This window comes from Scyliorhinus torazame, chromosome 14, assembly GCF_047496885.1.
Source record: "Scyliorhinus torazame isolate Kashiwa2021f chromosome 14, sScyTor2.1, whole genome shotgun sequence".
In the NCBI taxonomy this organism is placed as follows: Eukaryota; Metazoa; Chordata; class Chondrichthyes; order Carcharhiniformes; family Scyliorhinidae; genus Scyliorhinus; species Scyliorhinus torazame.
This window is the reverse complement of record NC_092720.1, coordinates 97,294,038-97,362,856: the sequence shown is the minus strand read 5'-3', so window position 1 is coordinate 97,362,856 and position 68,819 is coordinate 97,294,038. Positions and strand designations below refer to the sequence as shown.

Genomic DNA, 68,819 nt, shown 5'->3' with positions numbered 1-68,819 from the left:
CCTTAGAAGACTGGGGGAGCACATCATCTTGCTTCCCATCCTTATCTCTATTCACTCCCTTAGCTTATCCCTAAGCCAAACAATGAAAATCGCTTATTGGCACAAGTAGGCTTCAAATGAAGTTACTGTGAAAAGCCCCTAGTCGCCACATTCCGGCGCCTGTTCAGGGAGGCTGGTACGGAAATTGAACCGTGCTGCTGGCCTGCCTTGGTCTGCTTTCAAAGCCAGCGATTTAGCCCTGTGCTAAACTAGCGACGAGCACAATACAAGGAACCTGATAGGTACAATTTATATAATCATAAATTGAACGATCTGGAAGATAAATACAAAAGCAAGCATCAGTTCATCATCCATTACTTCGTAGCTCGGTAATCTGATTTAGACATGAACAATCGTGTCCAACCTTTCATCTGCGCATAGCCGGTATGAATGAGAAGCCCTATGGGGTCGTCTTGTCCCCATATAATTTTAATTGTGTCCAATGTATCCACACTCCTTTTCCCCTTATGTCCAAGCAGGCACAGGTATCTCCACTAATTATAATCTCGTAAGGCCTGCTCCATTTTGGGGCGAACCCTAGTTTACTGGGCAGGGTTTTTACTATGACCTTACTACCCGCCGGGGGAACGTAAGCCGCCATCACAAGCTCTTGTGCACGGTCCTTATTTTCATGATTGTCACAAACGTTCTGTCGCATCGTTTTGAGTTGTGTACTCATTTCCAGAACGTACCGTTTTAATCTGTCTTTTAGGGGACCCACATGGGCCCCGCCTGTTATGATGCCTTCTGGTAATTGCATCGCTCTTACTGTCATTAGTTCATAAGGGGTTAAGCCTGTGGTTCGGTTTCCCGTGGCCCGCAGTTTCATTAAGATAATAGGCAATACTTCGGTCCAGGTTTTTCCTGACGTCTGCATTGCCTTTGCAAGCGTATTTTAAGAGTTCGATTCATCTGCTGCACCATTCCCGAGCTTTGGGGATGGTAGGGAATGTGGAATTTCTGCTTTATTACCATTAATCGGCACACCGTTTTTATAACACTTCCAGTAAAATGGGTACCCTGGTCTGTGTCTATTTGAATAGACACTCCCCATCGGGGAATTACTTATTCAGCTAAGACTCTGGCGACTGTCAAGGCGGTACAATTCCGTGTAGTAAAGCCTCCACCCATCGGGTGAATTGATCGATAATCACTAGGCAGTGTGTTTTACCATGTGATGGTGCCAGGGGATCTGTAAAATCTATCTGCAAGTGTTCCCATGGTCCCCGTGGTCTGGGTTGGTGTCCCATTCTGACTTTTATGGGTCTCCCCGGATTATGCCGGGCACAAGGTGACGCACCGATGACAGTATTGTGCAACATCTCGCCCCATTCCTTTCCACCACCACTCCCTTCCCAGGCTCCCTATAATGGCTTCCCTGCCTGAGTGTCCAAGCCCGTGGTAGGGCTCCAATAATGTATGTTGAATACATTTTGGGGGCCATTACCCGATTATCCTTTTGCCAAACTCCATCACTACCCTTCTTTGCGCCTTGCTTTTCCCACATACCTCTTTCTCCGTTGGGGGTGTCCTCATTGAGTTCTTTAATACTTATCTCTTTCTCCATGTGGTCCACAAGGGCGATCGGTGCTTCCTCAACCTCATTCTGTTCTAATGCCTTTTGCGCCACTAGGTCTGCGGCTTGATTCCCCTGGTGATTTATCCAGTCCAAGCTATTCCGGTCCGGTTCCCTCTGATGTGCCTTAATTTTAATCACTGCTACCTGTTGGGGTTTGTTACTAGCATCTAAGAGGGCTTCAAGTCTCAACTGATGTTTTATAGGATTACCTCCTGTTGTAATAAATCCCCTCCTACCCCAAGCAGTCATGTACAACTCCAAAAGCATACCTACTATCTGTATAAATGTTCACTGACTTGTTCTCTGATAACTCTAGTGCTTTGGTGAGCGCCACTAGTTCTGCCACTTGGGCCAACAGGCCTCCATCAATTCGTCCTGATTCCACTGTCTCCTATGCTCCATTCACTACCGCCCACCCAGTTCGGGACCGCCCATCGACATACTTGACCCATCTACATAGAATGTTTCTTCCGCTGTTGCCAGAGGAGTATCCTTAATCCTGTCTTCCTCTAAATTCATGTCTACATCCCCACAATTGTGGGGTTCCCCTGTTCCTAATATTCCCTCGGCTGGGTTCTCCCCCATGTCCCTAACTATGGTTACTGACTTACTTGGAGAGAGGAGGACCTCCTCCCACTTGGTCCGCCTCCTATTTGAGACGGATCTTAGGTTTCCGGTGTTCAACATTTCTACCAGGGTATGTTTCGTGTGTAGTATAATGTTTTCTGTCATAACTATTGGTTCACTAACTCTCACAGCCCAGGCCGCGCAATCCAGTGCAGCAATGCAACGGGAGAGTCCGGTGTCTAATTTGTTTTTTGCCCAAACATTGCTTACTTTTTCATAGAATTTACAGTGCAGAAAGAGGCCATTCAGTCCATCGAGTCTGCACCGGCTCTTGGAAAGAGCACCCTACCCAAGGTCCACACCTCCGCCCTATCCCCATAACACAGTAACCCCACCCAACACTAAGGGCAATTTTGGACACTATGGGAAATTTATCATGGCCAATCCACCTAACCTGCACATCTTTGGACTGTGGGAGGAAACCGGAGCACCCGGAGGAAACCCACGCACACACGGGGAGGATGTGCAGACTCCGCACAGACAGTGACCCAAGCCGGAATCGAACCTGGGACCCTGGAGCTGTGAAGCAATTGTGCTATCCACAGTGCTACCGTTACTGATCCGCAAACGGCCCCGTATCCGCCCAGTTCTTCGCTCCATTCCCTGGTGGTTATGGTGGCCAACCCGACAGTGCCAGTGTTATTGGCCATTTGTCCATACGTTCCCTTACTACCATCCAGCTTTGGCCAGGTCAATTTTCCTTTCTTACAATCAATTATAGTTTCATACCCCCTCATGCTATAGTTGCCAAAATCGTGCCTTCATTATTTTTACACACATAAAATTTCATAGGTATGTATACGTTGTCAATCTCTACCACCTGCGTGGTACTCAAGTAAGCGGTCATTCTGGTGCCCTCAATTCCCTGTAAAAATATTGATTTATTGGTGATAGGGAAGGGGAGGTTTGTAATGGAGACCGATGCTCCTGCGTCCACAGCATTTCACATTGTCGGCCCCCCACTAGTACAGACACATAAATTCTCCCTTCCCTATTGTTTTAAATGGGGGCCACAGGGCATCAACTCTGGCTTTTCTTCCATTCTGCCCATTCCTGATACTCTGCAGCGGATAGGGTATTTTGGCCTCTAGGCGGCTTGCCATGTTTGCTGAAACAGGCAGCTTCCAGATGGCCCCCTTTATTACATAGGTACATTGTTTCTCAACCGTCTTGCCCTTACTCGTTCCGTCCAAAAATTTACATTCTGGCTTCTGGGCTGATGTTTTCCCAGGACGGTCATAATCTGTTGTCTTTCTCCCGGGGTGAATGGTTTGTAACTGGCGGTCGGGTTTGCCAAGGTATCCTCTCGGGTAACGGGTGCCACATCGACCATCTCCTCAGTCTCCTCACTAAGAGGGGCAGTTGGGTCTATACTATCATATGGGGGCAGGGTGGTCATGTCTGGACACGGCCCCATTCTACCCCCTCATGCAATTTATACTCTAATTCCTTGATGATTTTTGTTTGACATTTTACTCTCGTCTCTAGTTCTGTCTTCTTCTGTTTTACCATATTTACTTGTTCTATTAGTCCCGCCAATTGATGTACCAAAAGTACCCCTGTTTTCTTAATCTTGTCTTTAGTTTGTTTTGTCAACCAATCTCTCTGGAGTTCCAAAGTATGTGATACGTCCCAGCCATCCTGCTGCATGTTTTAATTCATGACTGTCAGTCTGTCATATAAGAGTTTATCAGGGAGCCCTGGCCCCCCTTTTAACTTCTGTCGCCGCCATTATTAATTTACCTATCGTCCCTGTGTGATTGCAGAATGTTTATATCTAGACAGTCCCCCTTTTCTTTCCTACTGAGAATACACGGACTTCTTATAGTACTCACGTACTCACGGCGAGGTTCTCAGAGGTCCGGCAGCATCCTCCTCCATTCCCAAGAAGGTCCGGGTGTGTAACTCTTGCCTCCACGGGCAGGTTCCACAACACCCCACTTCATTTTTCTCTCCAATGCCTGTTTACCTGATCAGAGCCTCACAACATTGTTCTTTAACATACCTACATCAATCACCTCTAGCACCTGTAAACAATCTCATTCTTTAATTCTCAACGCGGCAGTATCACATTAAAGTTAAACCAGTTAGATCACTTCTCTTACACACGCAGGCTGTCTATTAGTTTGGTTCTTCCGGTGCCACGTCCCTGATCAGTCGTCTTGCCGCGTGTCTCTAATTTCTGGGTGGTCAAAGTTTGACTACTCACCCCGTTCACTGACTCGAACGACTGCTCAGTTCCATGACACCCCGCTCACTGCGCCAGATTGTAGGTGAAAATATTCACGAATAGACGTTTGAGTGAGTAAAGAAGCGACTTATTAATTTTCAGAATTCTGGGAGAAAGGCCTTTGACACCCATGGTCTGCAGCACCCTTTCTCGCCTGAGCTGAGGTTGCACTAGGTTAATATACAGAAGGAAGGCGGAATTAGTTTGCATTCACATTTACATTTACCCAATCAATTCTGTTCGCGTCACACTCCACAACATGCATCTTCAATGCCATAAATGGCTACAAGTTAGCTCCTATAGCCTCTCATTGGTAGTTTGCATTAACCAATTAATTCATTACATAGATAACGGTTACATATAGCCACATTGAATAAGTCCTTGCCCATTCCTTGCTAGTTCCTTAATTTGGGGCCCCTTTCTCCGGTCCGTTAGCTAAGTAGCTAACAATACCGACATTGGGCAAGTTTGCTAATGGCTAATTGCCTGCAGCTTGTGTGTGACTTGTTTTGCACAAAGCTTTACTTACTTCAGCAGCAGACACTGATAATAACATAGGGTCAAGAACATTGACAGAGTCCATTTTATATCAGGCGGCATCCATGTTGTACCTTCTGTAGTCCATTCGGAATTCTACCTCTTCAGACTACCTCTCCAGGAGATAGAGCTAAATTACTTTAAAAACATTTAATAAACTTTGAGAGATTGTACAACCCATTTATTCATCAGATCAAATAAGTACTTGTAAAGGAGTGATAATTAACCTAAAGGTTGATTTGAGGGCATTCCAGAGCAGGTTACATTGTTATGGAGATTGGTGGAGATCTGGTTTCAATTTATCAGGATGTTTGCTGAGATAGTTGCAGCTTGGACCTTGTGGAGTTTGCAGCTCACTAAGATATAGCCAAAGTAAATGATAGTTTGCTAGACCTGCACTATAAGCAGAGCAAAAAAAATTAACTTTGTCATTCACCATATGGAATGCAGGTGAGGCTTAATCTCAGTTTGAATTTTGTAAGGGAACTTTTGAGCTTGAAGACTGCTTAGCTTAAAACTACTGGGAGAATCTTCAATGGGTGTCACCGTGTCTTGTGACAATAGAAAGTAATCTTCAAAAAGTAAGAAGAAAGTAATGAATTAGTTGGGATGTATTGTGATTTGAATGCGGTGTTGGAGAAGTTTGGGATTGGACCACGTTGTTGGCAAGGGTGAAGTTGTGTAAGGACCCAATGGCGTGTGTGCGCATGAATGAAAGTAACTCTGGGTATTTTTCGCTGCACCAGGGAATGAGGCAGGGATGCCCCATGTCTTCCTTCTGTTTGCATTAGTGATAGAGCCCTTGTTGAGGAGCTCTGAGTTGTGGAAGGGGATAGTGAGGGGGGGTGGAGCATAGGGTGTCCTTGTACGCGATGATTTGTTGTTGTACATTTCAGAGTCGGGATAATCGCTGGGAGATATAATGAGTTCGCTAAAATGATTTGGGGTGTTTTCGGAGTATAAGCTGAACTTGGAAAAAAGTAAGTATTTTGTGGACTCCGCCCTAGGGACGTGAGTCAAGGTAGGGGGGTTGCCATTCCGTGTAACAGCTTCTCATTTTAGGTATCGGGGTGCAAATGGCTCGGGACTGGGCAGGCCTTCGGAAATTGAATTTTTCAAGCTTAGTGGGGGGGGTGAAGGCAGATCGGTTGAGGTGGGATAGGCTTCCTCTGCCGTTGGAGCGCAGGTGCTGGCGGTGAAGATTTTTTGTTTTTGTTTCAGTGCCTGCCAGTCTTTCTGGCCAAGGCATTTTCCAAGGGCTGATTTCCTCATTCGTTTGGACGGGGGAGGTGACTAGGATAAGGAAGGTGGTACTGCAGAGGGGAGGGCAGTTGGGGGGTTAGGCCCCAAATTTGATGTATTATCACTGGGTGGCAAATGCAGAGAAGATTCAGGGGTGGAAGTGGGCTCTGTGAGAAAGGATGGAGGAGAGTTCATGTAGGGGGTCTGGGTTGTGGGCGCTGGCAACAGCCCCACTTCCATTGGCTCCAGGGAAGTATTCGAGAAGTCCGGTGGTGGTGGCCACACTGAGGATTTGGAAACTATTCGGCAGCACTTTAGGCTGGGAGCGGGGTCAAGGGTGATGTCAATTATGGGAAATCATGGATTCGAGCCGGGGAAGATGAACGTGAGGTTCTGGGAATGGGAGAAGAGGGGATTTAGAGTGATGAAGGATCTGTTTCTGGGAGGGCGGTTTGCCAGCTTGGAGGAATTGAGAGTTTTTGTTACATGCCGGTGCAGGACTTCGCAAAGAAGGTTTCTCCAACCTTCCCGATAGCGCCTCTCTCTCCTCGTAGTTGAAGGAGCTGGTGTCGGGGGGGGGGTGCTGAGATGGGAATCGTTTTGGGGATTTATGGGAGGATTTTGGAGGAGGATAAGGTCTCTATGGAGAGGATTAAGGCTAAATGGGAGGAGGAGTTGGAGGTGGCATTACAGGGGGTGGGGAGAGGGGGTGGGGGTTGAGACGGGGTGCGGCAGCATTGCAGGCAGCCAAGAGGCCCTCGCTGCCTGTCTGGTTCTGGGGGAAACCAAGGGCTGCCTTGTTGGGGGATTCCCCTACCTCAACCCCAAAGTAATGGTCCGGCTGCTTCCTCTGCTTTGATTTGAATTTTGAAAAGCTCAGTAAGAGGGCACCTTACATAGAAGCATCCGTCAATTACTTACGCTTCACTACAGCTATGGGGGTTAGAATCATAGAATCCTGACAGTGCAGAAGGAGGCCATTCTGCCCATCGAATCTGCACTGATCCTCTGAAAGGGTACCCTATCAAAGGTCAGGCTCCCACGCTATCCCCTTAACTCAGTAACCCCACCCAGCCTAATCTCTAATTTTTGGACACTATTGGGCAATTGTTCATGGCAATCCACCTAATCTGAACATCTTTGGACTGTGGGAGGAAACCGGAGCACCCGGAGGAAATGGGACGAAACCGGAGCACCTGGAGGAAACCCATGCAGACACGGGGAGAAAGTGCAAACTCCACACAGACTGACACCCAAGGCAGGAATTGAACCCAGATCCCTGGCGCTGTCATGCAGCAATGCTAACCACTGTGCCATGGTGGAACCCAGTTGGTTAGCTCAGTTGGCTGGATGGTACCGACAGGGCCGGGGTGCGGGGGTGGGGGACATGCGTGGATGGGGCCTGCGGTGCCAACCGGGGCCACCGTGTAGCCCATGGCACCTGGTTGGGCACGGGTGTATGCGCCATGATAACATGTTTGCCTTTCACCCCTTGCAGACAATAATGGATTTTGGGCATCAAACTGCGATGCTGGCAGCCGTGGCGATGGCTGCTGCCCTGAATGCAGCCCTGAGGCAGCATGAGCGGAGGCCACTCAAAGAGAAGGCAGAGGCTGCAGCAATGAATGGGCTGCAGAGGGGCAGTGACAGCGGGTCTGGTGCATGGGATGGAGGATGATGACAGCCCGCTCTGTGATAAGCTCCGTGCTCAACATCGTTTGACAATGTCTGACTCATGCCCACTGTAGCACCTTCCACCTGGGTGATCCCTGCATGCGAACTGGCCAGTTCATCACACGGCCCTTTCGAATCACTGGGGATGGGATGCTGGGGACGGTTGGGGCGGGGCTGGGGGAGGTGGCTATACTGTCCTCTCACTGGGACGCACTCGTTCCCCCCCCCCCCCCCCCCCCCCACTGGCCAGTACTGACTGCCCCACCCCAACACCCATCAGACAGAGCACCAAGTCAGGTTTGAACGGTATGAACATGTGTTTATTGTGAACAAATATAGACAGCCTGTGCCCTAGCCCCTATAACTATTGCCTCCACCGCAGACGCCACCCGTGCGCTTACGGCCTGGGTGACACGCATGACCGGCACCACCCCCTGCAGGTGGATATACTCCTCCACCTGCCCCTGCAGGTGCTGGAAGCCAGCCGTCACCCCTCCTGTAGTTCCTGGGTCTCTGAATGCACCTGCACTGTGGGTGGGACTGGATGTTCCAGGAGCCCGGGACCCGTCTGGGCGGCAGCTGGTTCCTGGGGCCGGACTGCCCTCTGACCGTCCGGCCCCTCGGCTGCTCCTACCTCCTACCCAGCGCTGCACTGGACCGACTGTGTGGTGCGCACCAGATTGTGTCCCAGGAGCCTCTTCACTAATGTGCCCAACCGAGGCAATAGTCTCTGAGATGGTGGAGGGTGTTGGAGACAGTCCTCCTCTCACCCGCACCCCGGGGTCTCCTGAGTCTTGGACAGAGGGCTGGTGTTCTGGCTGCTCTCCCATCAGTGCTCTGCCGTCCGGGGAGCAGCAATTCTGGCACTGGCTGCCAGTGCCCTCTGCTCGGGCACAGTGAGGGGACGCTGGTCTGGTGGTCCCCCTCAAGTCTTCTCCCGCTCCCGTTGATTGTGCGCGGACTTATCCTGGGGTGGGGGGGCTGGGAGGCAAACACAAACAACGACAGTGATCGACAGTCCAGCACATGCAGTCCAAAGGTTGGGCCGCTGATGGCATCAGTGGCCAGGGCACACAGCAATTGCGGCTGGCATGGGTGCTGGCATGTGGGGCAGGGTGGGGGTCCAGCTGTTCTCCAGGGCTGGTCCGGGCCACATGTGTGTTATGTGGGGGATAGGGGGGTTGGTGCCATGGGCACAGTGCTGCCTACTCACCCTGGTCGTCCTGAGGAGGTTGTACATTTTATTTCTGCACCGGATGGTAGTCTGGACGACTTCGCTGCCGGCGACTGGCACCTCCGCCCAGGAACGGTGAACGGCGCTGCCTGTGGAACTTCCTCCCGGGCCGGCGTTCAACACCATCCGCCTCTCCTCCACTGAGTCCAGGAGGGTCTCCAGCTCAGCATCATGGAAGCGCGGCACTGCTCTCTTTCCAGCCATGTTGGCTGCGGCGATGGGTGTGGGGGTGGGTGTGGGGGTGGAAGAATCTCTTAAGTGCGGCTGCGGCTGTGTGGCAATCATGGAACCGGTGAATCAGCCAGCGTTCCACATGATAAGTGTAGCGTTTCCCGTGACGCCCATGGTAGCCCCTTTGGAATGGCTGAATACATTCACCTGTCGCGCCGTTTTTGTAGCCACTTAAAATGGCCAACTCCCGATTTAAAATGGTGAATGGCAAAGGCTGATGGGAAAGTCAGCCAACAGGACAAAAACGAGCAGCTGCAGGTTGACTGTGTATTTACCTCTGGAAAGGCCTGACAAGATCGATACCAGCAACCATCAGCATAACAAAACACCAGCCATCTGCATACTAATGAGCAATCCTCGGGAACAATGAGCAACATTTAGACACATAAAGCAAAACCAGACTCTTCGGCGCCAGAAGAAGCCGACACAAAAGGAGGTGAACGACCACCTCAAGACCGCCCATCGATCAGGGAACCGCTCCAGCATTGGGGAAAATCGAACCAAGTGATTGGGACCAATCACTTGGAACCAGGTACAGGGTCCGCCCCGAAAGGCGGGAATCCCCTGGGGACTATAAGAATTGAGCCCCAAGTTCAAGGCGCTCTCTTCCACCTCTCTTCAACCGCTTCCAGCTCTTCCTCAGCTCCAACTCTTCAACAGCCGCTCAAAACTGTAAGTCTTACTTCAACGCTCGCTACGAGATAGGCGCTCCTAGCTACCAATCTGTACCAACTTCGAATCCCGCAGACTCAGAACCCGAACGAAAGGCCATTCGTTTCCCTGACCTGGTGGGCCAGTTCTAAGTTAAGTATAGGCCTGTTAGCTGTAGAAGTAGCTTAGACATAGAATTTGTACATGAGTAGTGATTACTGTGTACAATAAATGTGCTTTGATTTAAATCTTACTAAGCGGTGTCTTGGATTATTGATCATTACTCGGACATGAACCACGTGGCGGTATCATAAGGATACCTGGCGACTCAAGAGCAAAGGTGATAAAACAGAGCAATTAAACTAAGGCAAAATTAGCAACATTGTAAAAGTCCACACTTTTCACGACAGCGGCAGCACTTAGTCTCAGAAACGGAGAATCCAGCCCCTGAATTTTGGAATTCAATGTGTAGGGTTTCATTTGCAGGTTTTATTGAACTAAATTACATAGCTGAATAGTTTAATTGTGAAGTATTCAATGAGGACATTAGTGTAAAAAGCGGCATCACATTTCACAGGTTACATTTTAGTACCAACTTTATCCAGCACGTTACTTGGAAACCCACTTTGTTTTTTGTATAGCATTGTTGCCAGCAACGTGTGTTGTTTGCTCGCAGTTCCTCCAAACTGATGACTTGAATAGCTTAAACATTGTTCATCCTGTTGCTTATTGATCAGCACACTGTCATCTGTGCCTTTCCAAATGTACAATTATAAAGTAATCAAAAAATTTGAAAAAGATAAATAATTGAAGATCAAAAATCCCTAAGAGGAAGTTTCCCAGCTTCAACCTTTGCTGGACACCTGCCCTCACATACAAACTCCCCCAACACACACTCCCCCTCCCCAACACACACACACACAAAACTCCCCCACAACACACACACACACTCCCCAACACACACACACTCCCCCACAACACCCACCCATAACACACACTCCCCAACAACACACACAGCCATAACACACTCCCCCACAACACACACACTCCCCCTGCCCAACACACACACACACACTCACCCACAACACACACACTCCCCAACACACACATACCCTCACAACACACTCCCCCACAACACACTCCCCACGCCACAAACCACCCCCCCAACACCCCCCCACAACACACTCACACTCCCCCACAACTCACACAGCCCACATCACTCCCCCACTCCACAACAGTCCCCCCACACAACCCCCAAAACACATTCCCCACCACACACACTCCGCACAACACACAGACTCCCCACGACACACACACTCCCCCACAACTCACACGCCCCATAACCCTCCCCCCACAACACACACACACCCAACACACACACACACACTCCCGACCCCAAGCAACCCCCCACCCCACAACACATTCCTCTCCCCAACAACACATACACCCGCCACGACACACACATTGCCCCACAACATACGCAGACTATAAGTTAACTGATTTATGTCAACAAAGATCTGAGAGAATTATATCTGTATCCCTCACAGTCTATAGTCTTAGAGGAAAAGGAGAAATGCTGGAACTGAACAAGTTGTCAACATCTGTCTGGAGAAAGTGAACATTTCAGGTATATCCCACCGCTCATCGCAGACAGTTGAAATGTTACTTTCTCAACTCGCTCTTCACATGTTAGTTAACTCATCTGCTTTACCTCTCCAAGACATCTGGGGGTGGAGTGGGGGGGGGGGGGGGGGGGCGGGGGATGTTTCAGATTTTCAGCATTTTATTCAGAAAATAGGAAGTTTGGCTCCTCCTATTGTTCCTTCCAGAATCTCCCTCCCCCCGGAGTAAAAGAACGCCACGTTTATCAAATAAAGCCAGTTGCGACCAGGAGATGATGAAACTTCAGGGAAGTAACTTCTCCCGATTCGAAGATTTTAGAGCAGTGATCGGTTTCACAGAAGGACGACATCAACCCGTCCCTTTAGAAACACACTGGGAGACGCCGGTGGGGGGGTAAGTTACAGGCTTTCTCGGTCTGAAAGGGTCTGCAATTTTTGTTTACAAGTTGAGAGAGAGGGAGGGAAAGAGAGAGACAGAACTGCATGAACTGCATAGGGAACTGGTTGGTGTGTGTGGTAACAAGTTAAAATGATAGGAAATGGGTGTTGGCTGTTAGGCTTCTTCTGGACTGAGCGGACACAAGGAAATATTTGATGCATATTGCTAACTGCCTTTCAGATCTGTGAGGGAGCCTTGCAGTCATTCCAAAGAGTTCCTCGTTGGGGCTCCTCGCAGCTGCTAACATGAAGATCGAGTTTGCACCTATTAATATCCCTCTGAGGAGGAGGGCCCAGACGTTCGCCGTTCTCCAGTGGATCATTACCTTTCTGTTCTTAGGTAATGTTTGCTCATTTTAACTGCGGAATATTCTGCAAAGAATCGGGGTGTTTAAATGGAAGAAAGGTACCGAGGTACCACGCCTCGGCGCGTACCTCGGCGCTTCTTCAGCGAATTTTGGAATGTGGTTACAGCTGCCCAGTCTGTACACTAGCAGAGCGAACAGAAAGGGCAGCAGAAGTGGACACACATCCGCTATCTTTCCGTGCCACCCCCGTGCCCAGAAATGAGTGGGCGCTGATTTAAAACGTTTACAAACTCTATGTGGAGAAAAGTGCATCGTTCCAAATTTACTATTTTCAAATTGATTTCTGGCGAAACCATCTAATAGCCTCAACGAGTTGTTGGGGGAGGTGGGTTTAGGTGGATTGGCCATGCTAAATTATTCTTAGTGTCCAAAAAAGGTTAGGAGGGGTTATTGGGTTAAGGGGATAGGGTGAAAGTGAGGGCTTAAGTGGGTCGGTGCGAATGGCCTCCTTCTGCACTGTATGTTCTATGTAATATGTTTGTTAAATGCAAATCACCAGAAGGTGGGTAGCCCATATATGTTTCTTGAAATTATCATTTTTAGGCAACAACAAAAAATTGTGTTTATATAACGCCATTAATGTAGAGGGAGCCATTTAGAACATCTAGGAGGAAGGTTGGGTGGTCAGCAGCTTAATGAGAATGGGAATTAGAATCATAGAATTGCTACATTGAGTCTGCACCGACCCTCTGAAACAGTACCCTACCTAGGCCCTATCCTCATAACCCAACCTAACCTGTACACCAAAGGACAATTTTATCATGGCCAATCCGCCTAACCTGCACATCTTTGGACTGTGGGAAGAAACCAGAGCACCCGGAGGAAACCAACGCACACACAGGGAGGAAGTGCAAACTCCACACAGACAGTTACCCAAGGGTCCCTGGCTCTGTGAGGCTGCAGTGCACTGTGCTACTGTGCCACCTTTGAGCGAGGAAAAGGTGGCCGTATGGACTGGTATTCCCCCAGAGGATCAGTGCTGAAACCACTACAGTTCACAAAATATACAAATGACATTGCGTTGATGTGGTAGTCACCACTGTTGTATTATAATGTATATATGGGTATTACGGTAAAGCCCCTGTACTACAGGTACGGGGGTAGCACCGCCAGCATTTCGTAAGCTGCTGTCAGAGGCCACACATCTCTGTGTAATAAAGCCTCGATTAAATTCTACTCTCGTCTCGTCGTAATTGGTAGTGCATCAATTTATTACACAGAGATTTTTCAGAGATGGACCTCCGCATCAAGCCGGATCGCCTGCAGCTGCATCCTCAAGCAGACAACGCCAAAAAGTACTTCCAACATTGGCTAGCTTGCTTTGAAGCATACATCGGGTCTGCGCCAGACCCAATCTCAGAAGCACAGAAGCTCCAGATTCTGTACACGCGGCTGAGCTCCAACATTTTCCCCCTCGTCCAGGATGCGCCTACCTACACAGAGGCCATGGCTCAGCAGACCAACAAGATCTACGCCAGGCACCTCCTATCCACACGGCACCAACTTCCCGGTGAGTCTGTGGAAGATTTCTGGCATGCCCTGCTCACCCTGGTGAGAGACTGTGACTGCCAGGCCATTTCGGCCACTGAACATTCAAACCTGCTAATGAGAGACCTGTTCGTTACGGGCATAGAGTCTGACTACATCTGCCAGCGCCTCTTAGAAGGGGCCAAGCTTGACCTCGCGGCGACCAAGAAACTAACACTCTTGCTCACGGTTGCCTCACGCAACGCACAGGCTTATGCCCCCGACTGCGCGGCCCCTGTGCATCGTGGACCCCGCCAGTGGCCACCCCATCATGGACCCCATTAGCGACCGCCCTCAGCCAACCCCACGCCTGCACCGCGCGGCAGACAACCAAGCCCGGGGGACCCAAGTGCTACTTCTGCGGACAGACAAAACACCCCCGGCAGCATGCCCGGTGCAGAGCGCGCTCTGCAAGGCCTGTGGAAAGGCCTCGCTGCAGTGTGCCAGGCCCGCTCAATCGCCGCTATTGTCCCGGCACCCCCACGTGCGGCCCGTGGGTGCCGCCATCTTGCTCCACTCACAACACGTGCGACCCATGAGCGCCGCCATCGTGATTGCCTCAGAACCAATGGGCACCGCCATCTTGCCTGTCCCAGGACACGTGCGGCCCGTGGGTACCGCCATCTTACCTGCCTCAGGACCCCTGCCCGTCGGGCACCTCATCGGGCCGCTCATCGCCTGCAACCGCCGCCGACCAGCTGCATCTCGCCTTGGTCACGATCGACCAGTCTCGACCGCACATCCTCGCGACCGCTTCGACAAAGGTGAAGGTCGACGGGCACGACATATCCTGCCTGCTGGACTCCGGGAGCACTGAGAGCTTCATCCACCCCGATACCGTAAGGCGCTGCTCCCTCGCGGTACACCCCGCTAACCAAATAATCTCCCTGGCCTCCAGATTCCACTCCGTGGCGATCCGGGGATACTGCATCGCAACCCTCACCGTCCAGGGCATAGAGTTCAGCGGCTTCCGGCTCTACGTCCTCCCCAACCTCTGCGCTGCCTTGCTACTCGGACTCGACCTCCAGTGCAACCTCCAGGGCCCAATCCTGAAATTTGGCGGGCCCCTACCATCCCTTACTGTATGCAGCCTCGCGACCCTTAAGGTCGACCCACCTTCCCTGTTTGCAAACCTCACCCCGGATTGCAAACCCATCGTCATCAGGAGCAGACGGTACAGCGCCCAGGACAGGAGTTTCATCAGATCTGAGGTCCAGCGGCTGCTGCGGGAAGGTATCATCGAGGCCAGCAACAGCCCCTGGAGAGCCCAAGTGGTAGTGGTGAAAACCGGGGAGAAAAACAGGATGGTCGTTGACGACAGTCAGACCATCAATCGGTACAAGCAGCTCGACGCGTACCCCCTCCCACGCATATCTGATATGGTCAATCAGATTGCACAGTACCGGGTCTTCTCGACAGTGGACCTGAAACCTGCCTACCACCAGCTCCCCATCCGTAAGGTGGACCACCCATACAATGCGTTTGAAGTAGACGGCCACCTTTACGATTTCCTTAGGGTTCCCTTCGGCATCACCAACGCGGTCTCGGTCTTCCAACGGGAGATAGACCGAATGGTTGACTGGTATGGGCTGCGGGCCATTTTCCCGTACCTGGACAACGTCACCATCTGCGGCCACAACCAGCAGGACCACGACGCTAACCTTTCCATATTTCTCCACACCGCCACACTCCTCAACCTAACTTACAACAAGGAGAAGTGTGTGTTCAGCACGAACCGATTAGCCATCCTCGGCTATGTGGTTCAGAACGGAGTTCTAGGGCCCGACCCCGATCGCATGCGCCCTCTCATGGATCTCCCCCTTCCCCACTGCCCCAAGGCCCTCAAATGATGCCTGAGGTTCTTTTCGTATTACACCCAGTGGGTCCCAAACTATGCGGACAAGGCCCGCCCACTCATTCAATCCACCGCTTTCCCACTGATGGTCGAGGCTCACCAGGCCTTCAACCGTATCAAGGCCGACATCGCCAAGGCCGCGATGCACGCGGTCGATTAGACGCTCCCCATTCAAGTCGCGAGCGATGCATCAGACGTCGCTCTGGCCGCCACCTTCAACCAGGCAGGCAGGCCCGTGGCATTCTTTTCCCCCACCCTCCATGCCTCTGAAATTCAGCACTCCTCCATCGAAAAGGAGGCCCAAGCGGTTGTTGAAGCTGTGCGACATTGGAGGAATTACCTGGCCGGCAGGAGATTCACTCTCCTCACTGACCAACGGTCAGTTGCCTTCATGTTCAACAACACACAGCGGGGCAAGATCAAAACGATAAAATCTTGAGGTGGAAGATCGAGCTCTCCACCTACAATTACGAGATTTTGTATCGCCGCGGTAAGTTCAACGAGCCCCCCGATGCCCTGTCCTGAGGTACATGTGCCAGCGCACAAGTGGACCGACTTCGGACCTTGCATGACGATCTCAGTCACCCGGGAGTCACCCGCTTTTACCACTTCATTAAGGCCCGCAATCTGCCTTACTCCATCGAGGAAGTCAGGGCTATCACCAGAGACTGCCAGGTCTGCGCGGAGTGTAAACTGCACTTCTACTGGCCAGACCATGCGCACCTGGTTAAGGCCTCCAGCCCCTTTGAACGCCTCAGGGTGGACTTCAAAGGGCCCCTCCACCGACCGCTACACGTACTTTCCTAATGTGGTCGACGAGTATTCCCGATTCCCCTTCGCCGTCCCATGCCCCGATATGACTTCTGCCACCATCATCAAAGCCCTCAACACCATTTTCGATCTGGTCGATTTCCCCGCCTATGTCCACAGCGACCGAGGATCCTCATTTATGAGGGCGGAGCTGCGCCAGTACCTGCTCAACAGGGGCATTGCCTCAAGCAGGACGACAAGCTACAACCCAGGGGAAACGGGCAGGTGGAGCGGGAGAATGGGACGGTCTAGAGGGCCATCCAGCTGACCCTATGGTCCAGAAATCTCCCGGCCTCCCGCTCGCAGGAGGTCCTCCCCAATGCACTTCACTCCATTTGGTCGCTCCTTTGCACCGCGACCGATGAAATCCCCCATGAACGTCTCTTTGTCTTCCCCAGGATGTCCGGGGTTTTGCTCCCAACGTGGCTGGCAGCTCCAGGACCCTTTCTCCTCCGCAAGCACGTGCGGCTCCAGAAGGCGGACCCGTTGGTTGAGAGTACAGCTACTGCATGCGAACCCACAGTACGCCTACATAGCGTACCCTGATGGCCGCCAAGACACACTCTCCCTCAGGGATCTGGCATTAGCTGGGTCACCCCACCCCCCCCGTGCCCCGACGCCACCCTCCCCTCCCCCGGTGCACCCCACCGCAGCCCCCGCTCCAGGACAATCCGTCCTCCCCTTGCTCCCACCCGGGGATGAAGAGGATTTTGACACGCTCCCGGAGCCTCCGAAGACCAAGCTGATGCCTGAGTCGCCACCAGCACTGCGGCGCTCTCAACGACAGATCAAGGCGCCCGATCGTCTAAATTTGTAACCTTCTCTGTAATTTTAAAACCAATCTGTATGTATATGGTTTTCCACCACCCCCGCTGGACTCATTTTTAACAGGGGGTGAATGTGGTAGTCACCACTGTTGTATTATATTGTATGTATTGTATATATGGGTATTACGGTAAGGCCCCTGTACTACAGGTACGGGGATAGATTCCTGCCTGCTGGCTCCGCCCAGTGTGCTCTCCGAACAGCAGTCATTTTGTAAGCTGCTGTAGGAGGCCACACATCTCTGTGTAATAAAGCCTCAATTATATTCTACTCTCGTTTCGTCGTAATTGATAGTGCATCAGTTGGGTATCACTATCTGCAGACAGTCTAATTAAAGAGCAAGCTCACTGTGAGGAAGATTGCATGTCACTTCAGGATGAATTGATTGGCTCTCCTACCTTTCAATCCCTACTTAGAAACCTTCATGGAAACCAAGGCAAACTGCTCATTTATTATCTCAGACATTTCTTCAACCTTCACAATAAATTTCCCTTTCTCATCTCTAACCATCTCTACCTTTTGTTTGGTATATGTTTATAACATGCTTTACTATTTCCCTTTATGCCAACTGTCAGTCTTCATTAATACCTCCTATTAGCTTTCCTGTTCTCCCAATATGTTCCCTCTGGAATGTAGGCTCATGTTCTCATATCTTTGTTGCCAGCCCATCAACAGGGATGGGGGGATAATGGCACAAGAGTGAGATTTAACATAATGACTAACTTACATCTGTGTGCCTTAATGTGATTATCCCCTGCTGTCCAAGTCTTCTTTATCTTGGCCATGTGTCCCAGTCTGCATACTTGTTCCAGTTCACATTAGGCTGACTTCCCATGGTGTGATTTTTGAAGCTTGCCTTTTATGTCCAATAATTATTGGAGTAAAACTAATTAGGAGAGATTTTCCTGGGTCTTTGCCCAGGCACACTTGATTGCTTAGGAAGAACAAATATCAGAAGTTTAAATGGATCAGAGTATACACATGCAAATTTAGCCTGCCCCTTAGACAGGGAAATACTGCTTCACACACTATTATGCTCTTGTCCTTGTAAAATAACACATCTTCAACTTTTCATAAACTGTCCCATGCAAGATCCACTGGTATTGTAATAAGAAGGTATATCATTGAACATCAACATCATTGTTAATTTCAGATGCAATGCAATCTTAAAGTTCTTCATGTTGGAGTTAAACATTGAGTAGAACTTTCCACTTTACATTTCCCTGGATAAGTAAAAAAAAACTCTAAATAACCTAAGGCTCTGGTTACTTAACAACTAAACTTTCTGGTGTTAAAGGGTCACTGGTCCACCTTAGCAGTATAATAATTTATTCAGCAATATATTGTATGGCATTTATAAGAAACTTCCATCAATTAATAGGGAGATTGTTCCAAGAATAATACCAGGAGACCAGTAGAGCCCCAAGTTCAGGGCTAATTTGTGTATTAATGGAAAATGAACCATACTAGCATTTGATAAATGTTAGATCCGGCTGGAAAACAATTATAAGTAGAGAAAAGTTTATTGGGCACACAATAATGGTTTTTGAGCAAACAACCGGATTGCATATGAAGAATATTTAATGATAATAGTTATCTAATAGTAGGTTCAGATCTGTACTTGACACTTTTTGTGGAAAAGTGCTGAGTGGTACTTTTTTTACTCCATTTACTGATATAAAATGGATATTTCATAACAGCTACTAGCCTATTCTGTATTTATGCATGTAACATTAAATAAGCTCAAATCAAAACCATTGAACATTCAAAAACTTGAGCTGACACACTAGTGCAGTCGTATTAAGGGAGTGCTGCCTTGTGGAGGTGCCATCCTGTAGATGTTAGTTAAGCTGAGGCCCCATCTGTCTTCTAAGCGGATGTAAAAGATCCAATGGCAGTGTTTTGAAGAACAACGGGGAGATATCCTTGGTGTCCTTGATAAATATTTAGCCCTCAACCAACCCCATTAAAAACAGATGATCTGGTCATTACATTATAACCCTGCTGTCTCTGGGTCCTTGCTGTGTGCAAATTGATACCCGTCTTTCCTACATTACAATAGTGGCTGCACTTCCTTGGTATTTTATTAGCTGTAAAATACTTTAGGAATTCTGAGGTCCTGAAAGATGCTACAAAAATGTGAGTTCTTATTTTTGTGATACTGTAGTTGAGAAATTGTATCGTGCGAAGTGCCCCCCAACCAGGCTGATCACCTGGAATGTTAGAGGGTTAAACGGGCCAGTGAAGAGGGCGCGTGTGTTTGCGCATCTGCGTGTTCTGAAGGCGGACATAGTCTTGCTGCAGGAGTTGCACCTGAAAGTGGCAGACCAGGTTAAGTTTCGGAAGGGCTGGTTCAGTCAGGTCTTTCATTCGGGGCTTGATTCTACGACGAGGGGGGTTGCGATCCTGATTGATAAAAGGGTACAATTTGAGGCAGAGGGCACAGTCGTGGATGGGGGTGGCAGGTTCGTTATGGTGAGCGGTAAGCTCGAAGGGGTGAGAGTAGTCCTGGTCAGTGTGTATGCCCCTAATTGGGACGATGTGGATTTTATTAGGAGGATGCTAGGAAAGATCCCTGACTTGGACTCGCGTAAGCTGATCATGGGCAGGGACTTTAATCCAGTCCTGGACCCGAGCCTGGACCGGTCATGTTCAAGAACGGGCAGGTTGCCAGCGATGGCAAAGGAACTGAGAGAATTCATGGAGCAAACGGGGGGAGCAGATCCGTGGAGATTTAGCCGGCCGACGGCGAGGGAGTTCTCGTACTACTCCCACGTCCACAAGGTGTATTCCCAAATTGACTACTTTGTTGTGAGTAGGGACCTGCTGGCCAGAATGGTGGGGGCAGAATATTCGGCAATTGCCATATTGGACCATGCTCCGCACTTTGTAGACCTGCAGTTTTGTAAGGACAGCTTTCAGCGCCCACCATGGAGGCTGGAAGTTGGACTACTTGCGGATGAGGCGGTGTATGAGAGGCTGAGGAAATGCATGCAGAATTACCTACAGGTGAACGATACTGGAGAAGTCTCGGCAGCGGTGTTCTGGGAGGAGCTGAAGGCAGTGGTGAGAGGGGAGCTGATTTAAATCCGGGCGTACAGGGTAAGGACAGATAGGGCAGAGACGGACCGACTGATTAAGGAAATTCTACGGACGGACAGGAGTTACGCGGAATCCCTGAGGCCAGAGTTACTCAGAAAACGACAGAGGCTGCAGGCTGAATTTGGCATGCTGACTACAGGCAAGGCTGTAGAGCAGCTGAGAAAGGTAAAAGGCGCGGTTTATGAGCATGGGGAGAAGGCCAGTAGAATGCTTGCGCAACAACTAAAGAAGAGGGAAGCGGCTAGGGAAATAGGGAGGGTAGTGGATGGGGAAGGTAATCTAGTGGGTGACCCGACAGGTCTGAACAAGGTCTTTAGGGACTTTTCTAGGAAGCTGCACACTTCGGAACCACCCGGGGGACCGGGGGGGGGGGGGGGATATGGCGATTCCTGGACGGACTGACCTTCCCAAGAGTGGGGAGGGGGTTGGTGGACGGACTGGGGGCTCTGGTCAGGATCGAAGAGGTATTGGGGGGCCTGAAGGTCATGCATTCGGGTAAAGCCCTGGGGCCGGTGGAGTTTTACAAAAAATTTGCCGGGATAGTCGTGCCGGGTTTCTAACGAGGCAAGAGACAGAGGGAGTTTACCCCCGACGATGTCGCAGGCCACCATCTCGCTCATTCTGAAACGGGATAAGGACCCGGAGGCCTGTGGGTCATACAGGCCGATCTCTTTGATCAACGTAGATACCAAGTTACTGGCCCTTTGGCGACCAGAATTGAGGACTGTGTCCCGGATGTAATTGTGGAGACCAAACCGGGTTTGTAAAGGGGAGGCAGCTGGTGGCCAACATAAGAAGGCTGCTCAACGTGATTATGATGTCCCCGGAGAGTAGGGAGGTAGAGATAGTGGCAGCCATGGATGCTGAAAAGGCTTTTGACCGTGTCGAATGGGATTATCATAGATTATCATAGAATGTACAGTGCAGAAGGAGGCCATTCGGCCCATCGAGTCTGCACCGGCTCTTGGAAAGAGCACCCTACCCAAGGTCAACACCTCCACCCTATCCCCATAACCCAGTAACCCCACCCAACACTAAGGGCAATTTTGGACACTAAGGGCAATTTATCATGGCCAATCCACCTAACCTGCACATCTTTGGACTGTGGGAGGAAACCGGAGCCCCCGGAGGAAACGCACGCACACACAGGGAGGATGTGCAGACTCCGCACAGACAGTGACCCAAGCTGGAATCGAACCTGGTACCCTGGAGCTGTGAAGCAATTGTGCAATCCACAATGCTACTGTGCTGCTTATCTGTGGGAGGTACTAGGACGGTTCGGATTCGGGGCGGAGTTCAACGACTGGGTTAGGCTATTGTATCAGGCCTCAGAGGCGAGTGTAAGGACGAACAGGACGACATCGGACTACTTTAAACTGCACCGTGGGACAAGACAGGACTGCCCTCTCTCTCTACTGCTGTTTGCCCTGGCCATAGAGCCGCTGGCAGTTGCACTGAGAGCTTCTAGGAGCTGGAAAGGGCTGGTCCGGGGGGGCGGGGGAGTGGAACATCGAGTCTCGTTATACGCAAATGATCTGCTGTTTTTGTATCAGACCCAATGGTGGGGATGGACGGTATTATGGCAACCCTGAGGGAATTTGGCCGGTTTTCCGGATACAAATTGAACATGGCTAAGAGCGAGTTTCTTGTAATTCAGGCGAGGGGGCTGGAGAGGAGGCTGAAGGGGTTGCCGTTCAGGCTAGTGGGGGAGAGTTTCCGATATTTGGGGATTCAGGTGGCACGGGACTGGGGCAAGTTGCATAGCTCAACCTGTCCCGACTGGTGGAACGAGTGAGGGAGGAGGTCCGGAGGTGGGATGCGCTCCCGCTGTCATTGGCGAGGAGGGTGTAGACTGTTAAGTTGACGATTCTCCCGCGGTTCTTGTTTGTTTTTCAGTGTCTCCCCATCTTTATCCTGCTGTCCTTTTAGAGGCTGAATAAAATTATTCTGGGATTTGTATGGGCAGAGAAGTCCCCGCGGGTGAAGAGGGTGATGCTTGAAAGGAACAGAGGAGAAGGGGGGCTGGCATTGCCGAGCTTCAGTAACTATTACTGGGCAGCCAACATAGCGATGATAAGGAAATGGGTGGTGGGTGTGGGGTCGGTTTGGAAGCGGTTGGAGGCTGCTTCGTGCAGGGGCACTAGCTTAACAGCCCTGATCACGGCGCCTCTGCCGCTTCCGCCGGCACGGTACTCCAGCCCGATAGTGGTGGCAGCTCTTCGGATCTGGGGCCAGTGGAGGAGGCATGTAGGGGAGGTAAGAGCATCGGTGTGGACCCCCAATCTGCGGTAACCACCGATTTGCCCTGGGGAACATGGACGGGGTATCGACTGTGGAGGAGGGCAGGGATTGTGAGGATGGGGGATCTGTTCGTGGAAGGGAGCTTTCCGAGCATGAGGGCGCTGGAGGAGAAGTTTGGGCTGGCGAGAGGGAACGACTTTAGATACTTACAGGTGCGGGATTTTGTAAGCAGACTGGTGCCATCCTTACCACGTCTCCCGCCGAAGGGGAGGCAGGACAGGGTAGTTTCTAGGGGAGAAGTGGGAGAAGGTAGAGTCTCAGACGTCTACAAGGAGCTAATGGCTGAGGATACGCAGATCGAGGATCTGAAGCTTAAGTGGGACGAGGAGCTCGGGGGGAGCTGGAGGACGGTGTCTGGGCAGAAGCCCTGAGCAGAGTAAACACTACCGCAGCATGCACCAGGCTCAGCCTGATCCAGTTTAAGGTCGTGCACCGGGCCCACATGACGGTGGCCCGGATGAGCAGATTCTTCGGGCTGGAGGACAAGTGTGCTAGATGCGCCGGAGGGCCGGCTAACCATGTACACATGTTCTGGTTGTGCCCTAAACTCAGGGGATATTGGCAGGGATTCGCAGATGTCATGTCCCGGGTATTGAAAACTGGGGTGGTAATGAGCCCTGAGGTGGCAATCTTTGGGGTTTCGGAGGACCGGGGAGTCCAGGAAGAGAGGGAGGCCGACGTTCTGGCCTTTGTTTCCCTGGTAGCCCGGCGACGAATACTGTTAGCATGGAGGGACTCAAAGCCCCTGAGGGCTGAGATATGGCTATCGGACATAGCGAGCTTTCTTGGCCTAGAGAAAGTCAAGTTCGCCTTGCGAGGTTCGCTACTAGGGTTCGCCCGAAGGTGGCAGCCATTTATTGACTTCTTCACAGAGGAGTAAGCGTCAGCAGGGGGGGAGGGGAGGGCAAGGGTAGAGTAGATTAGAGTAGGGGGATATTGAGGCAGGTCCTTGCGTGAACAGAGCCGTGGTTTGCACTATGTTTAATTTGTGTCTTGACTTTTTTTGTACTGTACAATGTCACTTTTTCTATATGCCTAAAATACCTCAATAAAATTGATTGTTAAAAAAAAAGAAATTGTATTGTGCATTTTGGGATCCTGACCGTCAAATAAAAAATTCCAATAGGCATTTTCCCTGGAGTTGAACATGAGTCTTAGCCATTATATGAAATACATATGAATGAATTATAGTGAGGTTCGAAATTTCTCTCCTTACAGGTCAATGCTGCCTGATTGTCTTTGTGTTGCTCATCTTTGCTGGTTACTGGTACATTGCTGTAATTTACTCTGTTTGGTTGTATCTTGACTGGGACACACCAAATCAGGGTGGAAGAAGGTCAGAGTGGGTCAGAAACTGGAGGATCTGGAGTTACTTCCGGGACTACTTTCCTGTTCACGTAAGTTGGTGCTTTATGGGGTTAACCTTTCATCGTCTGTGATATTGACCTTATTTTAGCTGAGGTCTGAACACCATGGTGAAGGCAGGTCAGAAGCTATTGGGAGGATGAAATAACTTATTAAGTAGAAATATTTCCTTCACTGGGGCAGGAGGAGCATGGGTGTTCCTCTGAGACTTGCAGAAAAGCTGTGGCTTCCCCTGCCCCATACTAATCCTTCAATGAGGCTGTCCTAAAATTCTCTTATGACTTAACTGTCAATGATGTTCTATCACACAAACTCCACTGCTGTCTAACAGCAGATGCTGCCCTCCACACGGTTCCAGGTGGTTAGCTAATCTGCAGCATGCAGATGAGGCCTGAAGAATAGAACCCTGGCCTCAAGTTTAGGTTTGCGATGGTACTTTCTGTTTATCCAACCACCCTGGATAAACCCCCCATCCTGCCCAATCCCACTTAGGATTAAAATAGACCCACAACACGAATTTGTGCTATGCGTCTGAGGTGGCAGCACGGTAGCATTGTGGATAGCACAATTGCTTCACAGCTCCAGGGTCCCAGGTTCGATTCCGGCTTGGGTCACTGTCTGTGCGGAGTCTGCACATCCTCCCCGTGTGTGCGTGCGTTTCCTCCGGGTGCTCCGGTTTCCTCCCACAGTCTAAAGATGTGCAGGTTAGGTGGATTGGCCATGATAAATTGCCCTTAGTGTCCAAAATTGCCCTTAGTGTTGGGTGGGATTACTGGGTTATGGGGATAAGGTGGAGGTGTTGACCTTGGGTAGGGTGCTCTTTCCAAGAGCCGGTGCAGACTCGATGGGCCAAATTGCCGCCTTCTGCACTGTAAATTCTATGATTCTATGATAAAGCTTGGTTCAGTAAGAGTGACTTCAAGTGAGAGATGTATGAAAGACTTGAAGTTCACATTTTTATCAATCAAATTTATATTAAGTATTTTGATGCTAAAGAAGAATCAAAACCTTAATAAATACACGCTGACTAATTTGGAAACAACCAAACAGTTTAAACTGTGAGCCACAAGGTTAATATTAGTTGAACTTGTCAGATTTTAAAGTAGATTGTTTTGTAAAATAGATGTAACATTGTCCTGTGCAGTAAAAGGAACCTATTATTCTTGTCCAAAGTATATAAACTGTCAGCAGTTGGCTCATAGCAAACAAACAAAGAACAGTACAGTACAGGAACAGGCCCTTCGGCCCTTCGGCCCTCCAAGCCCTTGCCGACCATGCTGCCCAACTAAACTACAATCTTCTACACTACCTGGGTCTGTATCCCTCTATTCCCATCCTATTTATGTATTTGTCAAGATGCCCCTTAAATGTCACTATCGTCCCTGCTTCCACCACCTCCTCCGGCAGCGAGTTCCAGGCACCCACTTCCCTTTTTTTTTAAACCTTGCCTCGTACATCTACTCTAAACCTTGCCCCCCGCACCTTAAACCTATGCCCCCTAGTAATTGACCCCTCTACCCTGGGGAAAAGCCTCTGACTATCCACTCTGTCTATGCTCCTCATAATTTTGTAGACCTCTAACAGGTCGCCCCTCAACCTCCGTCGTTCCAGTGAGAACAAACCGAGTTTATTCAACCGCTCCTCATAGCTAATGCCCTCCATACCAGGCAACATCCGGGTAATTCTCTTCTGCACACTCTCTAAAGCCTCCACATCCTCCTGGTAGAGTGGCGACCAGAATTGAACACTATACTCCAAGTGTGGCAGTTGTAGATAGATTTCTTTAGCAGGTAACCTTGCATTGTTAATCTGCATGGAGAATAATCATGAAAGTTATAACAATTGTAGAGCTGGAACAATTCTTATTTTCTTTAAATTCACATAACAATCGTAACTTGAATGAATTAGTGGTATACATGTTGCAAAAGAATAATGAAGAAAATTAAAAATAAAATCAAGATATTGAACTGGTCTATATCCTCCACTTTTCAAAATAAAGTACCTTTGACCTGAATAAAGAAAACTCGTTTTCAAATTAGACAGTCACTGACATTGAATGCTTAATTAATGCTGTAGTTAAAGTAGAACATGTTAGTCACCACAATGTATTATGGGGGTACAGGAGATGCTACTGCGGTGTAGTTTGTGAAGCTAATTATTACAGTGAGAGTAAAGCCTTCTGTTTTATGGGCTGGGCAGGTGCTAGTTCTTGTTCTTTTATCTTAAAGCCCTTTGGCAATAGTTCAGTGCCATGTAAATTCAGGTGAGGAAGTGTGACTATGCATAACAGAGGCTTTTATGTGACCAAGCAAGTACAGTTGTTATGCCTCTCTGTTTATGATTGCTACATGATGGCTGCAAACATTGCCTTTCATTGATATGGGCGGATTTAATAAGATGAGGCATTCAATGCCAACTGTTCATCAGTGCTCTACTACTGTGCTGTTAAGAAGGAACCTGCAGTCCTTATATAGTCTTATCTGTATATTATTCCAATCCCACACTCTTAATTGCCCTCTAATGTGGCCTACCAGGCCGACCAAATAAAAGCAAATGTTTCTTTTCCTTTTGTTCAATTTTTATTATAATTATATTCACTAATCTCATTTTAAAAATAAATTTAAAGGGCCCAATTCTTTTCTTTTCCCAATTAAGGGGCAATATAGCATGACCAATTTGCCTACCCCTGCACATCTTTGGACTGTGGGGGTGAAACCCACGCAAACACGATGAGAATGTGCAAACTCCACACGGACAGTGACCCAGGGTCGGGATCGAACCCGGGTCCTCGGTGCCATGAGGCAGCAGTGCTAACCACTGCGCCACCGTGACGCCCTATATTCACTAATCTCAAGAGTCATTATTCTCAAATCAATTTCTTACATTTCCATGTTCTTGATCTGCATGTACAAAACAAGTCTGTGACCAGTGGTATGAGCTGCCAACATTGATTCAGGCAAGATTTGAACCATAGCCCTAGTGGTGAAAAAAAATTAACCTGCTGTACCACAGAGTTCCCAATATTATATTATTTTCACACCATTAAGATTTTTAAAAATTGCCTGCAATATTTTCTATCATACTAATTTTGAGTTTAACAGGCAGCACAGTGGCACAGTGGTTAGCATTGCTGCCTTACGGTGCTGAGGTCCCAGGTTCGATCCCGGCTCTGGGTCACTGTCCGTGTGGAGTTTGCGCATTCTCCCCGTGTTTGCGTGGGTTTCACCCCACAGCCCAAAGATGTGCAGGGTAGGTGGATTGGCCACGCTAAATTGCCCCTTAATTGGAAAAAATGAATTGGATACTCTAAATTTATATTTAAAATAACAAAATTTTGAGTTGAATTTAAAGTCTTCTTCATGACCTGTACTGAAATCTGCTCCAAATTTGTTTTTTGTTTTTTAAATTTTTCCAATTAAGGGCCAATTCACCTATCCTGCACATTTTTGGGTTGTGGGTGTGAGACCACGCAGACACGGGGAGAATGTGCAAACACCACACGGACAGTCACCCGGGGCCGGGATTGAATTTGGGTCCTCAGTGCCGTGAGGTAGCAGTGCCCCACCGTGCCGCCACAAATTTGTTTTTGTCGCATTTCTCTTTTTCTCCTGTATTAGTTAATGCTGTTTTTTATATTCTGAAGCATTTACCATTCTGCTTGTTGAAACCATCTTATATTAGTATTTATAGTCGATATAGTTGATTTGATTCTCATTTATTTCCAATACAAGCTGGTGAAAACAACAGACCTGGATCCACAATACAACTATCTGTTTGGATTTCATCCTCATGGAGTGCTAGCAGCTGGAGCTTTTGGAAACTTTTGCAGTGAGGCTACAGGCTTTGGGAAGCTGTTTCCAGGGTTGACGTCGTATCTGTGCATACTGGCATTATGGTTCAAGGTTCCTTTTTACAGGGATTACATCATGTTTGCAGGTAATAGTTGAAATGACTTGTTTTTGTTCTCAAAGACTTGCAATCCCCAGTTTCATGTCACAACTTGAAGTGGCAACCTGAATTTATAAATCACCAACACTGATAATCAAAATGTGGAAAGGGGCAACCAAAGTAATTGCAGATATATGTTTATCTTCCATTCCCTTAAGCCTTCCCGCAGTTCTGTACAGTGAATGCTTGACTTTCTGCTCTGCTTGCTAAGGTATCCTCTCATTAGAAAATCGGCAACATTTGGTGTGAGGCAGCAACTGCAAGACTGGCAAGATAGGTGGAAGTGACAAGAGGGGGGTTAAAAATTCAAGAGTGGAAAGATCGACCCCAACCAGCATCCAGCTCGCCCAATTCCAGTTTTAACAGAGAAGGGATGGAGGGTGGCCAACTAACTGGCTCTCCAGAGTTGGTCCGTAATTTAAATATTTCAATGACTCAAATATTTGCTGTGCTTTACAGTTTACGTCTTCAGAGAGGTGACAGAGGCCGGGTGCCACAGGATTCCCCCTCCCGCCCCCAATAAACATTTTGCCCACTAAATTCGAACCCCTTTTCACAATCCACCTATAGCTCCTCATCACTCCACAACTCTCTATCCCTTTTCAGCTATTCAGCCCATTGTCTATGTGTGGCCCCTTTGACTCACAATCTCTCCTTCCTTCCTTACTGCTCCCCAGCTGCAGCCTGGTGGGTGGTGCAACCATCCCAACCAACCGCCAGCCTGCCCTTCCAGTTTAGATGGCTGCTGACTGAGAAACGGCGGCCAAAAGTTTAAATTAGTTCCTGCCGTTAAATTCAGGAGAGCGCTGAATTTCCCAAGCACTACACCTCCTCCCCAGCTCTGTCCTGGCTCTGTCCTGCCATTATCAGAGCAACAGTGCTCGTGACCAGTCACAGCATTGGGGTAAACGTGGAAAATTCTGTCCAGAAATTGCACTGGTTGTGCTTCAAGTTGCTAAAATTAATTTGCATAATTATACATATAACTTTCTATGAACCAGTGCAATGGGGCAGTGCAATAGAACATAATTGGTTCTTGTTTTCTCTTTCCATTAAATTTTATAGCTTGATTTGTTGATTGGTGTTGTTTTATTAATACAACTGACAGTCGGTTTATCACCACAAAGGAGCATTTTTTAATAAAGATGCCCGTCCTCCATCAGTGAGCAAACAAGATTTAAAATCATTGAAAATAACTTAAAGCAACTGTAAACTACTCACATTATGAGTTTTATTAGTCATTTTACAGCAAATTAAATAAATGTGCCTACTAGTGCCTGTGCTCCACTGCAAATAAGTGTCATTTGAAAAGCCTCTGGAGCCAATGCAACCTCTCAATTTCAACCTGGGGGTATAACCAGTTTTGTGGTCGTGGCTTGATTCAGACAAATTAAATCTTGAATCAGTGTAAAAGGTTGCAGAAAGCAGGAGCGTATAAATGTGAACGTAAACAGTTTTGGACATGGTTCTCCTGTGTTTTAAATTTCTGACATTTTGCACACATTTGGTTAATTCTCCCCGAGTTGCATTACAAATTAGATGCAAAGCAAGTGGACACAAACAAACTCACCCCCATAAATATTAACAGTTGTGCAGCACGGTGGCGCAGTGGGTTAGCACTGCGGCCGCACGGTGCCGAGGTCCCAGGTTCGATCCCGGCTCTGGGTCACTGTCCGTGTGGCGTTTGCACATTCTCCCTGTGTTTGCATGGGTTTCGCCCCCACAACACAAAAATGTGAAAGCTAGGTGGATTGGCCACACTAAATTGCCCCTTAATTGGAAAAAATGAATTGGGTACTCTAAATATTTAAAAAAATATATTAACAGTTTTGTGTCACCAATGTATCGCTTTTATTTAGGTCTGATTTTGAGGCACCCTCTATTATTACAGCGGAGACTGCTTCTTTTATTCACCCTCAATAAACAGTAAGCATTTATTTCTCTTTTGTTGCAGGTCTTGTCTCATGTGTGAAGAGCAGTGTTTCTCACGTTCTAAGCAGGAAGGGAGGTGGGAATGTGGCTGTCATTGTTATAGGTGGTGCTGAGGAATCGCTGGATGCCAGACCAGGAGCACTAAATTTGAAAATTCTTAACAGGAAAGGATTCATTAAAATGGCTATAAAATGTGGGTATGTGAACATTTTGCATGGAAAAATATTGTCCTTTAAAAATTTTTGAGCTGGTTCATGGCACTTTGTGACTCCACAAAAAAAATAGTTGACTGTTAGAATAACCTTTCACAGGGGGTGGCACTGTGGTGCTGTTGTTAGCACTGCTGCCTCACAGCGCTGAGGAGCCAGGTTCGATCCCTGCCCCGGGTCACTGTCCGTGTGGAGTTTGCACATTCTCCCCGTGTCTGCGTGGGTCTCACTCCCACAACACAAAGATGATCAGGGTAGGTGAATTGGCCGTGCTAAATTGCCCCTTAATTAGAAAAAAAGAATTGGGTACACTCGCGCTCAGGCATAATGAGGCCGGTGAATAGCGGGAGAGGCCAAAAACGGAAACCGCGCCAGGTGCCAAACAGTTTGTGATGCAACCAGCCTGCTCCCGTAAGCAAATTCGGAATCCCTCCGTAATGTGGCGAGAAACCAATTCTCACCACTTAAGCCCCATTTCCATACAATTAACCAGAGCCACCCCTTATCCAAAGGCTTCCTGCCATTCTGCGGCCTCCCCAGCAAGTGCTCACGCCGGCGCTGATTAGTACTCCTTTTCAAAAACGTGAACCTGACAGAAGGGCTTCTGTGGGGAGCTGGGGAGGTGAGTAGCTGTCTGCTTACCTTGTCCCGTGGCCTTCGATGCCCCTGGCCTCTGGGGTGGAGGGCCCGACCCACTTGTCGACGGCACATGCACAGCCATGCCGCCTTGTCCCGTGTGCTGACACCAGGATGCAACCTCTTCATCGTCAGAGAGGTGGAACCTGGGAGTGATGGTAGCCACCGTTGCCGCCCCAAGGGATGGGCCCGTGTTGGCACTCAGCACTCCCTGCCGGTCAGTGCCCATAGGGCAGTGGGGTGCACCTTGGGACGGAAGGGCAGCTGGTTTGGGCCTTGGCTGCCCCTGCATCATCTGGTTCTGCCAGCTCTGGTGGTTCCCCATAGTCCCCTCCATCGTGTTGACGCCCTCGGCGATGCTCCTCAGTGACTGGGACACATCCTCCAGTGACCGGGCCATGCGCTGCAGTGCCTCAGCCATGCCCACCTGCGACTGGGAGAAGCTACACAGTGCCTTGGCCATTCGCATCTGAGAGCGGGACATGTCCGTAGAACCCCATCAAGGTCGGCCTGGTACTGGGTAACTCCCCCAGTGAGGTAGACATACTGCCAAGACCCTCGGCCAAGGCCGTTTCTGACTGCGCGATGCCTTGGACACCTTCACTCATGGTGCCGACGTCGTACACCAGGCTCACCACTGCAGTCGCCACCCTAGCAGGGTTGGCCTCGGTGCCACTCATTGCTGGCACCATCTCCTGCATCCGTAGCCTCTGAGACTCCTCCAATCGGCTACGGATTTGCTGGAGTGATGCTGACATCTCCCTCTGAATGTTCAGGTTCGTCCTTATCATCTCCATCAGCCCCGGGTAACCCTGTTCCAGAGGCTGAGCAGCAGGCTGAGACCCAACTGGGTCCTGGGATCCAGCAGCCCTCTGACTGCTGTCTCACCTGGGGATTCCTGCCTCCACCTGATGTACATCCGCAGCAGTGTGGTGCTCACCAGATTGTGCCCCAGACGTCTGACCATTAACATTTCCCACCGAGGTCTGTGGAAGGTGGGGGTGACAGCTGTGCCGCGACTATAACAGTTGCTCTGAGGTGATTTCCCCGGAGTCCGGAGAGGGGTCTGCCCGGGATAGGCCAGCGCCGTCGGCTGGAGGACCTACGGGAGATTGGACATGTGGCCAGTGGAAGGAATGGGTCAGTCAGTAAGGCAATAACTACTCACGTTTGACAGGTCCTCCAGGTGGAGCCTGGTGGTTCCTCACCTCTGCAACGTCCATCAGCTTCTGCATTGGTAACCGCCCTGTCCTCGGCCACACCAGTCACCTCCAGGGCCCGCTCCTCGAAGGAGGTGAGGATTCTTATGTCTGACACCCCACCACCAGTCTGGGCCCTCTCCCGCCGATTATGGGAGAGCTTTTCTTGAGGGGACACAGAAAGGCAACGTTAGCCACACGGGTGGTTCATAGTTGTGAGGGGGCATGTGTGAAGGGAGAGTTGAAGGGGTGGGTGGAGGGAGTGCTGAAGGAGGAGGGGGATGGCGGGAGGGTTGGGGTCGCCTGGGGGATGCTCCCTTGGGGGGTGAACGTTGGTGTCTACTCATTTGTGTTGCTCGGTGTAGATCATTGACCTTCTTCCGACACTGGAGGCCAGTCCTCCTGGTCACACTGCCCAAGCTGACTGTTGCCGCCACCTCGTCCCAGGCAGCACTGGCTGCATTGTGGCATCCTCCGGGACCATCAGGGGAATAGGACATCCTTCCAGTCCTGGAGCCTCCCCAGGTCAGCATCCCAATCTTGGGGTTGGTTTCCTCGGCGCCATTGTTGCGAGCTGGCTGGAATTGGCTGAGCTAATGCAGCTTAAGTGTTGTTCGACGTTGTTGCGGGGGGGCTGATGAGCGCGGGGGGTCACTGAGCACGGTCCCAGTGAATCAGCTGGCGAGCCGGCATTTGGGGCGAGAAGCCTATGGACCAATTAACATTGAATAGTGTTGGTAGCCTCGCTGGGCCGAGCGCCGGGAAACTCACGGCCATTCCCGTTCGCGACAGCACATGGAATATTTTCCGGAGAATCGCGCCTAAAATGTATTTAAAGAAAGAATAACCTTTCACAGGATGTGGCCGTTGCTGGCTAAGCCAGCATTTATTGCCCATCCCAAATTGCCCATGACAGGGTGGTGGTGAGTCACTTTCTCAAACATATCCGACTGATATACGGAATTATAGAGTTCGCATTTCTTTATGTTGTATGAAGGTAAGTTGTGCTGATTGAAATAATTGAGTCTGTTTATACCTCTTGCTGTAGATGTACACTTGCTACCTGAAAAACTAACTCATTAAGATTTTGTTCTGGTTTCATTTCACTCAATGTTTTCTCGGTCTATCATTTAAGAGGCATACTTGGAATCGTGTGAAAGAAAAAAATATCCAATTCAGGTCACTATATCTCTGAGTTGTGCTATTTTATGATTAGATATTTGGCAGAGATACAGAGATGAGGCTAAACAGTATGGCCAAGATAATCTAAACAAGGCACTAATTCAAAACACTGGGCAGAATCTCACCTGGATTTGGCAAAGTGTCAGGCTGAGACAGAAAACTGGCGTGTAACTCTCTCCAGCTGCACAGACTTTTCTCGCAGAATCTTGAGCCTCTTTGCCAAAGACTGAGTGGGCGTGGTTTACGCCGTCACTCTGGTGGGCCAGGACCTCACAGAGCCGGAAACCGTCTCCAAAGAGATTGGGCAGCATCTTTAAAAGGTGCCCTGATCACCACTGTAGCCTAACGGCCCCCAGCCCGCATCACAGAGGTATCAGGGGCTCTTCCCCACCATCCCCCCCTCCCCCAACATTCATCGTTGGCAAACTCCCTCACCCCCAACATTCATCACCGGTGTCAACCCGTGTCAGGGTGCAGTGCCTGGACTGGACATGTTATTGTATCTCTCTCCCCCCCCAGGGGTATACTTACCTCTGCACCCCCCGCCCCCCCCCCCCCCACCCCCAACAGGGATCCCCTTGACTGCTTCACACCTGGCCCAACCTGTTGTAAACGGCATGGGAATATCTGGAAACGCAACCTCACGGCGAGAATCGCATTTCCCGATTCTCAAGAGATTTTTCCAGCTGTGCCGTCGATCCCACGGAAGGCAAGTGCGGGCTCAAGATTGCGGCCACTGTTGTTGATGCTAAAAGTTTGAATATATTCAAGAGGCAGCTGGATATGGCACTTGGATCAAAAGCTATGGGGCTGTTGAGTTGGATGATCAGCCATGATCGTGATGAATGGCGGAGCAGGCTCGAAGGGCCAAAAGGCTGTGGTGTTGGGTGTTCTGACACACAGATGAGCCAACACGGTTGCATATGGTACAACGCTATTTTATTTAAACTTACTATTTACAGTTTGGTCTTTGCACTCTGCACGTGGGGGTTCCCTGCTTGTGATGTTTTAACAGCTCTTTCTTGTTCCCTTCTCCCCAGACCTACTGACCACCAGGTGTCGTGCTCGTGCTTTTTATGTGGTTGGTGTTCTTGTCTGTGATTGGTTGTGGTGTTGTGTACTCTGATTTGCCTGTTAGTGTGTCCATCATGATGTGTGTGTTTGAATATCATGACATCCCCCCTTTTTACAAAGATATGTGCCTACGTGGTAATAAATATGATCGTGTCGTGAGTGCATCTAAGAGTGTGTGTGTGTCGTGTGCAGCATGTGCATATGACGGAACTATGTACATGGGGCGATGTCGGGTGCGTCACATGAACCAAGTTGTACCATAACATAACATAACATAAATGCGAACGAGAGAAGAAGAAAAAAAAAAAAACTTGAACAGTTGTCCAGTCAGACGACATCTGGAACGATAAACAACAACAGGTTATCATGTAAAATTGTGCAACTTGTTAAACATATGAACGGTATTATAAGTCCAGTCTAATGGGCTTGCGACGAGTTCGGGTTGACCGCCTCAAGGGTGGATCAAGAACCACCGGCTGCTGTGCAGGCATGGCCATGGGTGGCGATGGAAAGGGCGTGATGTGCGGCAGCTCCACAAAGTCATCCTCGGAAGCCTGTTGAGGATCTGGCGTGTGCGTACTGTGTGGCTGTGAGCGTGGAAGTCGGCGAAGGGCGCGCCGATTGCGGCGACGCACGGAACCATCCGGCATGCGAACCAGGAACGAGCGGGGAGCCACTTGTCGGAGGACTTCGGCCGGTGCTGACCAGCCACCATACGGTTGATGGACGCGTACTTTGTCTCCGGAGGACAGGGGGGGCAGGTCCGTCGCTCGTGTGTCGTACCGACTTTTCTGGCGATCACGCTGCAGTTGCATGTTCCGAAGAACCGCCTCATGGTCTGTTGTTGGTGCCAGGATGGAAGGTACCGTTGTCCTGAGGGAGCGACCCATTAGTAGCTGCGCTGGCGAGAGACCCGTGGATAGCGGGGCCGATCGATAGGCCAGCAAGGCAAGGTTAAAGTCTGATCCGGCAGCAGCCGCCTTGCACAGGAGCCGCTTGGCGATGTGGACACCCTTTTCAGCCTTCCCGTTCGATTGTGGATGCAGAGGGCTGGATGTCACATGAGTGAAACCATATGCTGCGGCAAAGGACGACCATTCACGGCTGGCGAAACAGGGTCCATTGTCTGACATGACAGTCCTTGGAATGCCATAGCGAGCAAATGTTTCCTTGCAGGCCCCAATGACTGCGGACGACGTCAGATCATGGAGAGGCATGACTTCCGGGTAGTTTGAGAAGTAGTCTATAATAACGATGTAATCTCTGCCGAGCGCGTGAAATAGGTCAACACCCACCTTCGCCCAGGGGGACGTCACCATCTCGTGTGGTAGAAGTGTTTCCGGAGGTTGCGCCGGCTGAAACCTCTGACAGGTTGTGCAGTTGAGCACCATGTTGGCTATGTCTTCATTAATACCCGGCCAATATACCGCCTCCCGGGCCCTTCGTCTGCATTTTTCGACGCCCAAGTGGCCTTCGTGTAGTTGATGAAGAATCATCTGGCGCACGCTGTGCGGAATAACGATCCTGTGTGATTTCATTAGGACCCCGTCTATGTTGGTGAGATCATCTCGCACATTATAAAACTGGGGGCACTGCCCTTTTAGCCACCCTTCCGTCATGTGGCGCATCACTCGCTGCAGAAGGGGGTCAGTCGCCGTCTCTGCGCGTATGTGAGCCAGACTAGGATCATCAGCTGGCAGATTTGCTGCTGTCAGAGTTACGTGTGCCTCAATTTGACGCACGAACCCCTCCGCATCTGGTGGTGTGCTCACTGCTCGGGAAAGAGTGTCCGCCACGATGAGCTCCTTCCCCGGAGTGTAGATCAGTTCAAAATCGTACCTCCTGAGTTTAAGTAAGATGCGCTGGAGGCGAGGAGTCTTGTCGTTCAGGTCTTTGTTAATGATGTTGACCAGGGGGCGGTGGTCAGTTTCGACCGTAAATCGTGGCAGGCCATACACATAGTCGTGGAACTTGTCCAGTCCAGTTAACAAGCCCAGGCATTCTTTTTCGATTTGCGCGTAGCGCTGTTCGGTAGGGGTCATGGCTCGTGAGGCATATGCAACCGGGGCCCATGACGACGTGCTGTCTTTTTGCAGGAGTACCGCTCCAATACCAGATTGGCTGGCGTCTGTTGAGATCTTTGTAGGGCGAGTCGTGTCAAAGAAGGCCAGCACTGGTGCCGTGACCAGTTTGTGCTTGAGCTCCTCCCATTCCCGCTGATGCGATTGGTGCCAGTTGAATTCTGTCGATTTTTTTACGAGATGGCGCATATTTGTTGTATGAGAAGCCAGGTTGGGAATGAACTTCCCAAGGAAGTTGACCATGCCCAGGAATCTTAAGACAGCCTTCTTGTCAGCCGGTCGTGGCATGGCTGTGATGGCGCTAACCTTGTCTGCATCGGGACGGACCCCTGACCTTGAGATGTGGTCCCCGAGGAATTTCAGCTCCGTCTGGCCGAAGGCACACTTCGCACGGTTGAGACGCAGGCCATTTTGTCGTATGCGGGTAAAGACACGTCGTAGACGATGCATGTGTTCCTGCGGAGTGGTGGACCAAATGATGATATCGTCCACATATACACGTACCCCTTCGATGCCTTCCATCATCTGCTCCATAATGCGGTGGAAAACTTCAGATGCTGAAATGATGCCGAATGGCATCCGGTTGTAGCAGAATCTGCCAAAAGGGGTGTTGAATGTGCATAGTCTTCGGCTGGCCGGGTCCAGTTGGATCTGCCAGAATCCTTTGGACGCATCCAATTTAGTGAATATTTTGGCTCGCGCCATCTCGCTGGTGAGGTCTTCTCGTTTCGGGATGGGATAGTGTTCCCGCATGATGTTGTTATTCAGATCTTTAGGATCTATACATATACGGAGCTCACCAGAGGGCTTCTTTACACAGACCATGGAGCTGACCCATGGCGTGGGCTCCGTGACCCTGGATAGGACCCCTTGGTCCTGAAGAATCTGCAGTTGTGCCTTGAGGCGGTCTTTGAGTGGCGCAGGAACCCTGCGAGGTGCGTGAATGACAGGGATGGCGTCCGGTCTGAGTCGAATCTTGTACGTGTATGGCAATGTCCCCATGCCTTCAAAAACCTCCTGGTTGTGAGCAAGGAGGGAATGGAGATTTGCGTGGAACTCAGCATCCGGGAAGTCGGATATCTCATCTGGAGAGAGAGACATAATGCGCTGTACCAGGTGAAGGACCTTACACGCCTGTGCGCCCAGTAACGAGTCCTTTGATGAGCCGACAACTTCGAAGGGGAGTGTGGCCGTGTACATCTTGTGAGTCACCTGTAGCTGGCAAGATCCTATGGACGGGATGACGTTCCCGTTATAGTCAACCATCTTGAGCCGGGATGGCGTGATGGGTGGTTTGACCTTCATGGCCTGGACTGCAGAGTAAGCAATCAGGTTGGCGGATGCGCCGGTGTCCAGACGGAAGGCGACGCGCGATCGGTTGACCGTCAGGGTGGCACACCACTCATCGGCTGGATTGATGGCATTGACCTTGTTGACATCAATGACGGAAACGCGGAAGGCATCCTGGTCATCTGCATCACTTAACTGGAAGTCTTGATGCGTGGGCTGGACGGTCCTGACTTGTCTGCGAGATTGTCGAGGATGCGCCGGATCCATGGGTTGAGCCGAACGACAGTGGGCTGCGTAGTGGCCCATCTTGCCACATCTGAGGCACTGTCGGTTTTTTGCAGGACATTGCCCTTTTAAATGTAGAGCTCCACAATTGCCGCACGTCATGACGTCACGGCGTTCGTTGCGCCACTGCGCATGCGCAGTGCGATCTTGCGGTGGGCGCGCCTGCGCAGTGCGTCCCTCGTTGTGGCCGTTATTTTTGGCGCGCACCTGCGCGGGAGACCGCGAAAAGCGCGGGAAGCGGCCGCTGTCGTCCGGGCCGTGGGTTGGGAAGTAATCGACGGCCTGGATGCGTTCGACGTCGTGGGCGGCCTGGCTTGCCGATTCGACGGCTGGGGACCCCCTCCGTGCCAACTCGGACGCCTGAAATCGGGCAAAACGGCAGGTAGCATTTTCGTGGAGGACACAGGCTTCCACAGCAGACGCTAAGGTGAGGCTTTTCATTTTAAGAAGCTGCTGGCGTAGGCCACTAGAGGCAACGCCAAAAACAATCTGGTCCCTGATCATGGACTCTGTGGTGGTGCCGTAACCGCAGGACTGCGCTAGAATCCGGAGGTGCGTCAAGAAGGGTTGAAAAAGCTCCTCCTTACCTTGCAGGCGTTGCTGAAAGAGGTATCTTTCAAAACTTTCATTTACTTCAACTTGAAAGTGCTGGTCCAGTTTGAGGATGACCGTGTCATATTTGGCTTGGTTTTCGCCTTCTTCGAACACCAGTGAGTTGAAGACGTTGGTGGCGTGCTGACCTGCGTAGAAGAGGAGCATTGCAATCTTCGTGTCATCCGAGGCATTCTGTTTTTCGGTGGCACGGATGTACAGGTCAAATTGCTGCCTGTAGAGCTTCCAGTTGGTACCTAGGTTCCCCGCGACTTGCATCGGCTGCGGTTTGTCGGTGTGGTCCATGTCCAGAATGGCAGGTTAGTAGGCAGGTATCGATCCACTCCTGTACCATGTGGTGTTGGGTGTTCTGACACACAGATGAGCCAACACGGTTGCATATGGTACAACGCTATTTTATTTAAACTTACTATTTACAGTTTGGTCTTTGCACTCTGCACGTGGGGGTTCCCTGCTTGTGATGTTTTAACAGCTCTTTCTTGTTCCCTTCTCCCCAGACCTACTGACCACCAGGTGTCGTGCTCGTGCTTTTTATGTGGTTGGTGTTCTTGTCTGTGATTGGTTGTGGTGTTGTGTACTCTGATTTGCCTGTTAGTGTGTCCATCATGATGTGTGTGTTTGAATATCATGACAAAGGCCTCCCCCTGCTCCTATCTTCTATGTATCTATGTATTTATGTAATCAAGAGAGCCAAATTTAATTTTTCAGCCTTAAGTTGTGCATTCTGATTTGTTACAACTGAATTTACCGTTTGTACATTAATTCACAACTCTTTTCAGGGCGCATCTAGTCCCAGTCTTTTCCTTTGGGGAAAATGAACTCTTTAATCAGGTAAACAATCCAAAAGGGTCTTTTCTTCGAGCAACACAGGAGCGTTTGCAGAAGATTGCAGGATTGACAATGCCACTGTTTCATGCCAGGGGTGTCTTCCAGTACTGTTTTGGGTTGCTACCATACAGGAAACCTATTTACACAATAGGTAAGAAAAAATATAAAACATTATCACAACTTGAGCTATTTGAGTATTTCAAGACATTTTAGAGGTGTGGTGATAAAACAATTATTGAACAGATTCATTTTCATATCTGAGATAGGCTTGGAAACTACCTTTGATCATTATCTGAGTTTCTAAAGAAATACCTGACAAGATCTGCTCCTGTGGAGAGGAAGTCATTGCTACCACTAAGAATAATGATGTTCTGATGATAGGTTATTGACTTGAAAAGTTAACTCTCTTTCCCTCCATAGATGCCACCTGGCCTGCTAAGTATTTCCAGCTGTTTTTTGTTCTTATTTAAAATTACCAACATCGGCAGCATTTTGCTCTGGAATAAGTTTCAGTGTCACACTATTAAATGCTTTCAACTGCCTAATGTGACTAAGTGTATGCCAGTGAAGGCTGGCGTTCACTCTAGACTTCATTGGTTTACTTGACCACAAAACCTATAATGTTGCCTGAAAGCAGGTTTGAGATTTGCCACAGTAGTTCCCGGGTTCACACCACTATACATTAGTCATGGAGTCATACAGCACAGAAAAGCCCCTTCAGCCCATCGAGTCTGCAATGACAAAACTACAATAAATCTACACTGATCCCACTTTCGAGCACTTGGCCCACAGGCTTGAAAGTTATGACATTTCAAGTGCACATTCATGTACTTTTTAAAGGTTGTGAGGTTTCCCGCCGCTACTACCCTCCCAGGCAGTGCATGCCAGACTCCCACAATGCTCTGGGTGAAAATAGTTTTCCTCATGTCCCCGCTAAACCTCCTGCCCCTCGTTATTGATCCTTCAACTGAGGGGAAAAGCTGCATCCTATCCACTCTGTCCATACCCCTCATAATCTTTTACACCTCAATCAGGTCCCCCCCCCCTCAGCCCTTCTCTGCTCTAAATAAAACAATCCAAACCTAATTAGAACATAGAACATACAGTACAGAAGGAGGCCATTCGGCCTATTGAGTCTGCACCGACCCACTTAAGCCCTCACTTCCACCCTAGCCCCCTAACCCAATGACCCCTCCTAACCTTTTTGGACACTAAGGGAAATTTAGCATGGCCAATCCACCTAACCTGCACATCTTTGGAGTGGGAGGAAACCGGAGCACCCGGAGCAAACCCGCAAAGAGAAGGGGAGAACATGCAGACTCCGCACAGACAGTGACCCAGCGGGGTATCGAACCTGGGACCCTGGGGCTGGATTTGCCATCCCGCAGATCTCTCCAGTGCCGCCATCAAATACCTCCACTCTACCTGATCAAATACCTTCTCTGCGTCCAGTGCCACCAACACCTCCATCTCCCTTCCCTCTGCCAGAGAAAGGATCACATTCAGCAACCTCTTCACATTCGAGAACAGCTGCCTTCCCTTCAAATACCCTGCCTGGTCCTCCCCAATCACCTTCGGGGGACACCCTTCCAAACTTAACGCCAGCACCTTTGCCAATAACTTGGCATCTAAATTCAGCAGAGACATGGGCTTGTACGACCTACACTCAACCAGTTGCTTGTACTACTTTAGTAACAACGAGATGGAAGCCTGCCCCCCATCGTTTGCGGCAAAACACCCCTACCCACCGCATCTTCAAACATTCCAACCATGAACGCCGCCATTGTTTCTTTAAATTCCCCCACCGGCTCATCCAACCCTGCTCTATCCTCCTCCCCTGCCTCAGATACTCCAGCCCATCCAGAAATCCCCATCTCCGGTGGCTTTGACCTATACAAGTCCCCATAAAATTCTTCAAATACTTTATTAATCTACTCTGGAGCCACCACCACCTTCCCGGTCCTATTCCATACCCGAACAATCTCCCTCGCCACTGCCTCCCTCTGGAGCTGGCTGGCCAGCATACGTCCTGCCTTCACCCCATACTTGTAAACCGACCGCCTCACCCTTTTCAACTGACACACCGCTTTTCCCATGGACAATTGGTCCTGCAGTTTCTTCCTACTGGCCAGGAGATCCGGATCCGGGTCCCCGCATACCTCCCATCCACCTCCAAAATCTCCTCTATCAGTCGTTGGCATTCCTCTCTATCCACCTTAGCCTCGAATGAGATCATCTCGCCCCCCCTCACTACCACCTTCAGAGCCTCCCAAATCACCGACTGCGAAACCCACCCCCTTGTAATTAAACCCCACATATTCCTCGATCACCGTCCCAATCTTGTCACAGGAGCTTTGGTCCGCTAGCACGTCCGTTCTCCAACCTTGCCTCTGGGCTGCCCCCTTCTCCAAAACCACATCAATCCAATGCGGAGCGTGATCTCAAATCATGATTGCTGAGTGCTCTGACCTCCTAACCCCAGCCAATAGCACCTTTGCCACCACGAAAAAGGTCAATCTTCGAATACACCATGAGTACCAGAGAGAGAAACAAATGTTCCTTCGGATGTAAGAACCTCCACTGGTCCATTCCTCCCAGCTCCCTCATGAGCCCAGCCAATGCATTTGAACTCCCCCCCCCCCCCCCCCCCCCCCCCCGCCCGACTGGGTCAGCAAGCGTGGCTGGGACCTGTCCACCTTCGGTTCCCATATTTCAATCCACACACACCCTTACCCCCCCCCCCCACCACCCCCCCCCCCCCGCCCCAACATTCTATCTGCTCATGAATGTCCAGATCCGTGATGGCTCTCAACACCCTCTTCACAAACCCTGCATCATCCCAGTTAGGGCCATATATGCTCGCCAGTGCCACCAACCACCCTTATAGCGCCCACATCACTATCACGTACCTGTCCCCCTGATCCGGCACCACCTTCTCCATCTGAAACCTCACCCTCTTGCCCACCAATACCCCTACCCTCCACAGCCCTACTATCAAAACCAGAGTGAAAGGCCTGACTAACCCAACCCTTCCTAAGCCTCACCTGATCCTTCACACTCAAATGTGTCTCCTGCAGCATCACCACATTGACCTTTAAGCTCTTCAAATGTATAAAAACCCTTGATCTCTTCACCGGCCCCCCTAACCCCCTTGCATTACACGTCACTATTCTGCCCCTCCTATCTGCCATCATCATGGCCCGGGCCCTGCCCCTCAAGCCTGCCCGCCCCATCCTTTTGTTACAGTCGAACCCCTCCCTCCACCCCACCCCACTCCCAGAATCCCCCCATCCTCTTCCTCTTGCAAGCACCTTTCCCAGTATCGATCCCATCCCCCCAGCCCATCGAACCCTATTCGACCAGGTTCCAATGATCATGGCACCTCCCCCCATCACACTCCCATTCACTAGCCAACCTTTGTTTACTAGTGCAGAGACTCCTTCCCAGGCCCCGCTCCTCCCAAACCCCTCTACCATACCTCAGTCCTGGAAAAACAAACAAAACCAGTGCAATACCCCGCCTCCAGAAAGCCAACATAACTCCAAAGCCGAATATACTTGTAACTGACTATAAACAAAGGTAAAGTACCCTCCCCCATTCAACCAACACAAAACCCGTACGTTCCCACCATCAAATACAAAACGAGAAACAACAAAAAGAGATAAAGACAAAGTCCCCTCAATCCCAGTTCCAGTCACATCTCTTATTTCTGTCCCAACCCTTCAGCCTTCACGAACGCCTCTGCTGCCTCCACAAAGTAGAAATCCCTTGAGTTGAACATCACCCTGAACTTTTCAGGGTAGACAACTCCAAACCTCACTCCTTTGCTGTACAGTGCCTCTTTCACCCCCCTCCCCCCCCCCCTTCTCATCAGTTCCACCTCAAATCTTGATATATTGGAATACCAATGCCTTCCCTCTCATCATTGCTTTGCCCAACTCAGGACCTTCTCCTAACTCAGGACCTTCTCCTTAACATGAAAGTTATAACTGCCCTTGGTGAATCCCAGCCCTGGGTCACTGTCCTTGCGGAGTTTGCACATTATCCCCGTATCTGCGTGGGTTTCACCACCACAATCCAAAGATGTCCAGGTTAGGTGGATTGGCCACGCTACATTGCCCCTTATTTGGAAAAAGAAAATAATTGGGTACTCTAAATTTTTTTTTTTTTAAATAACTGCCCTGGGTGGCTCATTTGCTTTCGGCTTGGGCCCGAGTGACCAATATGCCCTGTCCAGCTCATAGCGGGAGGGTTCTTCTCCCTCTCTCAAAAGCTCTGCCAGCAACTTCGCAAAGTACTCGGTTGGCCTTGGGCCCTCCACCCCCTCAGGCAGGCCTACATTCCATAGATTTTACCGCCTTGACCTGTTCTCCAGGTCCTCCACCTCTGAGCCCTTTGTCTCAAGCAGGAGCCACCTAACGTGCAATCTCCACCTACATGCCGTCATTGGAAGTCGTCTGCACCCTCTATAGTGAATCATATCCTTCCTATAGGGAGGCGAGAGCTGCACACGGTAATGTGGCCTAACAAACATTTTGTACAGCTCCAACATAACCCCCTTGCTCTTGTAATCTGTACTATGATTGATAAAGACAAGTGTCCCCTATGCCTTCTTAAACTACTCTATTCATCTGTCCAGAGGGATCTGTGGACAAGCCATTCATTGAGCACTCCCTTGTCTTGTTACTCCTTCCAAAGTGCATCACCTCGCACTTTCAGGGATAAATTCCATCTGCCACTGATTTGCTCATCTGACTAGCCCGTCGATATCTTCCTGCAACCTAAAACCTTCTCCCTCACTATTAACCACCCTGCCAATCTTCGTGTCATCCGCAAACGTACTTATCATCCCCCCAAAATCTTTATCCTTATAATTTATATATATATCACAAACAATAAGGGACCTAGCACTGACACCTATGGTACACCACTGGATCTCCAGTCACATAAACAGCCTCAACCACCACCCTCTGCCTCCTATTACAAAGCCAGTTTTGGATCCAACTTGCCAAGTTACTCTGTGGTTTTACCTTCTTTATCAGTCTTCCATATGGGACTTTGTCAACAGTTTTGCTGAAATCCATATAAACTACGTCAACCTCACTACTCTCATCTACTCACCTGATCACCTCCTCGAAATTCAATTAAATTTGTTAGGCCTCTGACAAGTCTTGGGTTGTGCAAAAGGCAATTTGTTCTTCAGCCTGCTATTTAATTTTTGAGCCCAAGAAGGCAGTAATTGAAACTTTGGAGCCTCATTGTTGTCAGAGTTTTTAAAAAATGTTTTCCTTACTTTTCCTGTCTGTTGCTTTGTTATGCTCTTTTAATGCAATCCTCTTTTCCCCATTTCCTTTATTTGTCTTTCTGTAGTTGATTTTATCTTATTGACATTACTTCCTTCCCCACCATTTCTGTTACCTTCTGCATCCTCAATACTCATCAGTAAAGAAGATAGACTGCTTGTCTCATTGCTTGACCAAGTCCCAGATGTCCGATTGTCCTTGTAATATCATCATCAATTTGCACATCCATCAATTTGCAGGGTTATATTTCTTTGAACTGAAGATTGAAGGAAAAGATTTAACTGACTGGATATGGCACAAGAAGTGCTGCACCATCAAATTTTGGGCCATCATCTTCATCCACAAGGATAATTTTACCCGAGCCTTCCATTACACTCTGTAAAAGCTTATGGAAGTTTGGGTTAGAGGTCATACATTTATACTTCTGTTGAGTGCAATCCTTAAAACAACCTGAAGAAGGTACATGGAAAAGAAACAAAACTTTTTTTCTTTAAACTTCCACTTCTGTGGGAGTAGAAGGAGCATTACCACCTTTCCTGAACCCATTAAAAAAAAAGCTAAAGACTCTTTGACATCCTTCGTCCCACCTCCAACTGTTGACCTACTTCTTGTACAAGCCAAACAATTTTCCACCTTTCTTGAATGGCAAGCTACCTCTGGGTACCTGCAGCCCTCCAACCACAAGCAAAAGAAATCCAGGCTACAAAATGGCAGACGTGATTTCATCTACTATCTAGCTCCTTATGCGGCATTTGTAACTTTTTTTCTGCTGCTGTAACTGTCAAAAGTACTTTTTAACTACAAAAAAATGGAACTGGCTTCCAGATTAATCACTTCCAGAACAAAATAGGTATATTTTAAAACTTTTGGTATTATACCTTAGTTTAAATTTAAAATCATATAAATCGGCAGTTGAAAATCAAAGCTTCTATCATTAGTTCAAAATTAGATTAAAGAGGTTTTGGAACTATTGAAAAAACTCTCAATTTTCTACTAATTCCACTATACTCCCAGTAAAGATGCCATTCTTCTGAAAATTACAGATAAACGTAAGGATGAGGAAAAATGACAGGACATGTGTTAGCACTCAAGAGTAATGCATTGCTGTGTTTGTTTTACAGTGGGAAAACCAATCATTGTACAGCAAAACAACGCCCCTTCAAATGAAGAGATTGACGCAATACATAGAAAATATATTGACGCATTAGTTAAGTTATTTGAAGAACACAAAGTTCAGTATGGAATTCAAGAAAAAGACCGTCTCCTTTTTGGTTGACTTTTAGCTTTAAACACCTAAATTCAGACAAAGAATATAGTCACACTGTAGGGGGTAAAATCAACTTTGGGAGATATGTATTTAGTTGAAGATGAAACCTTTATAATGCTTTGATTTTTGGACCCTTCATTATTTGCAACATTTGTGCAGCTTGACTTCAGCCGATAAACATAAATGTAGAAACATGTCTTGTTATGCAGAACAGTTGATGAACTGCACTTTACGATTAGCAGCTAAAGAGATGTTCCTTTATTAGATTAATCATTTTGCATTGGGCATGTGCTAAGTGAGCCTTCAACTTATACCACTCCATCAGCTGAAATGGAGATTTAAAAAGCTCTTCCAGAGAGTCTTGTATATTGGAATTATTTTAAAATCAGATTGCCTCATTATATAAACCATAAAAGTACTTCTCATTGGTGCAGTGGTTAGCACTGCTGCCTCACGGCGCTGAGGTCCCAGGTTCGATTCCGGCTCTGGGTCACTGTCCGTGTGGAGTTTGCACATTCTCCCCGTGTTTGCGTGGGTTTCGTCCCCTCAACCCAAAGATGTGCAGGTTAGGTGGATTGGCCACGCTAAATTGCCCCTTAATTGGAAAAACTGAATTGCGTACTCTAAATTCTTTTTTTTAAAGTACTTCTCATTACCAAAATGTGAAGTGTTTCTTTCAAATATCCTGAGTACCAAACATTGACTACATGACTGAAAATATTCCAAAACATGCTCACATTTTTATCAAGCAACCCTTACTTGTAATACAACCATTGAAGTACAACCATAAAAGAACATATAAGAGTACATTGTAGTTCGTGACCGTAAACGTTTAACATCTAGAAATTACAATCCAAAGATCACACACTTTTATTTTTAAAAGTATCATATCATTATTAATGACACTTGTTTCTTTGATCGTGTTTTTTAAAAAGAAATGAACTATCTGATGAATTATGAGTTAATAACGTGCATTTTTAATATGAATTGGGTGCTCTAAATTTCTTTTAAAAAGATCTTTATATTGCTTTTTTTATTCAAAGAACTTTTAAGTGCTCCTGTAAAGTACCTAAGCTGGTTAAATCATGTAATCAAACAAAACCTGGGTGCATCTCATTTAATAGATGACCCACAACCCAAAGATGTGCATGGTAAGTGGATTAGCCATACTAAATTGCCCCTTAATTGGAAAAAGAGTATTGGGTACTCTAAATTTAAAAAACTACAGTCACCAGATTTGTAAATTTAAACACATTTAATTTTAGTAATAACAATAATTATAATTAAATATGCAGCAAATTTAACTGTTTAACTAATTATTATCTAATTCCGAACACCCCCTCTTTAACTCACCCCACCATCTACACGCACACAAGACAGACAAGTAAACACAGAGGGGAAAAGAGGGGTGTAAAAATAATGATGGAAGTAAAAGCATAAGAGTCTTTGTTTCAGATGGCTGTCTTCTGGCACACATTCCTCCAGTCCAGGCTTTCAGTTCGAGGTTTCTGCTTTCAGTATGTAATAGTTTTCACTGTAGGTTCATTCAGGTTCAGAAATACAGCAGCTATGCAGCTTTTCTGGAGAAAGAGAGGGAGACTCACAGCTACTTCTCTGAGTGTCCAGGACCAGACGTTTTTTTCCTTGGTTCTCTGAATGCAACCCACATGGGAGAACCCAATCACCGTCTGTTGCCGGACAGGTTATAGCCTTTTGGCCAATTTATTGGCCACCAGCCAACCTATCGAACCGGGTCTTTCTGTTCTCTCGGGTGGCAAAAAGTCTGAGTTCTGCTGTTTGAAAGCTTGCACAGTGTACTATTTTGTAACTTTTGAGTTCCTCACTTCCTCTGCTTTACTTAAAGGTATATGTCCATTAAACATCCATGGATTAGAAATGATAATTGAAAAATAAAAGTAATGGATAATAAGGGAATCAACAGGACGGGCCCCTCCCTAAAAGGACTGTAACGTCAAGTGAACAGACATTTTATTATGAGGTATGCAAGACATAAATCACAAACACATATCCATTCATCATTATATAAGTTCCCTTCCTAGTCTCTACATTGGTAACTAGTCAGCCCTAAAACACTTGAAAAAGCATCCACTATCACATTATCTTTTCCAGGGATGTCTGCAATTTTAATATTGAAATTGTTGTAACAATAAACTCCAACGGAATAATCTTGCACTCCAGGTTTTGAACTTTTCTACAAATTCAAGCGGATTATCGTCCGTATAAACTAAGCTTTGTTGATTGTCATGCCGGACATATACTTCAAAGTGCTGAAGGGCTAGTAGTAAGGCTCAGGCTTCCTGTTCAATGGTGGAATACTTTCTTTGGCACAGACTTTTTTTGAAAAACATCTATTCTGCATCATCATCTTGTAATAGAACTGCCCCTCCCCAGCTCACAGGCATCAATGGCCATTTTAAATGGTCGTGAAAAGTCTAGGGTGGCCAGCACTGGTACGCCCACTAACAGGGACCACAATCTCCCAAACTCTACTTGGCGTTCTGTGGACCACACCATTGTCACTGTTGTTTCTGAAACATATCTAACATGCACTGGATTTCCGCCTCTAATTGAACGAGTCTCCATGGTTTTAGTTGAAACGGATGTTCCGTTATTGGTCTTAGTTCTTGGATTTGTTTATTGTCACCTGTACCGAGGTACAGTGAAAAGTGTTATTCTGCATACAGTCCAGACAGATCATTACATACATGAAAAAAACATAGGGTATACATAAATGTACAATGTAAATACATAGACACAGGCATCAGGTGAAGCATACAGTACTACTCAGTGGAGAAGATGTGTGAAGAGATCAGATCAGCCCATAAGAGGGTCATTTAAGAGTCTGGTAACAGCGGGGGAGAAGCTGTTTTTGCATCTGTTAGTGCGTGTTCTCAGAATTTTGTTTCTCCTGCCCAATGGAAGAAGTTGGAAGAGTGAATAAGCCAGGTGGGAGGGGTCTTTGATAATGTTGCCCGCTTTCCCAAGGCAGCGGGAGGTGTAGACAGAGTCAATGGATGGGAGGCAGGTTCATGTGATGGACTAAGCTGTGTTCACAACTCTCTATAGTTTCTTATGGTCTCGGGCCGAGCAGCTGCCATACCAGGCTGTGATGCAGCCAGATATGTTGCTTTCTATGGTGCATCTGCAAAAGTTGGTAAGAGTCAATGTGGACATGCCAAATTTCCTTAGTTTCCTGAGAAAGATGGGGTCCTGTAGTGCTTTCTTGGTCGTAGTGTCAACGTGGGTGGACAAGGACAGATTGTTGGTGATGTGCACACCTAGGAATTTGAAGTTGTCAATCATCTCCACCTTGGCATCATTGATGCATACGGGTGTGTACGATACTTTGCTTCCTGAAGTCAATGAATAGCTCTCAGTTTTGCTGGCATTGATGAAGAGATTGTTGTTGTTAAACCACTCCACTAGGTTCTCTATCTCCCTCCTGTACTCTGATTCATCATTGTTTGGGATCCGACCCACTACAGTCGTGTCATCAGCAGACTTGTAGATGGAGCTGGAGCCAAATTTTGCCACACAGTCGTGTGTGTATAGGGAGTATACTAGGAGGCTAAGTACGCAGCCTTGCGGGGCACTGGTATTGAGGACTATCATGGAGGAGATGTTGTTTACCTTATTGATTGTGATCTATGGGTCAGAAAGTCGAGGATCCAGTTGCTAGTCCATGTTCAGAGTTTACTATGTTTACATCATGACTAATTAATGGAGTGCACTCCGGTGTGGCCACACAAAAATATATATATTTTTCCCGTATCTTTATTAGATATTCACACTGTTCTGCTTCTAAATAGGCAAACTGGGCTTCTAATTGTCCTCAGGTGACTGTATTTGTTGGTCTTACTATGGAGGGTTATTCTGTGTACTTTCTCCTTCTTCTTCGCCCTCACTCTTCCCATTACTGTCTTCTAACATTACTTGTACCACCTGACACACTTGACCCTTTTCATCTTACGAAAAGTTATTTTAACTGTTTGATACACAAACTAAAAATTATGTCCTGGAAAATTTTAGACATGAAGTTAGAACCCTGGTCAGATTGCAATTCTAAAGGTAGGCCTTTAGAAAAACATGTGGAAAAACTGGGTCAACATTTCTACTACTACCTTAACTGTAATTGTTCTCAAACCTATAGCTTCCGGAAATCGTTAGTCATATCGATGACCATAAGAATATACTGATGCCCTGTCTTCATTTTAGACCACCGTCCTATGCCGTCGACCAGTGCCAGACTAAATCGTTCTTTAAACACTGGTGTGGGTATTAAAGGTGCGGGTTTAATCACATGTTGTGGTTTATCTACAGGTATGACAGGCTATACAGAATTGCACTACATTCAGGGCAGCATGGTGGCGCAGTAGGTTAGCACTGCTGCCTCACGGCGCCGAGGTCCCAGGTTCGATCACGGCTCTGGGTCACTGTCCGTGTGGAGTTTGCACATTCTCCACGTGTCTGCGTGGGGTTTGCCCTCACAAACCAAAGAGCAGGGTAGGTGGATTGGCCATGTTAAATTGCCCCTTAATTGGAAAAAATGAATTGGGTACTCGAAATTTAAAAGAAAAAAAGAATTGTACTACATCCTTATGCAGTCCTGACCAGGAGAAATGCTTGTTGATTGATGCTGAGTTTTCGGAATTCTATCACCTCTCTGACCTCCTTCAGTAGCCTCAAAAACAATCCATCTGGTCCTGGTGACTTATCAACTTTCAAGGATACCATCCCTTTGAATACTTCCTCTCTCTTTACGATTATCCTAGCCAATATCTCAGTGTTCCTCCTGGACCATTCCTATCTGCATCATCCATTTCCTTTGTAAACACGGAGACATCAATATCAATTTAAATCCCTTCCCATGGCCTCTGCAGCTACACATAAGTTCCCTTCTTCATCTCTGACAGGTCCCACTTTTTCCATAACTATCCTTTCACCATTGTTATGGGCCAGGGTTTAGAGAAGCCCAAAGTGTATCATGGAGGTCACCTGACCCACAACTTTTAATAGATTGTAGTATGGGGAGCACACAGCTCACTCTACAGGTGTGGTACAGCAGAAATGGAAAAGCATTTTTAAAAAGCAAAACAATGTTTATTCTATGAACTCAAGTTAACCTTTTTAAATCATACAGTGAACATCTTAGTAACCATTAATTCGAATACAACCTCCAAAGAATACAACGCTAAGTAATCCTTTAAGCTTTCCTTTTGACATCCATTACACTTAAAACATCTTTTACCAGAAGCACATCAGGTTAAAGTCACTCCTGTTATTAGTTTTAAATCGCCAGGATCGATTTACAGTCTTTAGATTACAGAGAGAGATTCATACACCTGGCTGTGACTGCAGCTATCCAGCTCTGAAAACAAAACGAAAACACACCCTGCAGCAAACAGCCTAAAACGAAAGTTAAAAGCGGACAGACAGCCCAGCTCCACCCACTCTCTGACATCACTGCACTGGGAAACACACATTTCTTAAAGGTACTCACACTACATATATTTATGTACACACCCATTTATAAACACCCATTTCTTAAAGGTACTCTCACATGACACCTCCCCCCCAAGAAAAAAAAACCATCAACTTCAAGATGGTTTCATTTTTCACCTTTTCATTATCCTTTAAGAAATGCACACAGTAAATATACTTTTTCATGTCAAAAAAACAACACACGGAAACAGGTATAATAATATAGACCATTTTTTCCCCTTCTTCCTCCAACTGGAATCCTTCTCGATTGACAGTCTCTTTGAACAAGAAGGTCTCTGCACGATCCGTCCATTTCTCTACGCCTTGGCATTTCTCTTTAAAGTCAGATACTCTATAGAGTTCATAGAATTTACAGTGGAGAAGGAGGCCATTCAGCCCATCGAGTCTGAACCAGCTCTTGGAAAGAGCACACAACCCAAGGTCCACACCTCCACCCTATCCCCATAACCCAGTAACCCCATCCAACACTAAGGGCAATTTTGGACACTATGGGCAATTTAGCATGGCCAATCCACCTAACCTGCACATCTTTGGACTGTGGGAGGAAACCGGAGCACCCGGAGGAAACCCACGCATACACAGGGAGAACGTGCAGACTCTGCACAGACAGTGACCCAAGCCGGGAATCGAAACTGGGACCCTGGAGCTGTGAAGCAATTGTGCTTTCCACAATGCTACCGTGCTGCCCATTCAATCTGATCACAGTTTAGTTCAATCTGATCACAGAGTCCCTTGTAATTCTCCAACACAGGAGCATTGGTTATCACAGCTTTCAGGCAGCCAAATGCCTGGTGAAAGTCTGCTGTCCACTGAAATTTTCGACGTTCCTTTTAAATGTTGTCTCGCCAATTCACCTGCTCTATTTAATCGTTCCCTAAAATTTGACACGTAATCCAACAATATAATTTCTGATTTCTCACTCACCAATTTTTCCTTAATCAATTTAATTGGTCCTCTTAACTCATGACCAAAAATTAGTTCAAAAGGACTAAATTTGGTTGATTCATTAGGTGCATCCCTAATTGCAAACAGTATGAATGGAATTCCTTTATCCCAATCCTCTGGATAATCGTGACAATAAGCTCTCAACATTGTCTTTAATGTCTGATGCCACCTTCTAACGCTCCCTGTGATTTTGGATGGTATGCAGTTGATTTAAATTGTTTTATTCCTAAGCTATCCATAACTTCTTTGAATAACCTTGAGGTAAAATTCGGTCCTTGATCCGATTGTATTTCTGCGGATAGCCCATATCTAGTAAAGAATTTAAGTAACTTCTCCACAATCTTTTTAGCTGTAATATTACGTACTGGAATGGCCTTTGGAAACCTAATAGACACATCCATTATATTCAAAAGGCATTGATTCCCACTTTTCGTTTTAGGAAGCGGTCCAACGCAATCAATTAGGACCCTTGTAAAAGGTTCCTCAAATGCTGGAATGGGTATTAAGGGTGCTGGTTTTATCACTGCTTGAGGTTTCCCTATCACTTGACATGTGTGACATGATTGACAAAATTTAACTACATCTTTATGTAGTCCAGGCCAATAAATGTATTTCTGGATTTTAGCTTGAGTTTTCCTTATTCCCAAATGACCTCCCACTGGTACGTCATGTGCAACTCGCAACACCTCCTTTCTATACCCTTCCGGCAATACTGCTTGATGAATTTCTGCCCACTTTTCATCCGCCTGCATATGTAAAGGTTTCCATTTTCTCATCAAGACATCACTTTTACGGTAATAGTAATACACTCAGATTCCTCTTCTGTGAATGCTTCCTGATACATCCGTTTTATTTCTATATCTTTTTGTTGTAACTCTGGCAATATTCCTGAACTAAAAATATCCGCCTCATCCTCCACCTGTTCTTGTTCTTTTTCAAAGGTCTAATCAAAAATCGTTTCTGATAATTGCACTTCAACTTCATCTTCACTCTTTGATTTCTCCTCTTGTCTTAACCTGGGACTTTACAACCTTGTTCCTACACAATCTGGAAAAATCCCAGGATATTTGTCCTTCAACACTTCAGTTGTCTGATTTTCCACTGGCTTATCAACCACAATAGGCATCACTCCCACCTGCGATCCAGCTATATCATTACCCAAGATAAACTGTATTCCTGGACAAGATAGTTTCTCTGTTACTCCTGCTACCACTTCACCACTCTTCACTGGACTTTCCAACCTTACCTTATATAATGGAACACTACTACTCTCACCCTGAATTCCACATATTACCATCTTTTCTGGCAACATTCTTCCCAAACTACATAACTCCTCATCCCTTACCATTAAAGATATACTAGCTCCCGTATCTCTTAAAATTGTGACTTCTTTAACTGTATATACCAGTCACACCCCACCCAACTTTTACTAGACGACTTAAGGACGGTACAGTAAGCCAGTTTAGAGCAGCCAGGTGGACCCTTCTTTTGCAGGGACGGGACAGCACTGTTAAAAGGACCAAGACCCACACTTTCCTAGCCGACAACCTTCAATACCCAGGCACCCCCCACAAATGTGAAATCATCTCACCGCACCACAACACAGGCCCCTTTATCGCAAAAACACCCCCCCAGAAAGATAGGTAGTTCACCCCAGAGCCCCCAGAACACAGACGCGTGCGCCCCTTTAAGAATATATGTGGATGGTTCTTCCACTGTATTAGACGGGAAGCGCATTACAGGATGCGGCATCTATGTCGAGGACGCGCCCTAGAAGAAATCTCCTGAAAACTACCAGGACACTTAGGCGCGCAGGTGGCAAAACTAGCAGCCATTGCGTACATCATAGATCACCCAGATTCCTTCCCCAGCCCAGCAGACATATACTCGAACAGCCTCTATGTCTGTGACAGCCTCACAGAATTCCTACCCCTGTGGAAAGCAAGAGGATTTGTTTCCGCGGACGGAAAAACCCTCCCTTCAGCCCCATTGCTCCGGCACATTTTAGACAAAGCACAGGACAGGATATTTGGCATTGTTAAAGTTCCAAGTCACCACCGTTCCTCCCCACCTAGAAATGTAAAAGCTGACGCACTGGCTAAAGCAGGTTCCAGACATGGACAATTTTGGAACCCCCCCCGAAAGCGCCCCAGTGAATGCAGTTCAGGCCTCACAGACTAATATCGAGGATTTAGTGCAGACCCAGAAGCAAGATAGGAATCTCAGGGAGATTTTAAAAGGAAGCTTTCCAACCCCATACAATAGGTTTAAAAATGCACTGACCACACTGTCATGATATCCAGATCAGCATACCATGGTGCAATCACACACACACTGATGGACAGGCATTTGGACCAACCAGTACACACACATCGCAGCCAATCACTAGTAAGAGCACACGCACTATAAAAGGGGGAACATGAGAGTTCCCGCTCATTCTGGTAGGAGACAGCTCGGGACACAGAGCTTGCAGTGTGACACTCAGACATAGACCATGTGCTGAGTGCCTCACCAACATTAGTGATAGGGCTAGGTCCATAGGTTAGCTGGTAGCGAATGTACCCAAGTCTATAGTTAGTTGCACCTGTTAGTTAACATAATAAAATCAAGTTATGTTGGCTCATTTGTGTATCAGGGCACCCAACATGACATGATACCACGAGTGGATGCAGACCAGCGACTGTGAGACCTTCCTGCACGATTTCAGCAATCCGCCATCCTGATCCATGGAAAACATCAGCCCGCCGCAGCCGCTCCGAATTGCTGGCAATCTAGGTGTAAACTGGAATTTTTTCAAACAGCACTTCCAGCTATTCCTCGAGGCCACAGACAGGGAGAATGCATCGGACACCAGGAAGATAGCCCTTCTCCTCTCCACGGCGGGGCAACAGGCCAGCCACATCTTTAACTCCCTGGCATTCACAGAAGGCTAGGACAAAAAATAAATACAGAACGGTGCTGCTCAAGTTCGATGAACACTTCAGTGTGGAAGTAAAAGAGCTTCGAACGGTACCTATTTCAGCAGCGCCTACAGGGTAAGGATGAACCTTTTCAATCATACCTAACACACCTCCGCATCCTTGCGCAATCCTGCGGCTACGGGGCCACCTCTGACTCCATGATAAGGGATCAGATAGTTTTTGGGGTTGTGTCAGACACCCTACGCCAGCAGCTCCTTAAAGTGAAACAACTCACCCTAGCCACTGCAATTGAGACCTGTGTCCTCCATGAAAACACGACCAGCCGGTACTCCCATATCTAGGCGGCCGTAACGGCGTGGCACGGGGCCCCTGAGGCGGAGCGGGTCCAGTCGATTGAGTGCCTCCCGGCCCACGGCCCGGACGAGGGCAGGTATTCCGCGCGCTTTCCAAGGCCTCCCGCGCTGGTACGCGCCAAAAGAGGGGACGCTGAGGCAGAGGAACGCGATGCGCAGGCGCGCACGATGCAGGACCGCACCGCGCATGCGCGGTGGCGCAACGAACGTTACAAACGTAATGACATCACGATGTGCAGCCACTGTGGATCTGCACATTGAAAGTGGCAATGTCCTGCTAGAACCCGACAGTGCCTACGCTGTGGCAGGTTGGGCCACTATGCTGCCTGTTGTCGAGCACCTCAACCTGCCAACTCGCAACAATTCCGCCAGTCTCGCAGGACCGTGCGGGCCATTCAGCCTACATTCACTGGCTCACCTCCAGACACCTTGCAGACCGGCGACACCGATGACAGCGAGCCCTTCCGCGTTGCGGTCATCCATAAGAACAGGCTGTCCTCAAGTAGGCACCACCAGCAGCTGCCAGTCCACACCATTGATCCGGACGTTGAGTGGTGTGCCACCCTGACGGTCAACCGATCCCAAGTCACATTTTGCCTGGACACTGGTGCCTCTGCCAATCTGCTCACATGGTCAGCTTTCCAGGCATTAAAGGTCATACCACCCATTCTACCTTCCCACTGTCAATTGGTGGATTACAATGGGAACGTCATCCCGGCCACGGGGTCCTGCCAGCTGGAAGTCACCCACAACGCGCGCAGGGCCAAGCTGTCATTTGAGATCGTAGGATCCTTGAAGGACTCTCTGTTAGGCGCACAAGCGTGCAAGATTCTCCACCTCGTTCGGCGAGTCCACACTTTGTCTCCTGACGGCACATCTGACTTTCCAGGTGTAGACTTTAGGGCGCAGCTCCACTCAATCCTTGCGCACAACCAGGAGGTTTTCGAGGGCATGGGCCCTACACGTACAAAATACGGCTCAAACTGGATGCCACCCCAGTCATTCACGCCCCTCGTAGTGTCCCAGCACCCCTCATGGACTGCCTCAAGCAACAGCTGCAGGACTTGCAGGACCAAGGAGTGCTTTCCCGGGTCACGGAACCAACGCCATGGGTCAGCTCCATGGTGTGTGTGAAGAAGCCATCCGGCGAGCTCCGGATCTGCATTGACCCGAAAGACTTGAATTCCAGCATCATGAGGTAGCATTACCCTATACCTAAGCAGGAAGAGATCACGAGCGAAATGGCTCGGGCAAAAATATTTACCAAGCTTGATGCCTCAAAGGGCTTTTGGCAGATTCAACTGGATCCGTCCAGCCGGAAGCTCTGCACTTTCAACACTCCATTTGGCAGGTTCTGCTATAACAGAATGCCATTCGGCATCATTTCTGCTTCCGAAGTGTTCCATCGCATCATGGAACAGATGATGGAGGACATCGAAGGGGTGCGCGTCTACGTAGATGATATTATCATCTGGTCAATAACACCACAGGAGCACATCAGTCGTCTCCAGCATGTCTTTGCACGTATCCGAGATCAGGGCCTGCGCCTTAACCGAGCTAAATGCTCTTTTCGCCAGACTGAACTGAAGTTTTTGGGGGACCACATCTCTCGGTCGGGTGTCCGGCCGGATGTCGACAAGGTGGCAGCCATCACGGCCATGCAGCGGCCGTCAGACAAGAAGGCAGTGCTACGCTTTCTCGGGGTGGTCAACTTCCTGGGGAAGTTCATTCCCAACCTTGCCTCAAACACGACTGCTCTTCGCCACCTGGTCAAGAAGACCACGGAGTTCCAGTGGCTCCTGCACACCAGAGTGAATGGGAGGAGCCCAAGGTCAAGCTCACCACCGCCCCGGTATTGCCGTTTTTCGACACCACGCGGGAGACAAAGATCTCCACGGATGCCAGCCAATCGGGTATTGATGCGGTCCTCCTGCAACGGGATAACACCTCGTCATGGGCTCTGGTCGCCTATGCCTCGCGGGCCATGACCCCCACAGAACAGCGCTATGCGCAGATCGAGAAGGAATGCCTCGGATTGTTGACGGGCATTGACAAATTTCATGACTATGTCTATGGTCTTCCGCAGTTCACTGTAGAGACCGACCATCGCCCCCTGGTCGGCATTGTTCAGAAGGATCTAAACGACATGACCCCTCGCCTCCAGCGCATTCTGCTCAAGCTCCGGAGGTACGACTTTCAGGTTGTCTACACCCCGGGGAAGGAGCTTATCATCGCAGATGCTCTGTCTAGGTCGATCAACACACCGTCCGACCCCGAGGGGTGCATGTGCCATGCCGAGGCACAGGTAGCCTTCACATCGGCCAATCTGCCAGCCACTGATGCACGTCTGGCCCACATTCGCCGTGAGACTGCGGCTGAGGTTCTCCGCCAGGTGGCTCCCCGATCATTCGTTGTTCGCATGCTTGATGGCTCTATTCGCTGCCGCAATCGGCGGGCCCTTCGTTTGACACCGCGCTCGCTACGACACTCTGCACCGGTGCCATGCCCTCCTGTTGCCCCTGATGTTGACTTTGTTGAGCTTCCTGCCACGATGCATTTTCCTCTCTCGCCCGTCGATAGGCCCATTCCTCAGCCGGTGGCTCCTGACCCACTCTTGAGGCGGTCAACCTGAATTCGTCGCCCACCTGAGAGACTGAACTTATGAGCCTGTTTTGGTTTCTTTTCTTCCATTGGACTTACTGAACTTGTTTACAGTACCGTTGACATGTTTCTATTATCGTTCTGTGTTCGAGAGTTTGCATTTGTTCCGTTCTTGGTATACTTTTGTTCGTATGTTGCACCTGACATCTTCCTATGTATATAGTTAGCCTCCTGTACATTTTGTAGTTAATCTCACACACACATATTTAGTTGCACCCAGTCCACAATCTTATTTATTATCATGCAGGCACATATTTCTTGTGAAAAGGGGGGATGTCATGATATCCAGATCAGCATATCATGGTGCAATCACACACACACTGATGGACAGGCATTTGGACCAACCAGCACACACACAACATCGCAGCCAATCACTATTAAGAGCATAAGCACTATAAAAGGGGGAACATGAGAGTTCCCGCTCATTCTGGTAGGAGACAGTTCGGGACACAGAGCTTGCAGTGTGACACTCAGACATAGACCATGTGCTGAGTGCCTCACCAACATTAGTGATAGGGCTAGGTCCATAGGCTAGCTGGTAGCGAACATACCCAAGTCTATAGTTAATAAAATCAAGTTGTACCATCTACAGCTGTGTTGGTTCATTTGTGTATCAGGACACCCAACACGACACACACATGACGGTGTGATCCTAAAAGACACCCTTTCTGTGGTTCCTGAACAGGACAGGAATCAGCTTATTTGTTTGTTCCATGATAGTCATGGGCATCATGGAATTGACCCCACTACAGCCGACCTCAGGCAGCTCTGTTGGTGGCCGAATTTAAAGGAAGACGTCACGCACTATATAGAAAATTGCCTTATCTGTGCCCAAAACAATCCAGACAGATACGCAAAGAAAGCTCAGCTTAGCCACACCCACCCCGTTAATGGCCCCTGGACTAACCTCCAGATTGATTTTATAGGACCATTGCCCCTTCCAGGAATGGTTACAAGTATGTCTTAGTCATTATAGACACGTTTACAAAATGGGTAGAAGCATTCCCATCTAGAACGAACACGGCAAAGACAACCGCTAAGATTTTAACCCACCACATCTTTACGAGATAGGGACTCCCCCGCAGCATTGAATCCGACCAAAGTTCCCATTTTACGTGACGTGTCATCAAGAACGTCCCCAAGATATTTGGCATTACCCAAAAATTCCACATCGCATACCACCCCCAATCAAGTGGTATCGTGGAGCGAATGAATCGGACTAAAAGCAACCCTCAGGTAAATGGTCCAACAAAACAGCACCACTTGGGATTCAGTCCTCCCTTTTGCACTAATGTTTTTACGTAACACTGTTTCGACATCCACAGGATACACCCCACACACTCTCATGACCGGACGCCCCATGAAAGGCACAGAATTTTTTTCGGACTTGACTTGACCAGCCCCGAAGTGACGGCCCTCACACACAAGAACGCAGTCAAGCAATTGGTTGAAAATGTAAAAACGGCTCAGCTGGCAGCCGCAGTAAGATTAGGCACCAGGAAGAAACAGAGCAAGGCCTGTTTCGACAAGACAGTGCACGCGACGGATTTTGATGTAGGACAGCAGGTCATGCTCTCCATTTACAACCCCTGCATGTTCCTGTCACCCAAGTATTCGGGTCCTTACTCCGTTGCAGACAAAGTAAGCCCCTCCGTGTATAAAATTAAGTACCCCAACGGGAAGACCGCGTGGTTCCATATTAACCAGCTCAAGGCATATGGCCCACAGTCTAACCACACACACCACGTCATGCTCGACGCAGCAGACCACACCCCGCCCACAGCCAACGTATCCCCACCTTCCCCCAACACGTCCACACCACCCACGGACTCGCCCTCGACTCCACCCCCGAACTCTAGACTCTGCCCCCGGAACGCCCACAGACAGCAGCAGCAGCGACAGCGACTGTGACACAGGCAATAGCCACAGCACGCCTCCCTACTATCCCCATGCAACAGGACCCACACCCAGCGAATCTGAACACGATTCGAGTGATCCCTTCATGATCACATTCCTCAACAAACCTCACCAAAGACCACCGCCCTACGATGACGACCCCGACTCCGTCCCCACAGAATTAGACACCACCTTTTGGCATCCTGACAATTCACACAGGCTCGTCCGAAACGCCGAGATGGACTCTAAGTCACACCATGCAGCTTTGGCAACCCTCATCCATTCACGAGTATGGCGGCTGGGAGAGGATGATGACATTGAGTCTGACTCCCAAAACGACAACCCCTTTGCGACCCTGTTCGCAACTGATCAGGCAGTGGAGAAACGGCATTGATCCCCGCCCGGCCTGAGGACCCCCCTCTTGTCAGCTACTTTCGGGTAGAGCACATACGGCATTGATCACCGTCCTACCTGGGGATTCCATCCAAATCTTACCCGCCGCGGCCCATACGCACCCCATTTTTGGCTCATTATGTTCAAAATTCTTTTGTTTGGTTTTGGCAACCTATGGTTGTTTCCCTCTGCTATTTACATCCTCAAACACTGGGATGGTAAATCACACAGGCTGCGAGACGGCTCGCAGTACGGCAGTATTTTCTTAGATGTCTAGTCCAAATTTTCGGTTTAAAAAAAAATGAGGGAGTCACACATGGTGACAAATTATAAAAGGAGATTGGCACTAAAAGACAGACATGCTAACATACAAGATATTAAACAAGATGCTAACAGATATTATGCTTGTGTCCATAGAACTCTGGAACCTCAGGAACTCCAGAGGAAGAAAAAGAAGACAGAAAGACGGAAAGGTGAAGACAATCTTCATGTTCACCTGGATCTTAGCGGGATCCCTTCAGTTGCGCGCGGATGCTACCCCCCAGACCCCTAATACACAGGCCGTGAATGATTCCCACCCCTACCATACATTACACCCTGAAATAGTTAACCCCGAGATAGTTACCGACACCCCGACCTGGTGTGACAAGTTTCTAACCTGGTATTCACTATCGTACATTGTAGAATCACTCTTAGTACTGGCGATACTCTGCAGTGTCGTGCAGACACTTAGACTCAGAAAATGGTGAAGGAGTGCCTACCGCTCTCGCACCCCGGTATACATGTTTAGGTCCCCTATTTTCAGACTTCATCAAACCCCCCCAACCCCTCGAGTGAATTAAAGTGCATCCGCTTTTCTTTATGGGTGTTTTGTTCAATAAAGAAATGTAAACCTCTGTGCTTGACTGCCAAGCCAGACAAACTTGTGTTGCTGCTATTTGTACATTTAAAGTGATGTAGATTATTTTTGATTGTTTGAGTGAGGATAGTTTATTGAGGATAGTTAGAGGTACTGTTTTTTTAATGTTGTAATGCATGTCCCTGTTGTGACATAGCACCACTTAGAATTGTTAGTTAAAAAAAAAATTTCATACATAGTTATGGTCAGTGTAGAAGCCATGGAAGAGTGCTCACTGGGTCAGGAAGTGAAGACAACGCAGTTATGTGATCCTTCACACTTCGCGTGAGGGATCACAAGGAGGGAGTGTAGCCACCTGGGTTGGCCAATTCCCGACTTAAAATAGAGATCCGCAAAAAATGCAGGGAATTTCAGTCAAGCCAGGAAAAACTAGCAGGTGCAAAGTTTCCTGTGTATTAGAACTTGCAGAAACCCAGACAGCACTGAAACTAGCAACCATCCGCATATTAATGAGCGATCCCCGGGAACAATTGAAACATTTAAGGTGAATAAGGCCAAGCCAGACTCCTCGGTGCCAGCAGGAGCCAAGACAAAGGAAGGCCAACTGACACTTAGGGACCGCCCAGCGATCAGGGAATTGTATTGGAGAAATCGATCCAAGTGATCGGAACGCAGTCCAATCACTTGGAACCAGATACGGGGTCTGCCCCAAATGGCGCGAAGCCCCTGGGGACTATAAAGTAGAGTCCCCAAGTTCAAATCGTCCTTCTTGGCAGGGTCACTCAGCAGATCGAACCAACCCTTGACAGTGAACTGCCTAAGTTGCTGTACCAACGAAGTAAGTCTCCAGCCAACGCACGCTATGAGATAGGCGCTCCTAGTTACTAGTCCGTACCAGCTTTGAAGCCTGCAGATTCAGAACCCGAACGAAAGGCCATTTGTTCCCCTGACCTGGTGGGCCAGTCCAAAGCTAAGTATAGGCCTATAGTATAGAGATAGTCTAGAAAGTAGAGTTTTATGTATGAGTAGTGATTGACTGTGTAGAATAAATGTGTTTTGATTTGAAACTTACTAACTGGAGTATTGAGTTATTGATCAGTCAGTACTTGAACTTGAACATCGTGGCGGTATCATAAAGATACCTGCCGACTCTAGAGCAAAGGTTATAGAAACAGAGCAAATTAAGTAAAGACACAACGAGCAACATTTAAGAGCCAACCAAAAGTTAGCAACACTCTCACATGACACCAGTAGTATATTGATAAAACATCTTGGAGTTTTCTTTAACTTTATTAGCTAATCTGTTCTCATGGCTGTGACATTATGATAAATGTGTAGAACTGTAACGGTTAATGTTATGTCCAAATCAACCACTGGAGGGAGATGATGTAGAACTATATAAGGCATCGATGCTGAGCCTTGTGGGTGAGAGGTTGAGGAGAATGCTAGAAGACAAACTGTAGGAAAGATAGAGTGAGTGAGAGCAGAAAGCACAGTGGGTAGCACTGTTGCTTCACAATGCCAGGGTCCCAGGTTCGATTCCGGCTTGGGTCACTGTGCGGACTCTACACGTTTTGCGTGTCTACGTGGGTTTCATCTGGGGTGCTCCGGTTTCCTCCCACAAGTTCCGAAAGACATGTTGTTAGGGGAATTGGATATTCTGAATTCTCCCTCTGTGTACTCAAACAGGCGCTGGAATGTGGCGACTGGAGGATATTCACAGTAACTTCATTGCAGTGTTAATGTAAGCCTACTTGTGACAATAAAGATTATTATTATTATTAGATCATAGTTATTGTATTAGTGTAGAGATTAGTAGTAGATTGTATGTTTATTATCAACTGTTAATTATATAGGAGTAAGTGTCAAATCCAATTAAGTATTGTCAATAAATCTTTAGCTTTGTTCAATATAAAAGCTATTTGTGACCTTTGTGAACACTACGCCAACCATTCTCGGATTAGAACCACAAAGAACACCACAATGGCCTCTCTTTGATTTCCTTATTTCCTTTTTTACTTTGTCCCTGCACTTCCTATACTCGTCTAGGCTATCTGCAGTGCTTACATTTTTGTGCCTATCGTACACTTTCTTTTTCTGTTTGATCTTCCCTTGTATTCCTCTAGACAACCAGGGGGGTCTAGATTTGGCAGTACCACTCTTATTTTTGGGGGGGGACATGACTACTTTGTATATTTAGGATATCGCTTTTTAGTGTTTCCATCTGTTTTTCCGTTGATATGTCCTCTCGCAGTGCTGGCCAGTGCACCTCCGCTAAAGTCCCTTCTCATTTCTGTAAAATCTGCCTTCCCCAAATTCAAAATTTTTACTCCTGCTTTATCTCTGTCATGATCCATGGTAATACAAAATCTAACTGAATTGTGATCACTATCCCCGATATGATCGCCAACTGTCATGTCACCCGCTTGCCCTCCAGAATTGCATCTCCTCTTGTTGGGTTTGTCACATTGGTTGAAACAATGTTCCTGGACACACTGCATGAATTTTTCTCCCTCAGTTCCCCTTACATAAGCTCAACCCATAAAGCCTTGTTTGTTGACCCATTTAGTATATCATCCCTTCTCCCCTGGCAGCCCTCTCCCTGGGAAGTCTCTCCACTGTGGTTGTCACTTTCAGCATCACAACTTCAGAGCTCAGGCTGATGTGCAGCCTCTTACCTTCCATCTGCTTGCTAGTCTTCCAATCACAGGCTTTTTCTCTCCCACATTTGCTGCCCATCCTGAGCAGGTCTGGTAAGTTGGGAAATTGTCCCAATTTGAGCTAATCTGCCATGGTAACAAAAATCTGGCCCTATGACTCACTTTCAAGATAGCTTCTCAGTAGCTATCCTCGTGAGCTCGTTGAAACTATGTTTCAATAAGATCACCTCCGATTCTTCTAAACTCCAGAGAATATATCCCCATTCTAATCAATCTCACGTCATAAGATAGCCCCCTATTAAGGCAAGTATATCCTTCCTTCGATAAGGAGACCAAAACTTTTGAAAATGTATTCACGGCATATGGGCGGCACTGGCTAGACCAGCATTTATTGCCATGTTTCTCTTGAGAAGGCAGTGGTGAGCTGCCTTCTGGAGCCACTGCAGTCCCTGAGGTGTAGGTAAGCCCACAGCACTGTTATAATAATAATAATTTTTATTGTCACAAGTAGGCTTACATTAACACTGCAATAAAGTTACTGTGAAAATCTCATAGTTGTCACATTCCGGCGCCTGTTCGGGTACACAGAGGAAGAATTCAGAATGTCCAATTCACCTAACAGCACATCTTTCGGGAGGAAACCAGAATACCCGGAGGAAACCCATGCAGACACAGGGAGAACATGTAAACGCCGCAGAGAATGACCCAATCCGGAATCAAACCTGGGACCCTGGCGCTGTGAAGCAACGGTGCTAACCATAATGCGACTGTGCCGCCCATGGAGGGAGTTCCAGAATTTTGACCCAGTGACAGTGAGGAATGACAATATATTTTCCAAGTGAGGGTGGTGAGTGGTTTGGAGGGGAATTTCCACGTGGTGGATGTTGCCAGATATCTGCTGCCCTTGTCCTTCTAGATGGTAGAGGTCACGGGTTTGAAAGGTGCTGCCTAAAAAACCTTGGTAAGTTCCTGCAGTGCATCTTGTAGATGGTACACACTGCTGCTACTCTGCGTTGGTGCTGGAGGGATTGAATGTGGATGGGGTAGCAATCAAATGGACTGCTTTGTCTTGGATGGTGTGTTGGAGCTGCATTCATCCAGGCAACTGGTGAGTATTCTACTGCACTCCTGACTTGTGTCTTGTAGATGAACAGGCTTTGGGGAGTCAGGAATTACTCACTGCAGGATTCCTTTGATCTGCTCTGGCAGGCACAGTATTTGTATGGCTATTACAGTTCAGTTTCTGGTCAATGGTAACCCCTATAAAGTTGACAGTGGGAGTTCAAAACCAATGGATGCAATTTAAAGCCTGAGGGGGGCAATCGTTTCTGAAGATTTATCAGCTTTTAGTCTTATTCATTTCTTTAGCACCTTTTCTTTACTAGTAATATTATTGTCTTTCATTTCCTCACTCTGATTAGACTCTTGGAGCGAGAACTTCCGGCTGCTCACAGGTCCTGGGTTTTCCGGCAGCATGAGGTGGGTTAAATGGAAAATCCCATTGACAGCGGCAGGTCCAGAAGATTCCACCACCGGTTTAAATTAATGTGGCAGGGGGATGGGAACCGATGCAGGATGTCGGAGGGCCAGAAACAAAAAGCAGTAAGGGGGAAAGTGTAAGGTAGAGAAGCCACAGTCAAAAATCAAACAGGGTCACAGTACAGGGTACAGTGACTGAGGAGAGTATGAAAGGGGAGGTGATCAATGCAGGATTGAGGGTGTTGTACCTAAATGCGTGCAGTATACGGAACAAGGTAAATGAGTTTATTGTGCACATTGAAATTGGCCGGTACGATGGTGTGGGCATCACAGAGACGTGGCTGCAAGGAGATCAGGGCCAGAATCTAAATATCCAAGGATATATGTTAATGGACAGGCAGCTGGGCAAAGGGGGCAGGGTTGCATTGTTAGTAAGGAATGAAGTTAAATCGATAGCAAGGAGCGATATAGGATCAGAAGGCATAGAATCTCTGTGGGTAGAGTTGAGGAATTGCAACGGTAAAAGGACCCTGAAGGGAGTTATGTACAGGCCCCCCAGCAGTAGTCAGGATGTGGGGCAGAAAATAAATCCGGAGATAGAAAAGGCCTGTAAAAAAGGCAATATTACAATAATCATGGGGGACTTCAATATGCAGGTGGACTGGGAAAATCAGGTTGGTCGTGGATCCCAAGAAAAGGAATTTGTGGAATGTCTAAGAGATGTTTTTTGGAGCAGCTTGTGACAGAGCCTACTAGGGAACAGGCAATTCTGGATTTGGTGATGTGTAATGAGGCAGACTTGATTAGGGAACTTAAGGTGAAGGAACCCTTAGGGAGCAGTGACCACAATATGATAGAATGTACCCTGCAGTTTGAGAGGGAGAAGCTGCAATCAGATGTAACAGTATTACAATTAAATAAGGGTAACTACAAAGACATGAGGGTGGAGCTGGCCAGAGTTGATTGGAAAAGGAACCTAGCAGGGAAGACAATGGAACAGCAACGGCAGGGTTTTTTGAGGGTTATTAGGGAGGCACAACAGAAATTCATCCGAAGAAGGATGAAACATGCTAAGGGGAGGACAAGGCATCCATGGTGACGAGGTATGTCACGGACAGCATAAAAGCTAAAGAGAAAGCATAAAAAGTGGCGAGGATTAGTGGGAAGCCAGAGGATTAGGAAGCCTTTAAAAGCGAGCAGAGGACAACTAAAAAAGCAATAAGGGGGAGAAGATGAAGTATGAGTGCAAGCTAGCAAGTAATATAAAGGAAGTTGAAAGAGTTTTTTTCAATATATAAAAGGTAAGAGAGAGGCAAAAATAGGCATTGGGCCACTGGAAAATGTGGTTGGAGAAGTAACAATAGGAAACAAAGAAATGGCAGACGAACTGAATAGTTACTTTGCATCAGTCTTCACTGTGGAAGACATCAGTGGGATGCCAGAGCTCCAGGAGAACCAGGGGCAGAGGTGAGTGCAGTGACCACTATTAAGGAGGAGGTTCTGGGGAAACTGAAAGGTTTGAAGGTGGATAAGTCACCTGGACCAGATGGACTACACCCCAGGGTCCTAAAGAGATAGCTGAGGAAATTGTGGAGGCATTGGTGATGATCTTTCAGGAATCATTGGAGGCAGGAAGGGTCCCAGAGGACTGGAAAGTGGCTAATGTAACACCACTGTTTAAGAAGGAAGGGAGGCAGAAGATAAGAAATTATAGGCTGGTTATTGGTAATATTTTAGAGTCTTATTAAAGATGAGATCGCTAAGTACTTGGAAGTGCATGGTAAAATAGGACTGAGTCAGCATCGCTTTGTCAAAGGGAGGTCATGTCTAACAAATCTGTTGGAGTTCTTTGAGGAGGTAACAAGGAAGTTAGACAAAGGAGAACCAGTGGATGTGATTTATTTAGATTTCCAGAAGACCTTTGACAAGGTGCCACATAGGAGACTGTTAAATAAGTTAAAAGCCCATGGTGTTAAGGGTAAGATCCTGGCATGGATAGAGGATTGGCTGACTGGCAGAAGGCAGAGAGTGGGGCTAAAGGGGTCTTTTTCAGGATGTCAGCCGGTGACTAGCGGTGTGCCTCAGCGGTCGGTGCTGGGACCACAACTTTTCACAATATACATTAATGATCTGGGAGAAAGAACTGAAGGCACTGTTGCTACGTTTGCAGATGATACAAAGATCTGTAGAGGGACAGGTAGTATTGAGGAAGCAAGGGGACTGCAGAAGGATTTGGACAAGCTAGGAGAGTGGGCAATGAAGTGGCAAATGAAATACAATGTGGAAAATGTGAGGTTATGCACTTTGGAAGGAGGAATTTAGGCATAGACTATTTTCTAAATGGGGAAATGCTTAGGAAATCTGAAGCACAAAGGGACTTGGCAGTCCTTGTTCACAATTCTCTTAACGTGCAGGTTCAGTCGGAAGTTAAGAAGGCAAATGCAATGTCAGCATTCATGTTCAGAGAGCTAGAATACAAGACCAGGGAGGTACTTGTGAGGCTGTATAAGGCTCTGGTCAGACGCCATTTGGAGTATTGTGAGCAGTTGTGGGCCCCATGTCTAAGGAAGGATGTGCTGGCCTTGGAAAGGGTCCAGATGAGGTTCACAAGAATGATCCCTGGAATGAAGAACTTGTCGTATGAGGAACGGTTGAGGACTCTGGGTCTGTACTCGTTGGAGTTTACAAGGATGAGGGGGGATCTTATTGAAACTTACAGGATACTGCGAGGCCTGGATAGAGTGGATGTGGAGAGGATGTTTCCACTTGTAGGAGAAACTAGAACCAGTGGACACAATCTCAGACTAAAGGGACGATCCTTTAAAACAGAGATGAGGAGGAATTTCTTCAACCAGAGGGTGGGGAATCTGAGGAACTCTTTGCCGCAGAAGGCTGTGGAGGCCAAATCAGTGAGTGTCTTTAAGACAGACATAGGTAGGTTCTCGATTAATAAGGGGATATGGGGTTATGGGTAGAAGGCAGGAGAACGGGGAAGAGAAAATATCAGCCATGATTGAATGGGGAAG

General features: G+C 48.1%; 1 protein-coding gene across 3 annotated transcripts; it reads left to right on the top strand.

Moving 5' to 3' along the window:
- The first annotated feature begins 11,872 nt into the window (after window positions 1–11,872).
- LOC140389901 (2-acylglycerol O-acyltransferase 1-like) lies at window positions 11,873–59,095 on the top strand. Of its 3 annotated transcripts, XR_011934505.1 has the most exons (8): window positions 11,876–12,060; window positions 12,286–12,444; window positions 24,111–24,289; window positions 27,989–28,193; window positions 30,160–30,334; window positions 39,485–39,684; window positions 45,958–48,102; window positions 55,207–59,095. XR_011934505.1 is itself a non-coding variant. In XM_072474532.1 (7 exons), the coding sequence occupies exons 2-7, from the start codon at window positions 12,351–12,353 to the stop codon at window positions 46,110–46,112; spliced, it is 1,008 nt and encodes a 335-aa protein (XP_072330633.1). In that variant the 5' UTR covers window positions 11,876–12,060; window positions 12,286–12,350; the 3' UTR covers window positions 46,113–48,296. The 3 variants fall into 3 exon arrangements, 2 of the variants coding, with proteins under 2 accessions (XP_072330634.1, XP_072330633.1); XM_072474532.1 differs by lacking the exon at window positions 55,207–59,095 and having other exon boundaries at window positions 45,958–48,296; XM_072474533.1 differs by lacking the exons at window positions 39,485–39,684; window positions 55,207–59,095 and having other exon boundaries at window positions 11,873–12,060; window positions 30,160–30,330; window positions 45,958–48,296.
- The last annotated feature ends 9,724 nt before the right edge of the window (window positions 59,096–68,819 follow it).

What these genes read in the sequence shown, in the direction of transcription:
- LOC140389901 (XM_072474532.1), top strand. Translation starts at nt 12,351, where the DNA reads ATGAAGATCGAGTTTGCACCTATTAATATCCCTCTGAGGAGGAGGGCC. An exon ending in AAAATGGCTATAAAATGTGG is followed by an intron (nt 30,335 to 39,484) that starts GTATGTGAACAT and finishes AACTCTTTTCAG; the next exon opens with GGCGCATCTAGTCCCAGTCT. An exon ending in GAAACCTATTTACACAATAG is followed by an intron (nt 39,685 to 45,957) that starts GTAAGAAAAAAT and finishes TTTGTTTTACAG; the next exon opens with TGGGAAAACCAATCATTGTA.